The sequence below is a fragment of the Oncorhynchus mykiss genome, chromosome 7 (assembly GCF_057628025.1).
Source record: "Oncorhynchus mykiss isolate SJ-2025 chromosome 7, ASM5762802v1, whole genome shotgun sequence".
Taxonomy (NCBI): domain Eukaryota; kingdom Metazoa; phylum Chordata; class Actinopteri; order Salmoniformes; family Salmonidae; genus Oncorhynchus; species Oncorhynchus mykiss.
The window spans coordinates 71,809,285-71,870,181 of NC_143028.1; the positions used below are offsets into that span (position 1 = coordinate 71,809,285).

A 60,897-nucleotide genomic window follows, 5' to 3' on the forward strand; every position below is an offset into this window, starting at 1 on the left:
TAAGTGCCATCAGGGGGGGAAGTAAGGAGTGCAGGGATTGCAACATGCAAGTGCCGTGAAATATTGTTCTGTCTGTAGTTCTCTGTACTCCTCTACAAACGTTGTCAATCTAATTTACAAACGTTGTCTTTATAATACATTTCTGTTTTGCTCCAAATAGCTTACCTATCTTTACGCATGCTGTGAGCTAACAGTGATGAGTATAGCTTGAGTGAGACATTCAAAAATACATTCGGGGGCACATTTTGTGAGATTTGCACTGTTCAAATGCTCCTGTAAGGCTGGAACACCACTCCCCCATAAAATACATCCAAGGCATTTGAGAAGTATGTAACAAGCATTTATGATATTTTAGCTGAGTAAATTGTGTTGCCAGTTGAACCTCGGAAATATAATTGTTTTGGGTCTTCTGAGTCTTTTCATTCAGTATGACAGGAGTACAGATAACGTCACTGGGACATTAACAAGGCAGTTCCTGAAAAGCTCATTTCACTCATTCATACTCCTTGATAATGTTAATTTGACCTCATGCATCACTGCATTTAAAAGTGTTTGAAGGTTGCTATCTATTTGAGGATTAATTTAACAATTTTGTGGGGGAATAATTTAACAATGTATATATATATATATTTATCTCTGGATGAGCCTATTTCAATCCAGTTGCAGACTGGATCTTTCAATCATTGTGCACAATACCAAGTGTGAATGAAAAAAAAATGTATTCCGCTAGTAGTTCATACGTGTGTACCTTTACCCTCAATATTTGTCTAGATATCCTGATCGGCACTGGATGAAAATGGAGGGAAAACACCAGCAAGAATATTGGCAGAGTGAAGGGATGTTTTTGACAGAACGAATGTACAACGTTACACATACACTATTCTTTATTTTTACTATTTTCTACATTGTAGAATAACAGTGAAGACATCAAAACTATGAATCAACACATTTGGAATCATGTAATAAACAAAAAAGTGTTAAACAAATCAAAATATATTTTACATTTGAGATGCTTCAAAGTAGCCACCCTTTGCCTTGATGACAGTTTTGCACACTCTTGGCATTCTCTCAACCAGCTTCATGAGGTAGTCACCTGGAATGCTTTTCAATTAACAGGTGTGCCTTCTTAAAAGTTCATTTGTGGAATTTCTTTCCTTCTTAATGCTTTTGAGCCAATCAGTTGTGTTGTGACAAGGTAGGGGTGGTATACAGAAGATAGCCCTATTTGGTAAAAGTCCATATTATGGAAAAAAACCTCTCTTTAAGTGCAGTCGCAAAAACCATCAAGTGCTATAATGAAACAAGCTCTCATAAGGACAGCCACAGGAATGGAAGACACAGAGTTACCTCTGCTGCAGAGGATAAGTTCATTCAAGTTACCAGCCTCAGAAATTGCAGGCCAAATAAAGTGTTCAACAGACACATCTCAACATCAACTGTTCAGAGGTGACTGTGTGAATCAGGTCTTCATGGTCGAATTGCTGCAAAGAATCCACTACTAAAGAACACCAATAATAAGAAGAGACTTGCTTGGGCCAAGAAACACAAGCAATGGACATTAGACCGGTGGAAATGTGTCGTTTGGTCTGGAGTCCAAATTGGAGATTTTTGATTCCAACCGCCGTGTCTTTGTGAGATGTGGTGTGGGTGAACAGATCTCCGCATGTGTGGTTCCCACCGTGAAGCATGGATGAGGAGTGATCGTATTGGGGTACTTTGCTGGTGACACTGTCTGTGATTTATTTAGAATTCAAGGCACACTTAACCAGCATGGCTACCACAGCATTCTACAGCGATATGCCATCCCATCTTCTTTTGGCCTATTGGGACTATAATTTGTTTTTCAACAGGACAATGACTCAACACACCTCCTGGCTGTGTAAGGACTATTTGACCAAGAAGGAGAGTGATGGAGTGCTGCATCAGATGACCTGGCCTCCATAATCACCCAACCTCAACCCAATTGAGATGGTTTGGCATGAGTTGGACCGCAGAGTGAAGGAAAAGCTGGCAACAAGTGCTCAGTAAATGTGGGAACTCCTTCAAGACTGTTGGAAAAGCATTCCAGGTGAAGCTGGTTGAGAGAATGCCAAGAGTGTGCAAAGCTGTCATCAAGGCAAAGGGTGGCTATTTGAAGAATCTCAAATATTAAATATGTTTTGATTTGTTTAACACTTTTTTGGTTACTACATGATTCCATGTGTGTTATTTCATAGTTGTTATGTCTTTACTATTGTTCTACAATGTAGAAAATAGTTTGTATTTTTAAACCTTGAATGAGTAGGTGTTCCAAAACTTTTGACCGGTAGTGTACGTCCGTACATGATTTTTCCTTTGAAAATACAACAATGAAACATTACACAACAAATCCATTTGAAACATAATTACCCAAATTATTGCAGCATTAATGGCCTTTTCAAAGGATAACACAGTTTGTTGAATGTCCCCATGTTGGCTCACATGAAATATCATGTCAAAGTGTGTTCAGCAGTGAGAAGCCTGTCCTGTGCAGCATTGGGAAGGAAGCCTGTCTTGTGTTCAGCAGTGGGAAGCCTGTCTTGTGTTCAGCAGTGTGAATGAAGCCTCTCCTGTGTTCATCAGCCTGTCCTCTATTCAGCAGTGGGAAGCTTGTTCTGTGTCCAGCAGTGTGACGTCTGTCCTGTGTGAAGCAGTGTGACGTCTGTCCTGTGTTCCTCAGTGGGAAGTGAGGCAGGCCTGCCTGAATATTTCATTACAATTTTTATCATCTTGAAATTATATTTTATACCAACAAAATATCAAACCTTCCATCTAACTATAGCTGTTGTAATTTTACATTAGTGAAGTATGTTAATGTTTTCAGTTGAGTATCATGTCATTGATCTAGCTGTTAAGTGTTAGTGCATTTGAATAATTGATTCTTAGAAAAACTTTTTTTAGCAAAAATTAATCAAAATTAAAAGCTGTGCAAGGCAAATGCAAGGCATTTGTGCCTAAGTTGCTTCTATAATTCTTACAGGAAATAAATAAACACATCTAAATGATTTGATATATACAAATCAATAAAATACATCTTTACAGATCATATAAAGACTAAACCAAATGTACCTCTACCCATAGAAAGCATCTTTGTGGATATCACAAATGCAATATTGTGGGTATTGAATAGAATATGTACAATATCTTTAGTAAGTAGTGTGATGTAAATACCATCCGTGTTTTTGTACAACAACCACAACAGAATAGTGCACATAGAACTGGTTATCACGTCCCTTTATCCCATAGGACTTATGGACACGAGCCATAATGCTGATAATATTACATTCCTTTGAAATATATGTGTTTAGTTGATCAACCATAATGCAAAACATGTCCTCTGTTGTCCACTGTAAATAATAAGTCATTTGGGATAGAAATACAATACATTTTAGATTCATTGGGAATCTCTTGTGCCACGTATCAAAAACAAAGAGATACAGCAAAAGAACACGAATGTCATAATTTAGATCAAATTCAAGTATATTTTATATAATTATTATTATTTTTGTCATTTAGGAGACACTCTTATCTAGAGCAACGTACAATAGTGAGTGCATACATTTCCACGTTTGTTCGTATTGATGCCCTGTGGGAATTGAACCCACAACCCTGGCACAGCAAGTGCTGTGCTCTACCAGCTGAGCCACACTGGACCTGTTTCTTCTGTGTGATAACTCTTTAACCATCTCAATCATAATATAGAAGGTTGGCAATTAATCTGCATTCCATTCCAGGGTCAGATATTTTTTTAAATCACTGGCAAACTTAACCTTGATGAGTGTGTGAATACATGAGAACAAATGTGTGTGCTGTAAGTCAAGTTGCTGCAAACCTTCCGAGTATGAAAAACTACAGGCGCTTTCTCAGTAAAACTGCTGGAGTGTGGTCTGATAAACCTTTTCTCTCACTCTACGTTGCAGTCATTTAAGAGGAGCTGGATGACTCTGCTCTCACATGTACCATTGGTGGTAGCAGCGGGCTCACACCCAGCATATCGGCCTCTCAGCTCTGAACTCCAAGGCAGAGTCACCATGGCCCCATTTATATGAGGTTCCAATTTTGGCCTACTTGGATCCTGACCACCCTCGGTCCCCGTAAGCGCCTTCCCCGGTGGCCGAGTTGGGTGAGGGGGCGCAGAGGTCGGAGTCAGTGTCGGACTCACCTTCTGCGATGTAGGGCCTTACCTTGGCGCAGCGGGCTACGCCACTGAAATAGCTGTTGTTCAGGAAGTCCAGGTTCTCCTTGGACTGGGAGATGCTGAAGCCACTGAAGGAGCGCTCCAGCTCCTCGTGGTCCACTGAGGGGATAGAGATGGACGTGTCGCTGTCTGGCTTGCCCTCTCTATCCCCCTCGCCACTGCCTCCACCTCCTCCACCACCACCTCCTCCACCACCGCTGTTGCGGTGGGATCCCCGATTGCTCCCGTTGTGGCCTCCAGAGGAGCGCTCGTGGGCCGGCGGAGGAGGGATACGGACCAAGGAGTGATCACCTACAGGAGAGGGTAAGTTGCCTTGGCTAGGCTGGTGGAACTCGCTGACGTTGTGCTGCTGCCAGGAGGTGGAGGGTGGGCAGTGGACCCCCGGGCCGGAGCAGGATGGCGGTGGGTCAAAGTTCTTCTGTCCGATAGAGCTGTTGGATCGGATGATCTTGGTGATGGAGCCACTCTTCTCCATGTGGTCCACAGGGCTGTGGTAGGGCGGTGCTGGTTCGGGCTCCTTGGACCCAAAGTAGGCGTCCGTCTCCGACTGGGAGATGCCCATGCGCTGGATGTAGATGTTCACCAAGAAGTCCAGCTTCCTTTCCATTGACATGACCTGCTCAGAAGGGAAGACACCATGGTGTGATGGACAGTTGGAAAGCCCAAGTGAAACAAAGGTATACAATGAATACTGCCATCACCAGATAACAGTATACCTTACCTGTTTCTCCATTTTCCCTAGGCGCCCCATCATGCTTGTGTCCTCTTCAACCCCACTGTCAGTGGTTCCTTTGGGACGGTCTTTATCTGTGATTGGAGTACCTCGACCAACAATCTGGTCAACTCTACCGATTCAAAACACAAACAGGTGACGTCTGTCTAGTATCAAGCCAATAGAGTTGAAGAAAACCTACTTGAAATTGACACCTTATATCACCTTAAAAATGTATACCACAACAAAACAAAAACACTTACAGTACTATATTCTACTCTAAAATAATCGCTGACCTTCAACTCAGGTCCACGGTATAACAAGTGGAAGTGTATAATCTGACAATATCTGATCCTACTGCAAGAGGTAGAGGACTGCAGGTGTTGAGAGGAGAGTGCCACATACTCGGGTACAGCTCTCGCCTTCCTAGCGCTGAGCACAGTGGGAGTCAGACAGGCTCATGCATGGGATGGCATGGCATAACATGTATTACAGCGTGTTCAGACAACGGATAAGTGGAGCAGGAGTAGTAGGAGGAGGAGGAGGACCTAGGTAGGGCCTTGGAGGATGCAGGGTTAGTTTTCTTTATTTCAACTACTCATCAGTGCCATTCATGGGCTCTTGAACCCCAGCAAGACAATACAGAAACACGTTACTTCAAGTTGAGGTTATAACGAAGGTCTTAAAAACCCTTGGAAGTTTCTAGAGATGGTAGGTTGCCATACATGGTCTGCTTCATAACATTGTTAAGCCAGTTGCCAAAGTGTACGGCAAGTTGTCATGACACGGGTTCTATGACTGCTAAGGTTCTGTAGGTATACTGAAAGGTTCTGTAGGCATTATGAGAGGTGCTGTAGGCATTATGAGAGGTTCTGTAATCATTATGAAAGGTTCTGTAATCATTATGAAAGGTTCTGTAGGCATTATGAAAGGTTCTGTTGGCATTATGAAAGCTTTGAGTAAAGTGTTAATCAAATGTGTACACTAAAAGTGGAGGTTGATTCAAGTAAAGTTTCACTGAAAAAATTGCTTGGACATATTGGATCAGCTAAAGCACCATGAACCTTGTAAAAACCATCCACAACATCTACACTAGCTTTAACTCTGACTGAGGCCTACTTATACAGATGTAGGATCTTCATTTGATCACCCTGTTGCAGGATACATTTTCTGCAATGCAGGATATTTAAAACGTGTATTGTTTTAAGGTTTAAAAAGGCTTCTGAAGTTTTTAATTTCTACTTGAAATGTCAGGCTTGATTTTCCCTTAGGATAAATGTATCAACCCCTACAAAAATGTCTAACTATAATCCACATAATATTTCACATTTCCTGTTGCTGTAGAATTATTTTCCTGCTGTAGCAAAGGCTCAAATTAAGATCCTACATCTGAAAGAGGGTTAGCAATGAACTACCATTTTAAACATCTGAATAAGAGAGAAATATCCTCAGTATAAAAATATTATTCATAGAACTGTTTCATAGTCAGGTAAAACATGCTCACCAATTTCCCAACCATCCCAGGCGGCCAAGATTAGAAAACTATGCAAACTTCTGAAATGAACTTTGTTTTTATTTGATTTGATTTTGTGCATCGTGTGGCATGCTTCAATACGCCTCATGCCAACATGCATCCGAAACCAGAGAATAAACTATACTGTTCATAGTCGCCTCATAGGTCATAAGGAGTAGCTGTATCTTATTATTTTGATGTATAAGCTCTTCATTGTCAATGTATTGCAAGCCATTCAGCTCAACACTTTTTTTGTTCGGCTACTTGACTTGAATACTTACCTACAGTATATGAGCTCCTCCTATGTCCTACGGGAGCATTTACCATATTCTTAACTATTGGATAAACCAAGTTAGTCTTCTTTAACTTTTATTCTACTTGTATTAATTCTCTAGTAAAATCATTGCAGTATAGGGCAAGAAAAATGAGAAGAAACAAAATGACACGTGTTATACTGTATGTGAATACAATGTATATACTATCTATTCAACCGATTACAATGTATATACTATCTATTCAACCGATTACAATGTATATACTATCTATTCAACCGATTACAATGTATATACTATCTATTCAACCGATTAGCACTCAAAGAGAATATGAGTCAATGAGTTTCAGTAGTTCTTTACTGAGAATAACTCATTAATTGCTGCTTGCGGTAAGATATTTGCCACTTTGATAAAGTCACTCCTCTTTATAGACACAGCTCGTCACATACAGTAGGCCGAGTCAAAGAATGGTTTCCGCTGCGTGTCAACAGAATGGATAAGGAACTCAGGAGAATCTCTTGACGAGAGAGAGGCAGTCTGGGCTAACCTAGGAGAGTATTTGGGTGACTCTTTGGGTCCATCAGATGAATACTTCTTATGGCGTGGAGTTGAGGGTCCATGGGGACCAACAATCATATCTATCCTGGCAAAGTGAATAGAGAAGACACCAGCACAATGCAGGATGAAGGCGCAACACTGACGAGTCCGACAAGCGCACATGAAATTAACGAAACCAAAACAACAGAACCAGGAGACGAAAGACAAGGACAAATATGATTTTCCAAAAGGATGTTTTTTCATTTGGTAAAATAATCACAGACTACAGCTGTATGATATGACAGTGAAGCCATCATTTAAAAAAATAGTGAGGAGATTTTGATATGAACATTTTTCTGTTATAAGTAGGAATATATTTACATATAGTGGGGCAAAAAAGTATTTAGTCAACCACCAATTGTGCAAGTTCTCCCACTTAAAAATATGAGAGAGGCCTGTAATTTTCATCATAGGTACACTTCAACTATGACAGACAAAATGAGAAAAAAAAATCCTGAAAATTACATTGTAGGATTTTTAATGAATTTATTTGCAAATTATGGTGGAAAATAAGTATTTGGAGCGAGAGAGAAGGAGAGAGGGAGGGTATCTTGCCTGGACTGGAGGTTTTTGATGCGGGCCAGCATGTCCAAGTGGCCGGCTGAATACTGCTCTATGACGTCCATCACGTCGTACGGCCTCAGGCTCTCTTTGAACTTCCTCTTGGAGACCATGAACCTCATAATGCTGATGAAGGGAGAGATGTTTTAGATATGGACACAACCTCAAGGGGACATTTCATAGATGTTTGATCGTTCTACTAGGGTTGGGGGGAATTATGTGGGGCATGAGACATCTTAATGAACTTTATACATGTCTGTATAACAGCGTATTCTAGTGCTGGTCTAAACAATAATACAGATCAAATGAGAGATTGAGTTTGTGACCTGACTAGGATTGTAAAATTACAGTAATGTCTTTAACGTTCCCAAACTCCCAGAAATCCCAGTTAAAAGATTCCCAGAAATCCCAGTTGAAAGATTCCCAGAAATCCCAGTTGAAAGATTCCCAGAATCAGGAGTGAATAAGCTGGAAATATAGACCTGGGAATTTTGGAAAAGTTACAGATATTTTGCAACACTAGAACTGAGCCAGACCCACTCTGAAAGACAACACTTGTCTTGGCTTACCAAATGGCCCTGATGGAGACCTTGAGTCCGGGAGTTAAGTCCTGAGGGACAAACTCACAGTGGCAGCTCTTATTGTCGTCCGCTATGTCCTCACCAGGGAGGCTGGCTTCTACGAAACACAACAAGCACATGACAGCTCCGGTGTTAGTGTGTTCCTGTGGGATGGAAACGCTGAGCTGTCATCTGCACTCTCATTCCATCTTTTAGGATGTCAGTCTGCATGGAACCAAGCGAAGGCAAGGCACGGCCATTAACTTGCACAGCCCAGGGTTACAGTGTGGGATTGGGAGCCGGGTCGAATCGAGGGCAGGTTAATGGCAGTGTCGGTTCATCTCATTGGCCAATGCAGGATAAGTTAAAGGAAAGGGGAGGGCATAGTGGTACCAGTTAGAGGTTAAGGGGTTCATCTTACTACTGTGGCCCAAAAATATAAATGTGTGGCGTGCCGTGCCGAAGCCAGTGTGCTCTTGTCTGAAGCTACGCTAGAAGCTAGCATCCTCAGCAGGACAGGCCTCTGCAGTGTGCTCTTGTCTGAAGCTACGCTAGAAGCTAGCATCCTCAGCAGGACAGGCCTCTGCAGTGTGCTCTTGTCTGAAGCTACGCTAGAAGCTAGCATCCTCAGCAGGACAGGCCTCTGCAGTGTGCTCTTGTCTGAAGCTACGCTAGAAGCTAGCATCCTCAGCAGGACAGGCCTCTGCAATGTGCTCTTGTCTGAAGCTACGCTAGAAGCTAGCATCCTCAGCAGGACAGGCCTCTGCAGTGTGCTCTTGTCTGAAGTTACGCTAGAAGCTAGCATCCTCAGCAGGACAGGCCTCTGCAGTGTGCTCTTGTCTGAAGCTACGCTAGAAGCTAGCATCCTCAGCAGGACAGGCCTCTGCAGTGTGCTCTTGTCTGAAGCTACGCTAGAAGCTAGCATCCTCAGCAGGACAGGCCTCTGCAGTGTGCTCTTGTCTGAAGCTACGCTAGAAGCTAGCATCCTCAGCAGGACAGGCCTCTGCAGTGGACCACAGCCTAGTCAATCAGCAGTTTGAGACAGTCAAGTTCTAGGTGTACAGATGCAGGATCTTAATTTGATAACTTTTGTTGCTGAGAATTTTCCTGCACAGCAGGAAATGCACACTTATAGTATATTTGAGGTTTAAAAAGGCTTTGAAAGTTTGTAATTTCCACTTTAAAATGTCTAACGAAAAATCAACCCCTACAAAAAATGTCCATGACTTGTAATTCCATTTCCTGTTGCTGCAGGATTATGTTCCTGCCGTTGCAATCTGCCTCAAATGAAGATCCTACATCTGGTCTATACAGAGAAAGTTGTTTAAGGTGTTTCAATCTGCAGAATGCAATATGACAGAAGGGGGGGACTATGTATCTACAGTGCAAAACATGGATGCTCAATAAGCAGTTATATTCAAGCTATAGCAGGACAGCTAACTCTGTGATCAAATGATCTTGCTATATCTTCAACTAAACTAATAGTGAAAACAGTGCGCCAGTATAACATTGTAAACTGTCCGCACTGTATATCATTCATTATAATTAGCATAGAATATTTCTGATACTCCTTTCTGTATCAAACTTTTTTATGTGCGGCTGAGTCACTACACTTACTGGTCTTTTGACTTGGAAGTCGGAGGCAGAGGAGTGTGGATCTTTGCTTGTGCAGTCACACATTTCACTTTCAATTATTGTAATGAATTAGTTTTCTATTTTGGGGCTCTGAAAGGCCAGACTCAAGTTGGCAATTTACCAAGGTTCAGACTGCACTTGTGAAAGGGCTGAGAAAATCGCTCCCTCTATAATTCATTGTTGGTGCTGTATTTGAGAGAGTACACAGTAGACTTCTCACTTTTTAAGACCATAATGGTTTTATGGTGTGTCAGTGGCTTTGTTATTCTTCGGGAAGTATTTAGACCCCTTGACTTTTTTCACATTTTGTTAAGTTACAGCTTTTATTCTAAAATGGATTAATTCCTCAGCAATCTACATTTCAATACCCCATAATAACAAAGCGAAAACTGGTTTTTAGAAATTTTAGCAAATGTATAACCATTTCAAAACAGAAATACCTTTTTCACATAAGCATCCAGACCCTTTACTATGAGACTCAAAATTGAGCTCAGGTGCATCCTGTTTCCATTGATCATCCTTGAGATGTTTCTACAACTTGATTGGAGTCCACTGGTGGTAAATGCAATTGGTTGGACATGATTTGGAACAGCACACACCTGTCTATACAAGGTCCCACAGTTGACAGTGCCATGTCTGAGAAAAAACAAAGCCACGAGGTCGAAGGAATTGTCCATAGAGCCCCGAGACAGGATTGTGTCGAGGCACAGATCTGGGGAAGGATACCAAAAAATGTCTGCAGAGTTGAAGGTCCCCAAGAACACAGCGGCCTCCATCATTCTTAAATGTAAGAAGTTTGAAACCACCAAGACTCATCCTAGAGCTGGTCTCTTGGTCAAACTGAGCAATCGTGGGAGAAGGACCTTGGTCTGGGAGGTGACCGAGAACCTTATGGTCACTCTGACAAAGCTCTAGAGTTCCTCTGTGGAGATGGGAGAACCTTCCAGAAGGACAACCATCTCTGCAGCACTCCACTAATCAGGCCTTTATGGTAGTGGCTAGACGAAAGCCACTCCTCAGTAAAAGGCACATGACAGCCCGCTTGAGGTTTGCCAAAAAGGCATCTAAAGACTGACTATGAGTAACAAGATTCTCTGGTCTGATGAAACCAAGGTTGAAATCTTTGGCCTGAATGCCAAGCGTCACGTCTAGAGGAAACCTGGCACCATCCCTACGGTGAAGCATTATGGTGGCAGCATCATGCTGTGGAGATGTTTTCAGCGGCAGGGACTGGGAGACTAGTCAGGATCGAGGGAGAGATGAACTGGGCAAAGTACAGAGAGATCCTTGATGAAAACCTGCTCCAGAGCACTCAGGACCTCAGACTGTGGCGAAGGTTCACCTTGCAACAGGACAACAACCCTAAGCACACAGCCAAGTCAACACAGGAGTGGCTTCGGGACAAGTCTCTGAATGTCTTTGAGTGGCCCAGCCAGAGCCCGGACTTGAACCTGACCGAACATCTCTAGAGAGACCTGAAAATAGCTGTGCAGCAACGTTCCCCATCCAACCTGAAAGAGCTTGAGAGGATCTGCAGAGAAGAATGGGAGAAACTCCCCAAATACAGGTGTGTCAAGCTTGTAGCGTCATACCCAAGAAAACTCAGTTCTGTAATCGCTGCTAAAGGTGCTTCAACAAGTACTGAGTGAAGGGTCTGAATACTTATGTAAATGTAATGTTTCAGTTTTTTATTTTAATAAATTAGCAAAATTGTCTAAAAACCTGTTTTCGCTTTGTCATTATGGGGTAGTGTGTGTAATTTGATGATGAAAAAAATAAATGTAATACATTTTAGATTAAGGCTGTAACATAACAAAATGTGGAAAAAGTCAACGGGTCTGAATACTTTCCAAAGGCACTGTATCTAGTATAATCAAATACTAAATGTCTGTGTGAACTCAGAACTCAATAAATATAAAGCAGATATCTGTATTGACAACAAAAAAAGTGAGCTTGAACTTGCCTTATGAAGGTGTGAATAGTTTTTGGTCACAGCATTGACCTATCCCAGTTTCACTCCAACAGCCAAAAACATTGTGCTCTTAATGCCAACTAAACAACAGATCCATGAAAATGCAACACATCTTCCCCAACATGGCTTCCATTTTAAGGGGAGGGAGGAGAACAAGTGTCACTGTTCTGTAGTGCTGTGTTTAAGGGCCCTTAGTAGGCGCCAAAGGCTGACTGACTCTGTGAGATTGGATGGTTTCCTTCATGCAGGTTAGAATGAGCAGCGGCAGCCATTTTGAGTTGAGTGCATGGCTTTGGGCTGTTGCTTCGAGTTGGAGTGGTCTATTATGGAAATGACGGGACCCGCCCACTACTGTGCTCATGGAATGGGTCTAAGAGCTGGGCATGCATTCTATTGCTTATATCATATAAACAGTAGGTTCTATTGGTTTTGATCTGATGGACATCCCCTAGCAGACACAGGGGGGTTTCTTACTGATTAACCCCTCAATTGCTGCAAAGGAGGTGGAGAGGAGGAGGAAAAGACAATTCATTAAAGCTGGTTAAATAGTGTGTGTGTGTGTGTGTGTGTGTGTGGTGGGGGGGGGGGGGGGGGGGGTAATGCACAAAAACAGGCTTATTAGGAAATGAAATAGAATATGATGATGTAATAGAACCAGAGGGCAGTGGTGATATTCAGTTGTGTCAGTGGGTATCTTGTCATGTATTACACAACCTCTCTGAAGGTACAATGCAGGACTGTGGGGTTATTTCCAGATCTGCATTGTGAAGCAGAGGCGTGATAAAGTCAAAATGATGTGAACCCCTTAAATGTAGTTAGGTACAGTAATTCGTGGAATTGACTGAAGAAGGACTGTAGCAATAAGAAGCTTGATTCCACACTAGGACTGGGAGATTAGGAGATTAGACTGTATTATTTGCTCCATTTATTACAAACGGGCTGGGAAGAACATTTGGAAATAATTGAAATTGCAAATGCGTGCTAGAAATATGGTTGGTAAAATACCTCCAAGCATGTGGATAATAAGACGTTTTTACTCATAGTAACCTCTTAATTATTGTACATTGTTGCTGTATTGTACCTTCAGGAGACGAAAATACAATTTCCACTCAAATTCAGTATCTAAATAGGAACTGATAAATATGGAGGCAAATTCTTGTCATCAAGTAAACTAACCATTGTGGTTTAGTGCATTCAAATAACTTTACATATGTTTTAACTGTTCAACATTTACATTATTTATGCTTTAACATCAAGAAAAAATATACTATTTCAGGACCATGAGATCAGCCTGATTAAATGATCCATTTTGGGAAACCAACAATTCAATTGAGGTGCTACTTTCATCATGTTGGTTTCATCCATATTGTGATGTCTTAATTAAGCAGTGGGCATAGACATTTACATAATTAGAAAAGAGAGGAGCACTGCTTATCTCCATAATATGGGGATATACATTTTTTGAGGGGGTTTATCTCTGATCTCTGAAAAATGATAATTTGGCATTCATTGAACATTCAACATTATCCAACAACCAATCATTTAAAAAGAGGATTCATAGAAAACATGCTTTTATGAATACTGAATATCTCAATTAAAATAATGCAACGACTTTGGTACCAATTCCTACAAATAACCTCTTCATAATGCATTATAAGCACATCTATTGTGCCTATACTTCAAAAGGGTTTAAAAATGCATTATGAATAGTGTATTCATAGAAAGTGTTACCAAGATTGTCATACTAGTTGCATTCACTTATTGTACTGCAAAATTGTAAAAGGGCATGTTATGATAAAATGGTAATTTGACAGAAAAAAAAAACTCTACACTGTCATGCAGCAAACAGTGACAGTGCTGTGCAAATCTGCATTGTATGTACAATAAGCTAGCTAGCAAACTCAATCAAAATGTCACTCTCTGAAAATCAGGTTAAGCTATGACTACACATGAGCATGGCCCAACTGATACAGTAGCAGAATGAAGCTACAGCAGCCATTCTAAAAAATCTGCTATCTTTTTCAGCACTATATGAATTGGTATATATATCTGTCTGATTTTGAGCTCATTCCATTGCTCACGTGACAAGATGTGAGATATTGTACCATAGTCGAACGGTGCCAAATAAGTAGATGAATGTCTTCCCCCAAAGGATGGATCATTCTAATGTCACATACTTGAACATTTTATGTGCGTAGTGGTAGATATGATAAAAAATAAATACTTTATCTCAAAACTGCACTATTTAACATGTAAGAATGTAGGATCTCTGGTTTTAAAAAGGGATTCAAATTGAAAAACTGGGCAGTGGAAATCAGTAAATGCAGCATCATAGTGCCTTCATAAGGCTGCCATAGGAACGGCATAGGGCTGCCATAGGAACGGCATAGGGCTGCCATAGGAACGGCATAGGGCTGCCATAGGAACGGCATAAGGCTGCCATAGGAACGGCATAGGGCTGCCATAGGAACGGCATAAGGCTGCCATAGGAACGGCATAGGGCTGCCATAGGAACGGCATAAGGCTGCCATAGGAACGGCATAGGGCTGCCATAGGAATGGCATAAGGCTGCCATAGGAACGGCATAGGGCTGCCATAGGAACGGCATAAGGCTGCCATAGGAACGGCATAAGGCTGCCATAGGAACGGCATAGGGCTGCCATAGGAACGGCATAGGGCTGCCATAGGAACGGCATAGGGCTGCCATAGGAACGGCATAAGGCTGCCATAGGAACGGCATAGGGCTGCCATAGGAACGGCATAAGGCTGCCATAGGAACGGCATAGGGCTGCCATAGGAACGGCATAAGGCTGCCATAGGAACGGCATAAGGCTGCCATAGGAACGGCATAAGGCTGCCATAGGAACGGCATAAGGCTGCCATAGGAACGGCATAAGGCTGCCATAGGAACGGCATAAGGCTGCCATAGGAACGGCATAAGGCTGCCATAAGAACGGCATAAGGCTGCCATAGGAACGGCATAAGGCTGCCATAGGAACGGCATAAGGCTGCCATAGGAACGGCATAAGGCTGCCATAGGAACGGCATAAGGCTGCCATAGGAACGGCATAAGGCTGCCATAGGAACGGCATAAGGCTGCCATAGGAACGGCATAAGGCTGCCATAGGAACGGCATAAGGCTGCCATAGGAACGGCATAAGGCCTGCTACAGTATACCGTAACATGCAAGCCAAGTGGCATTATGAAGTGGTGAAACTTACAATCAGATTTAAATGTCGTACAGTTCTTGCTTTGTAACAGTGTTATGTCACTTCGCTTAACCATAGTGACATATCATGACAGGTTTTATGTCATAATTTTATATCACTATGATTTATGTCATGATCATGCTATAGATGCATTATATCAAGTATTATTTTTTGTTAGCCTGGGAATCCAAACTGAAGCCTGGGAATCCAAATGGAAGAGCTCTGTTTTCCCAGGCTAATAATTTGCATGACATAACAGACATATCAACAGATGTCGGTAACAGTCATCATCATAAACTGACATAGATTGTTATAGCTTGTTACTGGGTATAATATGCTCTCTTAAGCATGCTATTAATTGATTGCTGCAATTGAGACCAATAATTTGGCCACATTTATAATCTAATGGCATGAGACTAATCAATGAGAGACTGATATGCACACTAATTTTACTCCATAGAATTACTTTAGTAAATAGTTTTAACCAAAATGTATATAAAATGTATATTAAATATTGTCTAATTTTGACAGATTTAGATCTGGTTGATCACTATAACTGATGTGTGAAATCAGATTTGGGCCGATTTCATGTCCAAATCATCTTAAAGTTACTTCATTAAGCTACACAATCAATTTGACACCTTGGGAGGATTTGGACAAGAAACTCAAGCAGGCATCTCATTAGTATTCAAAATACATGGTTTTATGATGTTTAATGATGAAAACAAAAGTCAATCAAACAGCAAACATGAAGGTGATGCCATTGCCAGGAAAAATAAATCCATGTTATCTTACACTATACAGCATGTTTACCTCTTTACAGCTATTTACAAAATGGAACAAAGATGAAGGGCTGGTTTCTCAGACACAGATTAAGCCTTGTTCTGGATTTAAAAACACTTTCAACTTTCGGATGGGTTGGCCCTGACCTTGGCCCCTCTGGCCCTGGCTGCCTTGTCCACTTGGGGCCCTGGCTGCCTTGTCCACTGGGGGCCCTGGCTGCCTTGTCCACTGGGGGCCCTGGCTGCCTTGTCCACTGGGGGCCCTGGCTGCCTTGTCCACTGGGGGCCCTGGGGGGATCCTTTCCATTGAGCGTACTTTTTTGTCCAGAACTAGGCTTCTGTGTCTGGGGAACCAGCCCAAAAAGCATACCAAACCAAAAACTAAATATGATTGCAACATGAGCTCTTGTGTACATTAGGCAATGAGTCCCTCTATATTTGCTTATCGGTGTGTTGATCATGGGTGGTGTAACAACCCTCTCCATTTGCCTGACCTGGGGAGCTCTTCTGTCTGAATTCTTCATCCTGCATCTCAATCAGCACTTTAGCACAGCGTCAAACAGAGAAACGAAAGGGAATCGATGAGGATTGGGTATTGCCAATCACGCATCAAATGCATATTTTCTGTCAAGGTACAGAGAAAACACCATCAAGAGCAACAACTGCATCAGTACAGACACACTACACAGACAGGATATGTTTAACATAAATACCTCATGTAGCTCAAACATATGCTGTCATGCTGTTAAGTTCATGGTAAATATCTACTATTAATTAGGAGTATCACTTTAACACCTAAATATAATTTAGAGGTGGTCACTATACCAATACTATATATTGAGTGTACAAAACATTAAGAACACCTGCTCTTTCCATGACAGACTGACCAGATGAATCCAGGTGAAAACTATGATCCTTGATTTATGTCACTTGTTAAAATTATTAATTAAATCCACTTCAATCAGTGTAGATGAAGGGAATGAGACAGTTTAAAGACCGATTTTTAAGCCTTTGGATAATTGAGACATGGATTGTGTGTGTGTGCCATTTAGAAGGTGAATGGGTAAGACAAAATATTTATGTGCCTTTGAACGCGGTATGGGTTGTAGGTGCCAGGTGCACCGGTTTGAGTGTGTCAAGAACTGCAACGTTGCTGGGTCTTTCATCTATCCAACTTAACACAACTGTGGGAAGCATTAGAGTCAACATGGGCCTGCATCCCTGTGGATGCTTTCGACACCTTGTAGAGTCCATGCCCCGACAAATTGAGGCTGTTCTGAGAGTGCAACTCAATATTAGTACGGTGTTTCTAATGTTTTGTACACTTATACTGCAAATAGGATCGTTATAAGACATGTTATGAACTCATGAGTTCGACATGAAACTGTTTTATAGAGCTATATCGAGGAAAGTGGTTATAGCGCTGGTCATTATCAGTTCAGATGTTTGTTATAACTTGCCATAGAGTCATGGAGCTAACAAAACCCTTATGCTAGCATCAAGTAGCATTATCACAACTGCTGTAACTGTGATGTCTAACTTTATATCTATCAACTACATCAGCAGACAATAATCACCACACTGTGCCTTTCTCTAATTGTACTCTCCGAAGTTGGTTTCAAATGAACCAAACAGCAAGGAAACGTAGATTCTACAGACAATAGAGAGCAAAGTATCACACCTGGGAAAAAGAGGCACAATAGATACAGTACATAATACAGCAGTAATATTCGTACCATCTGAACACTCACATCACAACAAACCCATTTCCAAGATGGCCGGCTCGGATGACAATGCAACACTAAAGCAATGAAGAACAACACATCATTCAAAAGCTAGACTGAATTCAACATATCAAGTACCTCAGAAACACATTGTGTAAAGACAGTAAGATACTCCTACCTTCTGAATTTTGGCGCGAGGCAGCTCCCTTGATGCGGAAGGCCTGACGCGCCCGGCTGCGCTCTCCGAAGCTCCAGCTCTTGGGCACTTTGCTAGGGCTGTCTTCGTTGCTGTTGTCTCCACTAGGGGACCGGCGGATGGGTTGGCCCTGACCTTGGCCCCCCTGGCCCTGGCTGCCTTGTCCACTGGGGCCCTGGGGGGAACCTTTCCCTTTGGTCCCCGAACTCCGGGGACTGGAAAACACACGCTCCTTCAGGCTGACCTTCTGACTGGAAGGGGTCAGAGGGTCAAGAGATGTTGAAAGGAGTTATGTCCTATGATTACAACTTGAGCAGTACGAGTCTGTGTTTTTCTGTATAATCATGCAAATCCTCATTTATCTAATTTACCTATATGCAGTTATGGTAAGCAGATACTATTGATGTCACAGTTGTAAGTGGTTAACTACTTGTTTACGATGTTTTGGTATTGCATCCAAGTGAATATTGTCAGTGGAGTATCATCACTAGGATAGTAAATAATAACAACATTTTTCACTAACACTCCTCATTTTGTTGAGCTTGTCTAAAACACTAACACAAACACACAATCCTGTCTTTTTCTCATTCATGAGCTTAACATATCTGTGGCCATATGACTGAATCACCTGAGTAAGCACGTGCACGACTTATGTACACGGTCACGTGCACTACCTATGAGCATGTGCACTACCTATGAGAATGGTTACATGCACTACCTATGAGAATGTGCACTACCTATGAGAATGGTCACGTGCACTACCTATGAGCATGGTCACATGCACTACCTATGAGCATGGTCACATGCACTACCTATGAGAACGTGCACTACCTATGAGCATGGTCACATGCACTACCTATGAGAACGTGCACTACCTATGAGCATGGTCACATGCACTACCTATGAGAACGTGCACTACCTATGAGCATGGTCACATGCACTACCTATGAGAACGTGCATTACCTATGAGCATGGTCACGTGCACTACCTATGAGCACATGCACTACCTATGAGCATGGTCACATGCACTACCTTTGAGAACGTGCACTACCTATGAGCACATGCACTACCTATGAGAATGGTTACATGCACTACCTATGAGAATGTGCACTACCTATGAGCATGGTCACATGCACTACCTATGAGAATGTGCACTACCTATGAACATGGCCAGGAGTCCATCAGAGGACAGGGTCAGGGCACATAAATAATGTTCTCATTGATGTCACGCCATCATGGATCATTAGTTAGTAATTAGACGGGTAAATATGAGTGTAAGTAGGTTGGCCTCTGTGTTGTTGTCTGTGACCTTGGTTGCATACCAAATGGCACCCTATTCCCTATGTAGTACACTTTTAAGTAGTGCACTAAAATAGGGAATAGGGTGCTATTTGGGATGCATTCCATGTATAGAAAGCAGTTGGTCACCTTGGTGGTAATAAGACATGGGCTGGTACTATCAACGTTGGTGACTGTTTTGAACAGTCTTCCCGTTTAGTGTCCACGTTGGAACCAACTGGAAATTTGGGTTGCAGATTTATTTTTACATCGTTGTGAAATAATGTTTTGAAACTGACCTTGGGGAGGGCTCCGGTTGGGATTCCTTTCTGTTTGGTCAGGAAACACAAAGTCTCTCACACACACACACACACACACACACACACAGACACACAGACACACAGACACACGTCAATAGTCTGTCAATCTCAAGCAAAACTCTGATAGCATTGATGCTATATTTTCCCTAATGTTTCATATTGTTATGAAGACATATTGCATCTTAGGAGGTGATGAATTCATATTGTTATGAAGACATATTGCATCTTAGGAGGTGATGATTCATATTGTTATGAAGACATATTGCATCTTAGGAGGTGATGAATTCCTATTGTTTCTGACCTGAATGACAGTCCCGACTTGCTCTTCAGGTTTCTCAGGAGATCCAGTTGATTCAGCGGCGGGATCAGTCTACTTAGAAAAACAAGACTTGTCGTGTTACAGGGAAGCAAAAAAAAGCGTACCACAGCTTCACTTCATAGATTGCAGTCAACATGGGCCAGCATCCATGTGGAACACTTTCCACACATTGTAGAGTCCCATGCCCTGATGAATTTAGGCTAATCTGAGGGCAAAATAGGGGTGAAATCCAATATTATAGGAAGGTGTTCCTAATGTTTTATACACTCAGTATATATGATTCAGGATGCAATTAGTGCCATCTATGGGTAGTAGGCTATATATTTCCTCTTTATTTTGTGTGTCTCCCTCTCCTTACCAAAAGCTTGAATTCTGGGGGATGTTTTCAATTGCCTTGTAACCAGAACTAAGATGGCATTTTCATTTCATAGTTCGAATGCAGATAAGATAATATGTGACACAATATAAAAAACTGCAATAACAATAACTATCCAATTCGGTAATCTTCCAACATTTTATAATAGATGCTTGTTTTCCGTAATGTTCTGTTCAATTATAATTCACTGTTGACCTACGGCCTTTGCATCCAATTTGACCCCTCAACTTTCAAAGTAGCCTGTTGTTCCATATGAGACATCACACAGCACACTTGGATTAATCCAAGACTTGCCGTATCCAATGGAAACCTTTTCTGCAGATGAAGTAAAAAATAAAATAAAAAACAGTCTCTTGGCCCTGAGCCCACCATGCGACAACCACATATGGCCCGCCCCGTTTGCTTTTATCCCTTCCTCTATCAATCAATACTCAATCTCAAGTCAGACATCTAGACATCTAAGAGGTATACTACAAATCAGGATCAATGAGTTAGCCAGCTAACTTGGATAAACAACAAAAAATATCTATAGATTTTCAGGTTCAAAAGCTAAACTAAAGTGTTTTTGAATGTTGACTCAATTAGACCATGCACATTTCAAGCTTATTTTTCAACAAAAAAAGCAATGTTATTTGAGAATATTTTTGACAAGTTAGCTAACTCATTGATCCTGCTTTGTAGTATATCCGTCTGGCATAGTAAATTCACATAAATAATAACTCAACACAAACAGTATGCTTAGGCAGCATGTTAATGTCACCAAATTGTTACAAACCAACAGAAATTGTGAACCATATCTCATCCAAATTGAACTTGAAACTTGTCACCCGATGTGTGTGTGTGTGTGGGTGTTATCGGGGTGAGAAGAAATGGAATATCATTTCACTGGCATGGTGTGGTGCGCTCCATAAAGTTTCCTCTCCGACATCAAAGCAGGAAAGGCCAGGCATCAATCAAACGTTTTAGGCGGACATCAAAGCAGGAAAGGCCAGGCATCAATCAAACGTTTTAGGTGGATATCAAACAGCTTGCATTGCCAGACCCTGACGATGGTAAAACCTGCTATAGCACCCAGCTAATACTGAGCAATATGTCCAAGAGGGAACTGATACCAGTTATACCCCAACATGGGATTGGAGCTGTGGTTTCACATATTCCAAAGATGTCCGTCCAAATGTCCATCCAAATAAAGTAGGTAAAATTTGCATCTCATAAATTATACATTTTCACAATTTGCATAAAGACTAGAACGAAAAGCAAGTATGCAACAGTAAAATGTAGTAATGTTTTTGATTATTGGGGATAAAACAGATTTATAATTAGTCTCAGATGGTTGGTGTTGATGTTTTCTGGGTCGTATTTTTGCAATAAAAACAAGAGTTTCAGATAGTTCAGATAAACCGAAACAGGGAGAGACTGTATGAATCTGTTCGGTTCCTAGTGAGTACCCTAGTACTACAGCCAAGCAGGACTTTGGAAAATCACACCGTATAAGAGCGGACATAAAAAGCCACATCTGTCACCATGAAGTGCTTTGAAAAGTTGGTCATGGCTCACATAAACACCATCATCCCAGAAACTCCAGACCCACTCCAATTTGCATACCGCCCCAACATATCCACAGATGATGCAGTCTCTATTGCACTCCACACTGCCCTTTCCCACCTGGACAGAAGGTGCACCTATATGAGAGTGCTGTTCATTGACTACAGCTCAGCGTTCAGCACCATGGTGCCCTCAAAGCTAATCAATGAGCTAGGGACCCTGGAACTGAACACCTCCCTCCAACTGGATCCTGGACTTCATGAAGGGTCGCCCCCAGGTGGTAAGGGTAGGTAACAACACATCCGCCACACTGATCCTCAATACAGGGGCCCCTCAACGGTGCGTGCTCGACCCCCTCCTGTACTCCCTGTTCACTCATGACTGCACGGCCAGGCATGACTCCAACACCATCATTAAATTTGCAGATGACACAACAGTGGTAGGCCTGATCACCGACAACAACGAGACAGCCTATAGGGAGGAGGTCAGAGACCTGGCCATGTGATGCCAGAATAACAACCTATCCCACAATGTGATCAAGACAAAGGAGATGATTGTGGACTACAGGAAAAAGAGGACCGAGCACTCCCCCATTCTAATCGACGCGGCTGCAGTGGAGCAGGTTGAGAGTTCCTTGGTGTCCACATCATCAACAAACTAACATGGTCCAAGCACACCATGTCAGTTGTGAAGCGGGCACGACAAAACCTATTACCCCTCAGGAGACTGAAAAGATTTGCCATGGGTCCTCAGATCCTCAAAAGGTTCTACAGCTGCACCATCGAGAGCATTGGTTGTATCACTGCCTGGTATGGCAACTGCTCGGCCTCCGACTGCAAGGAACTACAGAGGGTAATGTGAAAGGCCCATTACATCACTGAGGCCAAGCTTCCTGCCATCCAGGACCTCTATAACAGGCGGTGATAAAGGAAGGCCCTGAAAATTGTCAAAGACTCCAGCCACCCTAGTCATAGACTGGTCTCTCTGCTACCACACGGCAAGTGTTAGCAAAGCGCCAAGTCTAGGTCCAAGAGGCTTCTAAAACAGCTTCTACCCTCAAGCCATAAGACTCCTGAACATCTAGTCAAATGGCTACCTAGACTATTCACATTGCCCCTCCCCTCTCCACACCACTGCCACTCTCTGTTGACATCTATGCATAGTCACTTCAATAACTCTACCTACATGTACATACTACCTCCACTAACCGGTGCCCCCGCACACTGACTCTGTACCGGGCACCCCCCTGTATAAATGTTTTACTGCTCCTCTTTAATTACTTGTTACATTTAGCTCTTGTGATTATCTGTATTTTTTGAAACTGCACTGTCGGTTAGGGGCTCGTAAGTAAGCATTTCAATGTAAGTAATTCACCTGTTGTATTAGGCGCATGTGACTAATACGATTTGATTCATTTCATGTTTGCTAATGTCATCGTCATTATACAATCCAACTCTGTCTGTCAACACATGATCTCGTGGGGTGAAGTGAGCCTGTGCACAGTTTTTCCTCCCTAAGCAAACACAAAGACTAGACTACAATAAACCTTCACAGATTTCCTTCAGACTTAGATCATACATCTCTATAATAACTATACCATCGTTTCTAAACGAATCCACGTGGTAAAATGTAATGTCCTCTGTGCTTTCGTTGTTAGAGCACAGCGCCACGACACGAACAGCACTCGCTGTTGTTAGCCACTTAGGATAAAAAGTATATGGCTTTTATTATTATAATGAAGTAAATGTCTATTGGCTTAGACTGTGAATCCATCTGGCCCTTAGCCTCTATCAGGTAACTGCCAAAGTAAAGGACACACTTGAGTAAATGAAGGATAGAAAGTATATTGAAACCAGGTGCTAGAACACAGGTGTGGTTCCTGAGTTAATTAAGCAATTAAAAAATATTATTTTGGTTACCATGGCTAGAAGAAGAGATCTGTGACTTAAAGTGACTTAAAAAAATATATATATATTTCACTTTTATTTAACCAGGTAGGCCAGTTAAGAACAAGTTCTCATTTACAACTGCGACCTGGCCAAGATAAAGCAAAGCAGTGCGATACAAACAACACAGAGTTACACTTAGGATAAACAAACGCACAGCCAATAACACAAAGAATATATATACTGTGCAAATGGAGTAAGATAAGGGAGGTAAGGCAATAAATAGGCCATAGTGGTGAAATAATTATAATTGAGCAATTAAACACTGGAGTGATTGATGTACAGAAGATGAATGTGCAAGTAGAGATACTGGGGTGCAAAGGAGCAAAAATAAATAACAATATGGGGATGAGGTAGATGGGTGGGTTATTTACAGATGGGCTGTGTACAGGTGCAATGATCGATAAGCTGCTCTGACAGCTGATGCTTAAAGATAGTGAGGGAGATATAAGACTCCAGCTTCAGAGGTTATTGAAGTTTGTTCCAGTCACTGGCAGCAGAGAACTGGAAGGAAAGGCGGCCAAAGGAGCACTTGGCTTTGGGGGATGACCAGTGAAATATATAGTACCTTCTGCAACGCGTGCTACGGGTGGGTGCTGGTATGGTGACCAGTGAGCTGAGATAAGGCGGGGCTTTACCTAGCAAAGACTTATAGATGACCTGGAGCCAGTGGGTTTGACGACGAATATGAAGCGAGGGCTAGTCAACGAGAGCATACAGGTCACAGTGGTGGGTAGTAGAGGGGTCTCAAAGGAGCATAGGGGAATTAAAGTGTGTGTGTCACAGTCACCTGGGGCCTCATTTATCAAAAAAATATTAGGCTACATTTTATCCATCGCTCATTCAATAGCCATGCATGCTACCATTTATCCATCACTCATTCAATAGCCAAGCATGCTACCATTTATCCATCACTCATTCAATAGCCAAGCATGCTACCATTTATCCATCTCTCATTCAATAGCCAAGCATGCTACCATTTATCCATCTCTCATTCAATAGCCAAGCATGCTACCATTTAGCCATCTCTCATTCAATAACCAAGCATGCTACCATTTATCCATCTCTCATTCAATAACCAAGCATGCTACCATTTAGCCATCTCTCATTCAATAACCAAGCATGCTACCATTTATCCATCTCTCATTCAATAACCAAGCATGCTACCATTTATCCATCGCTCATTCAATAGCCAAGCATGCTTGAAAGTAAATAGACCAGTAGCCTTGATAGTCTGTGACAGTCTGGATAGGCTACAGTATTGCTGTGCGATTGAAGCGAGACATCATGGCCTAACTTATTTAATCTCAGAGCCTATACCAAGGCATGAGATAGAAACATAATCATCTATTGTTAAATTAAATATTGATCAACAATTTCTCTTTTGCATAGAAGTGTGGGCTAATAGCATTTACTTTTAAATTGTTTGAAAGGACAATCAATCTTTCTGAATGCGCGGCTAGTGTTTGTCACTCGCTAGGCGGCACGCATTTTTTTTTTGAAAAAGGCACTGTAACATTCTCTTAAACCTCTACAGAATTGTGATCAAATTTTCCAACATCTCCAAATCATACAGCAAATGATAGTGTTTTTGTTTCCATCAAATGTGAATGGAAGATGTTTTCCAGGTGGGTTTGTAGCAGGTGGGTTTGTAGCAGGTGGGTTTGTAGCAGGTGGGTTTGTAGCAGGTGGGTTTGTAGCATGTGGGTTTGTAGCAGGTGGGTTTGTAGCAGGTGGGTTTGTAGCAGGTGGGTTTGTAGCAGGTGGGTTTGTAGCAGGTGGTTTTGTAGCCAAAATTATAGTATGTATCTGATTTATCAATGAAAACACGCGTAGGTGTTGCGTGCGACAGTTTGACAAAATTCCAATAATTTGTGGCACACGCAAATCCTAGAATCTCCATTATATGCCAGCATTTAGTAAGAAATGTACACTTGTAGAAAATGTACACTTGTAGAATTTGTACCAAGGTGCATTGAAGCTGTTCGTGGTGGCCCAACGTTGTATTAACAAGACAATTCATGTTGGCGTTTCGTTTATTTTGGCAGTTAGATCCTGATTGGACATCGTCATTAACCTTCAGATTGTTATTACTATAGCTAAACATCTATTGGCTTGGACCAATAACAATCCATCAGGCCCGTAGCCTCTACATAGATCCTGATTAGACATCGTCATTAACCTTCAGATTGAGGGGAAAGGAATGTCAGAGTGGTGGATCGATGGAGGCAGCTGATGGCTGGATCCATCTCAGCTGACACCGGAGAGGAGCAGACGGGGACAATTTAAATCTAGGCGCTAATTTACTATATAATCAATACCTGTACATCGGTGAGGATACGGTGCGTTCATAATAATCCCACGTCGACTCCAGGTCTGGCCGGGTGAGATTAGTGGCGTAGAAGCGCCACCCGGCCTAAATAGAAGAGAGAGATAGATTAACTAAAGGAGAGAGCAGGATGAATAATAAATGGTGAGAGAAAGAAACAGAGAGAGAAGTGCATGGTTTTGCATGAATACAGCATTTCCTTTATGTTTTCATACAAATCTTTGCGTGTACACTATATGTAGGTATGAACAGCAAGCAGGGAATTACTAAGTGAGCCCTATTACTCATGTCTTGGCAGAGGCAACTCACACGCCGATATCTATCACTGTGTGTGTACTGTCTAAGCTGTCTTTCTCTGGCCTGTGTGTGGGTGCTTTCACATCATTGTCTGATTGGGCGACTGGAGTGTTTGGCGTTTTCACATCATTGTCTGATTGGGTGACTGGAGTGTTTGCCGTTTTCACATCATTGTCTGATTGGGCGACTGGAGTGTTTTGGGACCAGGGATACCAAAATTAGTTCTAGTAGTTGACTGAGAAGTGGGTTCAGGATCCAGAACTAGAGTACCAGGTATTGTGACATTTTGCCTCATATAAACACGCTAGAATGGTGGCGTCATGTAGAATGTTTGTCTTGGAAAGAGTACCCTGAAACTGTTCATTTATATTCTTGTGGAAGCAAAGACTATTTTGTGAAATTCCCAGAAATGGTCAATTGAACCCCACCAGGACACCAGATCACTAGGATTCCATATCACCAGGATACCATATCGCCAGGATACCATATCACCAGGATACCATATCACCAGGATACCATATCACCAGGATACCATATCACCAGGATTTGAGTGAAAACGCTCTAAATGTTGTTTTTTAGACTGGGTAAGCTCCTGGTTTATTTACCTGAATAAGTCCTGCCGCAGGATTCCGCCTCTTCTCAAAGTGTTTTTGTCGATGTTGCTCCTGGACCTTCAAGGCGAAGCCGGAGCCCAAGATACCCTTAGAGATACAGACAAGCTGTTAGTCACAACAACAAGCCTCTGGAAAACATGATCAATTCACAGTGACATAATGAACTCTTACTTCAGAGTAACGCTTGACTATCAAATTGCAGATGCTTCGTGGCACTCATTTTCTGAGTTTCTTCAGTAGCCCTCCATTTCCTTGCATTAAGTGCACATTAATAAGTTACTTCAGTCATTTCTTTGGATAAAAGCATCTTACTGCTGGAAGTGCAAAGAAAGATACTCCAATCAGGGTGAAGGTTGCGGCGAGAAGACGTCCGTTCCACGTTATGGGAAACTTGTCTCCGTACCCAATGGTAGTCAGGGTGATCTGAGAAGGCAATTGGCAGACATATTGAATTACACCTTTGTTATCAATATTCAGGGTGCTTTTTCCATCTCACACGAAGCTGTTACATGTAACAAGACAATCATTCTCCGAGAATTCAGATGGTTCAGATGGTCTCTCATGAAGGGTGACATAAGAAGATACCACTTGTCATGCTAAGTCCCAAGGTTGAATTACATTCATCTCTTTTTTCTTTAGATTCTCAGTTAACACAAGTACTGGGTGTTGTATAAGGACCTATAGAAAATATCCTATTAAGAAATGCTGGGTGTTTTATAAGGACCTATAGAAATTATCCTATTAAGAAATGCTGGGTGTTTTGTGGTGACTGAAATGTTGCTGGCTATTTCATGGGGACGTCCAAAAATTATGTTTAAACAAGTGCTGGGTGTTTTGTTGGGACCTGACAAACTTAGCCTATTTTCAACCGCTGAGTGTTTTGTGGGGACAGACATTCTCCTATCAGCATCAGCTGAGTGTTTTGTGGGGACAGACATTCTCCTATCAGCAACCGCTGAGTGTTTTTTGGGGACATACATTCCCCTATCAGCAACCGCTGAGTGTTTCATGGGGACAGACATTCTCCTATCAGCAACCGCTGAGTGTTTCATGGGGACAGACATTCTCCTATCAGCAACCGCTGAGTGTTTCATGGGGACAGACATTCTCCTATCAGCAACAGCTGAGTGTTTCATGGGGACAGACATTCTCCTATCAGCAACTGCTGAGTGTTTCATGGGGACAGACATTCTCCTATCAGCAACCACTGAGTGTTTCATGGGGACAGACATTCTCCTATCAGCAACCCGCTGAGTGTTTCATGGGGACAGACATTCTCCTATCAGCAACCCGCTGAGTGTTTCATGGGGACAGACATTCTCCTATCAGCAACCCGCTGAGTGTTTCATGGGGACAGACATTATCCTATCAGCAACCACTGGGAAGGGTTTGGAAGGACATGTGGAACCAGACTGAGAGTGACTTACCAGGCCCCACCACAGTGCGTCTGCGTAGGTCTCAAACTGGTCGTTGTCCTCTTTTTCTGCCAGGTAGACCAGGAAGGACGCCAGGATGAGGCAGAGGAAGCCGATGTACCACGCCGTGATCAGCTCCTGCAAAAAGTCAAAGATCAGAAAGAAATGAAAACAATACAGCTACTGCATATTCATTTCAAGATCAGAGTATCGAAGCAATATTACCTTTGAGAGGAAACTTGCTTTATTAAATGAATAGATGCTAGATGCATATTTGCATATTTATTTTATGACCAGAGTACGAATAAAAAAGTATTGCATTTATTAATTTTTTACCTTTATTTAACTAGGCAAGTCAGTTAAGAACAAAATCTTATTTTACAATGACGGCCTACCGAGGAACAGTGCCGTTCTGCCTTGGGCTGCCTTGGGGCAGAACAACAGATTTTGACCTTGTCAGCTTGAGGATTCAAATCAAATCAAATTTATTTATATAGCCCTTCGTACATCAGCTGATATCTCAAAGTGCTGTACAGAAACACAGCCTAAAACCCCAAACAGCAAGCAATGCAGGTGTAGAAGCACGGTGGCTAGGAAAAACTCCCTATCCAGCAACCTTTCTGTTACTGGCTCAACGCTCTAACCACTAGGCTACCTGCCACCCCAAAATTGGGCTCTCTAATGGGCAGATGCAAAAAGTATGAAACTAGAGGTGAGTATGGTTATCAGTGTTAGGGAGTGTTGGGGAATAATCAGAATTAGTTGATAACATAGGTAAGATGTTTTATATTCATCATATGTTTGTAAGTTACTTCTCATCAGAATGTTTATTTTTGTATAATACTGTGGCCGGGTTGCAGTCATCTGTTCTCTGTCAGGACTAAGTGACTTGGGCCGCAGAGAGGAGAGAGGTCAAGCGTGTATCTCTTGGCTCCACAATGTCTGTGTGCCAGTCAATGTGTCTCTGTGATCTTGTCAATGAGGGGGCATGCGATATATGCCTGTTGATATGAGGATTTGTTTTATGGATCTGACTTTGAGAAAAGAACATTGTTTAGGAGACAAAGCTGAACGATAAATTATGGCCAATGCTGTCTGGCTATGTGTGTCTTTGCTATAAAGGATCTCAGTTGCAATGTGTAAGGGACTCTCAGAGAATTCATTGATAGACACTGAATTGATCTGAGAGTCACAGGGTTGTGATGGAGCTCATATAATTAAAGATGGACTTTATGATAACTCTGACTTGTGTGTGGTTTGCTCTCATGATTTGGTAAATACAGGACATTTCCACGACAGGAGTAGTAATCGACATGTACAGTGCCTTGCGAAAGTATTCGGCCCCCTTGAACTTTGCAACCTTTTGCCACATTTCAGGCTTCAAACATAAAGATATAAAACTGTATTTTTTTGTGAAGAATCAACAACGAGTGGGACACAATCATGAAGTGGAACGACATTTATTGGATATTTCAAACTTTTTTAACAAATCAAAAACTGAAAAATTGGGCGTGCAAAATTATTCAGCCCCCTTAAGTTAATACTTTGTAGCGCCACCTTTTGCTGCGATTACAGCTGTAAGTCGCTTGCGGTATGTCTCTATCAGTTTTGCACATCGAGAGACTGACATTTTTTCCCATTCCTCCTTGCAAAACAGCTCGAGCTCAGTGAGGTTGGATGGAGAGCATTTGTGAACAGCAGTTTTCAGTTCTTTCCACAGATTCTCGATTGGATTCAGGTCTGGACTTTGACTTGGCGATTCTAACACCTGGATATGTTTATTTTTGAACCATTCCATTGTAGATTTTGCTTTATGTTTTGGATCATTGTCTTGTTGGAAGACAAATCTCCGTCCCAGTCTCAGACTCCATCAGGTTTTCTTCCAGAATGGTCCTGTATTTGGCTCCATCCATCTTCCCATCAATTTTAACCATCTTCCCTGTCCCTGCTGAAGAAAAGCAGGCCCAAACCATGACGCTGCGACCACCATGTTTGACAGTGGGGATGGTGTGTTCAGGGTGATGAGCTGTGTTGCTTTTACGCCAAACATAACGTTTTGCATTGTTGCCAAAAAGTTCCATTTTGGTTTCATCTGACCAGAGCACCTTCTTCCACATGTTTGGTGCGTCTCCCAGGTGGCTTGTGGCAAACTTTAAACAACACTTTTTATGGATATCTTTAAGAAATGGCTTTCTTCTTGCCACTCTTCCATAAAGGCCAGATTTGTGCAATATACGACTGATTGTTGTCCTATGGACAGAGTCTCCCACCTCAGCTGTAGATCTCTGCAGTTCATCCAGAGTGATCATGGGCCTCTTGGCTGCATCTCTGATCAGTCTTCTCCTTGTATGAGCTGAAAGTTTAGAGGGACGGCCAGGTCTTGGTAGATTTGCAGTGTTCTGATACTCCTTCCATTTCAATATTATCGCTTGCACAGTACTCCTTGGGATGTTTAAAGCTTGGGAAATCTTTTTGTATCCAAATCCGGCTTTAAACTTCTTCACAACAGTATCTCGGACCTGCCTGGTGTGTTCCTTGTTCTTCATGATGCTCTCTGCGCTTTTAACGGACCTCTGAGACTATCACAGTGCAGGTGCATTTATACGGAGACTTGATTACACACAGGTGGATTGTATTTATCATCATTAGTCATTTAGGTCAACATTGGATCGTTCAGAGATCCTCACTGAACTTCTGGAGAGAGTTTGCTGCACTGAAAGTAAAGGGGCTGAATAATTTTGCACGCCCAATTTTTCAGTTTTTGATTTGTTAAAAAAGTTTGAAATATCCAATAAATGTCGTTCCACTTCATGATTGTGTCCCACTTGTTGTTGATTCTTCACAAAAAAATACAGTTTTATATCTTTATGTTTGAAGCCTGAAATGTGGCAAAAGGTCGCAAAGTTCAAGGGGGCCGAATACTTTCGCAAGGCACTGTAATTCAATTAGTAATATAAATACATTTTGCAGTAGCTTGGTGGAACTAAATTCAAATCTTGGTAGTGTTTTCAGTAGTTAATTACTTTACCATGAAGTGGTGTACTACTGCAACTACACGCTACTTTTTTTTGCAAAAATAAAACATGGTTAGGCAATAATTGCCTTTCTTTTTCAGCATTAGACCTGCCCAATTCTTACTTGAAACTTATTTTTTGTGTTTAATGGGTTAAATGACATATTCTGTTAACATCTGACTCCAGATCTGTTCTTGTAATTTGTAGTCTATGACATTTCTGATTTAGATATGATAATTCTTCACCAAGTAGTTTAGATGTAGTGAACTACTTTTTCAAAGTAACTTTAGGTAACTCAACTATTACTAACAAAAATATAAAAGCAACATGTCAATGATTTTACAGAGTTACAGTTAATTTAAGGAAATCAGTCAATTTAAATAAATATATTAAGACCTAATCTATTGATTGATCACATGACTGGGCAGCGACGCAGCCATGGGTGGGCCTGGGAGGGCATAGTCCCACCTATTGGGGAGCCACTTTTTCTCCACAAAAGGGCTATATTACAAACAGAAATATTCCGGGTGGCTGGTCTCAGAGGATCCGGCAGGTGAAGAAGCTGAATGTGAAGGTCCTGGGCTGGCGTGGTTACACGTGGTCTGTGGTGAAGAAACTGAATGTGAAGGTCCTGGGCTGGCGTGGTTACACATGGTCTGTGGTGAAGAAGCTGAATGTGAAGGGCCTGGGCTGGCGTGGTTACACGTGGTCTGTGGTGAAGAAGCTGAATGTGAAGGTCCTGGGCTGGCGTGGTTACACGTGGTCTGTGGTGAAGAAGCTGAATGTGAAGGTCCTGGGCTGGCGTGGTTACACGTGGTCTGTGGTGAAGAAGCTGAATGTGGAGGTCCTGGGCTGGCGTGGTTACACGTGGTCTGTGGTAAAGAAGCTGAATGTGAAGGTCCTGGGCTGGCGTGGTTACACGTGGTCTGTGGTGAAGAAGCTGAATGTGAAGGTCCTGGGCTGGCGTGGTTACACGTGGTCTGTGGTGAAGAAGCCGAATGTGAAGGTCCTGGGCTGGCGTGGTTACACGTGGTCTGTGGTGAAGAAGCTGAATGTGGAGGTCCTGGGCTGGCGTGGTTACACGTGGTCTGTGGTGAAGAAGCCGGATGTGGAGGTCCTGGGCTGGCGTGGTTACACGTGGTCTGTGGTGAAGAAGCTGAATGTGAAGGTCCTGGGCTGGCGTGGTTACACGTGGTCTGCAGTTGTGAGGCCAATTGGACATACTGCCAAATTCATATTATCTAATGTACAGTGCCTTCTGAAAGTATTCAGACCCTTTGACTTGTTCCACATTTTGGTAGGTTACGGCCTTATTCTAAAAAAGGATTAAATAGTTTTTTTTCTTCATCAATCTACAAACAATACCACATAATGACTAAGTGAAAACAGGTTTTTAGAAATGTTTGCTAATTTATAAAAAAAATGTAATCACCTTTGGCAGCGATTACAGCCTCGAGTCTTCTTGGGTATGACACTACAAGCTTGCCACACCTCTATTTGGGGAATTTCTCCCATTCTTCTCTGCAGATCCTCTCTAGCTCTGTCAGGTTGGATGGTGAGCGTTGCTGCACAGCTATTTTCAGGTCTCAACAGAGATGTTAGATCGGGTTGAAGTCTGGGCTCTGGCTGGGACACTCAAGGACATTCAGAGACTTGTCCCGAAGCCACGTTGTCTTGGCTGTGTGCTCAGGGTTGTTGCCCTGTTAGAAGGTGAACCTTCATCCCAATCCTGTGCGCTCTGGTACAGGTTTTCATTAAGGATCTCTCAGTTCTTTGCTAGGTTCATCTTTGCCTCGATCATGACTAGTGTCCCAGTCTCTGCCGCTGAAGAACATTCACACAACCCGATGCTGCCACCACCATGCTTCACTGTAGGGATGGTGCTATTTTTCTTCCAGACATGACGCTTGGCATCCCGGCCAAAGGGTTCAATCTTGGTTTCATCATAACAGTGAATCTTGTTTCTCATGGTCTGAGAGTCTTTTGGCAAACTCCAAGCGGGCTGTCATGTGCCTTTTACTGGGGAGTGGCTTCCGTCTGGTCACTCTACCATAAAGGTCTGAATGGTGGAGTGCTGCAGAGATGGTAGAACCTTCCAGAAGGACAACTATCTCACAGAGGAACTCTAGAGCTCTATCAGAGTGACCATTGGGTTGTTGGTCACATCCCTGACCAAGGCCCTTCTCCCCCGATTTCTCAGTTTGGCCGGGCAGCCAGTTCTAGGAGATCTTGGTGTTTCCAAACTTCTTCCATTCAAGAATGATGGAGGCCACTGTGTTCTTGGGGACCTTCAATGCTGCAGACATTTTTTGGTACCCTCCCCCAGATCTGTGTCTTGCCACAATCCTGTCTCGGAGCTCTTCGGATAATTCCTTCGACCTCATGGCTTGATTTTTGCTCTGACATGCACTGTTAACTGTGGGACTCTATGTAGACAGGTGTGTGACTTTCAAAATCATGTCCAATCAATTGAATTTACCACAGGTGGACTCAATTAAAGATGTATAAACATCAAAGATGATCAATAGAAACAGGATGCACCTGACCTCAATTTCGAGTCTCATAGCAAAGGGTCTGAATACTTGTAAATAAGGTATTTCTGTTTTGAATTTTTTTCTACATTTGCTAAAACGTATACAAATCTGTTTTCACCTTGTCATTATCGGGTATTGTGTGTAGATTTTTATATATTTAATCCATTTTAGAAGAAGGCTGTAACATAACTAAATTTGGAAAAAGTCAAGGGGTCTGAATACTTTCCGAAGGCACTGTATGCATTTAGTGTAAACAGAGCACCAGCACATTTTTACATTTACATTTGACATTTTAGTCATTTAGCAGACACTCTTATCCAGAACAACTTACTATGACTAAGATTTAATTTAACTAGGCAAGTCAGTTAAGAACAAATTCTTATTTACAATGACGGCCTACCAAAAGGCAAAAGGCCTCCTGCGGGGATGGGGGCCTGGGATAAAAAAAAAGATTTAAAAAAGACAATATAAATATAGGACAAAAAGATGGTGGTTGTCCCACCTAGATATCTGATGATGAATGCACTTACTGCAAGTCAAATGTCCCTAAAGAAAGTCGCTTTCAGCAAAGTCAGTCAAGTGGAGTTAGAACCTCTTGCCTCAAAGAATTCTGTTCAATCAGAAAGTCTCTGTTAAATATTAACATCCAGGAGAAAAACACTTCCTTTATCAGTGTTAATATATTGCAACACGACAAGGCTGCACATCTATCTAGCTGTTCCATCTCACAGGCAGGCAGAAGACAGGTAACGGTGTGTACGAGCCAAATCCAATAAGAGTCGATAGTCCATGGCAGCTTTGGCCTCTGCACTGTCAGACTCAGGACTTGATCCATTTTGCCCTGACATACTTCTCTACCAGGAGATCTCATTAGACACTCCACCGCCCTCTGCTCTTCCTCTCCCTGGCTCTCTATGGGGACTGTGTTGCTATGCATCACTGGGAGACACTTAAGGAGCCACTCTGGGAACCACTGGGAGACACTCTTATTCCCCATTGAGAGTGCTCAATTTATCAGACCAAATGTGTGTTCCAAATGGAACCCTATTTCCTATATAGTGCACTACTTTTGACCAGAGCTCCATGAGCCCTGGTCAAAAGTAGTGCACTACATAGAGAATAGGGTGCTATTTGGGACGCAATCCAAGCTTCGGGAGCCTTTGATAAATTGAAGGGTACATCTAGTTAGTTAAAATGGGTACGAGATCGGTCACAGCATGCCCTTTGGAGAGCTTGATGATGAGTTGTTTTCTGTACTGTGGGTGTATTAGATCAGTCTGAGAGATGTAATGTAATGTCCCCAGAAGTTGTTGTTCGGCAGATGGTTGTTGAAGTCACCTGTCAATCAAACTGGTTAGAGGGTGGGGACAGTGTTCATGTCATACAGCTGGTTGTGTGATCAATGAACTTAGATCGATACATTTGACATGTGGTATCAGTTGACTTGACTCGTCTGTGGAAGCTCAAATCTAGATATTGGATTTATAGAAACATGCTGCGATGGGGGCAAGGAGCCAGATTGAGGAGGCGAGGTACAAGCATCAGATCAATCACACACACTCCATTCAGCCCTGGTCTTTGATTACCTTGCTGTGAGCGTAGACGACAGATCCCAGGAGTTTCCAGGTGCCTCCACGGCGGTCCATCCGGATCATGCGCAGGATCTGCAGGAACCTCAAACTCCGGATGGCCGACGTAGCAAAGACGTTCCCCTGGGTTCCCGCCGCCAGCACAGAGATGGACGCAATCAGCACCATGACGTCTGGGAAAGATGGACATTTATCCAAATTTTTCCAAATCATTCAAAAAGTATATATTTAATTCCACACATTTATTTTATTTTTGTGCATGTACTGGATGTATATTTGTATGCGATATGTTTAAAATATATATATATCACAGGACATAAAAAAATAATCAACCTTAAGAGTATATAAAATACATGACAATAAATGGACAACAGAGTTGAATTCAGAATTCAGTTGTGAGGAAATCAAGGATCTCTATACAGTTCAATACACAACCTGACCCACATTCTTCCCTGAAAACATCACTTCTCTACAGTTTATTGTGGGGTTCCCCAACTGGGGAATTTGGTAGTAATTTTGGTAATTACCAGAAAATATATGTCAATCTATCGTAACTTTGATAACTTATACTTGAGTAACAATTTTTTATTTATTTATATAAAGTATAAAAAAGGCATATCTGTGTCCATGAGTTTCTAGTAGACAGAACACATGGTCTAATTAATGAAAAAGCATCGAATCAACAATGGTATTATTTTCAATTCAGTTAAATAAAGGTTTAATAAAAAAGACTCTGCAACTCGTCCAACTACTGACTTTTTTCACAACTGCCACCACTTTGACGCCAAAACATTGACAACAAATACATATTGACAAGGATAAATAAATAAGGATGTTTCATGATGGAATCCTCATGTAAATTGTTTTGTCTGCTGCTGTTGGACCAGGTCTCTCTTGAAAAATAGATTTTATCTCTGATAAAAACCTCAATAAATAAAGGTAAAACATATTTTTTAAATAAATGCTATTCACTAAGTTGATGGTTTATATTTAAGATGATTTACAGATTTGTCATTCAATATATATATTTGATCATATTTCATTATTTTCTATATTTTACATGTGATAAGGCCACACAGAGGGCCAGAGATAATCTGAAGTACCCAAAAGGGCAACTAGATGTCTTGTGATAGATTACAATAAAATCCTTGAAAGATACAACAATTCGGATAGTTTACTGGTAAACTTGGAAAGTTTCCAGTAATATACCTTCCCTGACAATCCGCTCAAGAAAAAAAATCGGCCAGCGGCTGAATCTAGTTGATGATCCCTGATTTATTGGGTTCAAGTCACAGGAGGTTGGTGGCACCTTAATTGAGGAGAATGAGCTTGTGGTAATGGCTGGAGTGGAATCAGTGGAATGGTATCAAACACATGGTTTCCATGTGCTTGATTTCATTCCATGAGCTCCGTTCTAGACATTATTATGAGCCGTCCTCCCCTCAGCAGTCTGAGTTCAAGTACTGTAGGTTGCTGATGGATAAATGTTGTTAGAGGGGTGCTAGCCATAGGTACTGTTGGGAAGGATTTGATGAAGCACCACCAACTACAGCCAGCAGCCACCTCGATAATACATGGTGGCCATTTTGTGCCTGCACAATCACTACAAATCTGTTTGGGGGCGGAGGGGAAGGAAGAAGTATGGGTAAATTTGGCCTAAATTGAGCAGAAGATAAAACAGTCCATGGAATGAATGACCAAATGCAGGCCACTTAGGTGACTGCTGCCGGACAGTTTTATCTCACTGATGACAGAGACCAGGCACACAGTGACACAGAAAAGACCACAGGGGCAGTTGCGGTCGAACTCACCGATCACGCAGAAGGGCTTGCGGGCGAATTTCAGACGGCCCCTCCATCCTCTGTATCTGCAGCAGCATCCGGCGGCCCATATCCTCACTATGTACTCCACGCCGAACACCACGATGGTGACTATTTCCTGTTAAGGGACAAAGGCTTCCTGTTACATCACAGCGTTGCCAGAGGCATTCATAACGCACATAATGCTGATATTATCATAATGGTTTTGCAAAGATAATATGGTTATATTGTGAAAGTTTGGTACCCCAAAACTAAGGAAATTAGAAGAAAATGATTCATATAGTATGTGTATATAGTCAGAACTGAGAGAGACATTTAGCAACTACTTTCTTACAGTATGAATTGGTTAAATTATGAACAGCCAGCACATGCCATGTTTCTCCAGACTTAAAGCGTTATTCCACCACTTTTCAACCTCATATTCATTATCTCCAGCACAAAACCATTGTCTACATATGTGCAAATGGCATGCTACTGATACGCGTCATGAAAGTGTGAACCAAAGTGCCTACCAGTATATACAAGGCATCTTCAGAACTCTTCTCATACTCCTTAATGGTGGAAAACACAGAGAGGACCAGACAGGAGAAGACCAGCACAAAACTGTGGATAACAAGATAAGAGATAACATGTTCGATTACAAACAGTTTCCTTCTCCACCGATAATCACTATAAGTACCCCCATACACAGCAGGCAAGACAATCGATTTGCAAGTAATTCCAATTTCACACACAGAGGTCTGCTGGGGTTTCAGTGGCTCCTTCACAAATTCAATTGATTAATCTGGAATTGCTGAGGTCCACTGACTGTATCCCTCCCAAGACATAAAGAGACATATGAGATTTTGCAGGCCATGCAGGAAATTAGTCTGACTGTAGCTGCTTAGGAACCCAAGAGGGTTTCAGTCCAATATACTGTATCAGAGCTGGGTAGATGGGGAAAAAGAAACTTATTAACAGATCTGTCTGATTTTTCACTCTTTGGTCAAATCAAATTTTATTGGTAACATACAGTACACATGGTTAGCAGATGTTAATGCGAGTGTAGCGAAATGCTTGGTTACACAGGTTGAAATGGTGCGTATTAGGCTTGACGTTATAGTAGACAGATATGTTATAGTAGGCAGATATGTTATAGTAGACAGAGCTGTTACAGTAGACAGAGATGTTACAGTAGACAGAGATGTTACAGTAGACAGATATTACATTAGACAGAGATGTTACAGTAGGCAGATATGTTATAGTAGACAGATATGTTATAGTAGACAGATATGTTACAGTAGACAGAGATGCTACAGTAGACAGAGATGTTATAGTAGACAGATATGTTACAGTAGACAGAGATGCTACAGTAGACAGATATGTTATAGTAGACAGATGTTATATTAGACAGAGATGTTACAGTAGGCAGATATGTTATAGTAGACAGAGATGTTATAGTAGACAGAGATGTTATAGTAGACAGAGATGTTATAGTAGACAGAGATGTTACAGTAGACAGAGATGTTATAGTAGACAGCGATGTTATAGTAGACAGAGATGTTACAGTAGACAGAGATGTTACAGTAGACAGATATGTTATAGAAGACAGCGATGTTATAGTAGACAGAGATGTTACAGTAGACAGAGATGTTACAGTAGACAGAGATGTTACAGTAGACAGAGATGTTACAGTAGACAGAGATGTTACAGTAGACAGAGATGTTACAGTAGGCAGAGATGTTATAGTAGACAGATATGTTACAGTAGACAGAGATGTTATAGTAGAGAGATGTTACAGTAGGCAGAGATGTTATAGTAGACAGATATGTTACAGTAGGCAGAGATGTTATAGTAGACAGATATGTTACAGTAGACAGAGATGTTACAGTAGACAGAGATGTTACAGTAGAGAGATGTTACAGTAGGCAGAGATGTTATAGTAGACAGAGATGTTCCAGTAGACAGATATGTTATAGTAGACAGCGATGTTATAGTAGACAGAGATGTTACAGTAGACAGAGATGTTACAGTAGACAGATATGTTATAGAAGACAGCGATGTTATAGTAGACAGAGATGTTACAGTAGACAGAGATGTTACAGTAGACAGAGATGTTACAGTAGACAGAGATGTTATAGTAGACAGCGATGTTATAGTAGGCAGAGATGTTATAGGAGACAGAGATGTTACAGTAGACAGAGATGTTACAGTAGACAGCGATGTTATAGTAGGCAGATATGTTATAGGAGACAGAGATGTTACAGTAGACAGATGTTATAGTAGACAGAAGTGTTATAGCAGACAGAGGTGTGAAGGTTGGAGTTTCGGCGAGGGGGAGATGAGGAAATTCTAGAACGGAAAGTGAGATAACAGGAAAAGGCGAAAAGAAAATGAGAAAAAAATGTATTGAAGACAGTATTGTTATTCCCAGAGTACTACACCACAGCATTGTGGTGTCTCCCTAAGGAAAGAGGTATAGTGACTTCAAATCAAATCACATTTTATTGGTCACATACACGTGTTTAGCAGATGTTATTGCGGGTGTAGCAAAATGCTTGCGTTTCTAGCTCCAACAGTGCAGTAATATCTAACAATTTCACAACAATACACACAAATCCAAAGAATGGAATTAAGAATATATAAATATTTGATGTCAGAGTGGCATAGACTAAAATACAGTAGAATAGAATAGAATACAGTATATACTGTACATATGAGATGAGTAATGCAAAATATGTAAACATTATTAAAGTGACTAGTGTTCCCTTATTAAAGTGGCCAGTGATTTCAAGTATATGTATTTCCAGCAGCAGTCTCTAAGGTGCTAGTGATGGCTGTTTAACAGTCTGATGGCCTTGAGATAGACTGAAAAACAGCTTCTCTCGGTCCCAGCTTTGATGCCCCTTTACTGACCTCGCCTTCTGGATGATAGTGGAGTGACATCGGGTGCTGTAGGTGTCCTGTAAGGCAGGTAGTTTTCCCCCAGTGATGTGTTGGGCAGACCGCACTACCCTCTGGAGAGCCTGCGGTTGCGGGCAGTACAGTTGTTATACTAGGCAGTGATACAGCCCGACAGGATGCTCTCAATTGTGCATCTGGAAATATTTGAGTGTTTTAGGTGTCAAGCCACATTTATTCAGCCTCCTGAGCTTGTTGCGCCTTCTTCACCACACTGTCGGTGTGGGTGGACCATTTCAGTTTGTCAGTGATGTGTACGCTGAGGAAGTTCACTGTTGTCCCGTCAATGTGGATAGCTCCCTCTGCGGTTTTCTGAACTCAATGAGACTTTGTGGTTAAACAAAGGTTCAGTAAAATACAAAAGTTACTTAAAGTGATACTTCACAAAATCAAAAGTTTGTCAGATGTTTTCAAACCTCAAAATTTGAAAAATGTCAAGACGCCTCCATGCTCAGACCGTCTGTTGTGTAGATCCAAGTAAATCCCAAATTAATGGCAAAGAAATGCAGCAACTAATTTAAGCATTTTAAATTGACTATCCAATTAATGGCGTGAAACTGTGAACAGATGGTGTGGGATGTGGACTCATCTCAATATTAAACAGCACTTTGCTGTTTCTCGTCTAAGAATGTCTCACGACTTGATTTTGACTGACAGTCTAGAGACTTATTTAAAGTGATAGTCTAAACATAAACGTTTCTCACTTTGAATATACCACATGCTTATTAAACCAAAATGGATCCAAAACCGAGGCCACCAACACATTTTCCTTGACTGCATTCGCACTGCAGTCGCAATGATAGTGATATGCGGTTGTTTTATCCTCTCACCAGTTTCGGTCAATGAACTGATTGTAAGTGGCCATGGAAGAGAGCATTTTTTTTTTTACTGTTTTCTACATTGTAGTATGTAGTAACCAAAAAGTGTTAAACAAATCAAAATATATTTAATATTTGAGATTCTTCAAATAGCCACCCTTTGCCTTGATGACAGCTTTGCACACTCTTGGCATTCTCTCAACCAGCTTCACCTGAAATGCTTTTCCAGCAGTCTTGAAGGAGTTCCCACATATGCTGAGCACTTGTTGGCAGCTTTTCCTTCACTCTGCAGTCCAACTCATCCCAAACCATCTCAATTGGGTTGAGGTCGGGGATTGCGGAAGCCAGGTCATCTGATGCAGCACTCCATCACTCCCCTTCTTGGTAAAATAGCCCTTACACAGCCTGGAGGTGTGTTGGGTCATTGTCCTGTTGAAAAACAAATGATAGTCCCACTAAGCCCAAACCAGATGGGATGATGTATCACTGTGGAATGCTGTGGTAGCCATGCTGGTTAAGTGTACCTTGAATTCTAAATAAATCACAGACAGTGTCACCAGCAAAGCACCCCAATACGATCACTCCTCATCCATGCTTCACGGTGGGAACCACACATGCGGAGATCTGTTCACCCACACCACATCTCACAAAGACACGGCGGTTGGAATCAAAAATCTCCAATTTGGACTCCAGAACAAAGGACACATTTCCACCGGTCTAATGTCCATTGCTTGTGTTTCTTGGCCCAAGCAAGTCTCTTCTTCTTATTGGTGTTCTTTAGCAGTGGTTTCTTTGCAGAAATTCGACCATGAAGACCTGATTCACACAGTCACCTCTGAACAGTTGATGTTGAGATTTGTCTGTTACTTGAACTCTTTTTTGACCTGCAATTTCTGAGACTGGTAACTCTGATTGGCTCAAACACATTAAGAATGAAAGAAATTCCACAAATTAACTTTTAAGAAGGCACACCTGTTAATTGAAATGCATTCCAGGAGACTACCTCATGAAGCTGGTTGAGAGAATGCCAAGAGTGTGCAAAGTTGTTAAGGCAGAGGGTGGCTTTTGGCTTTGGCTTTGCCAAATCAAAATATATTTTGATTTGTTTAACACTTTTTTGGTTACTACATGATTCCATATGTGTTATTTCATAGTTTTGATGTCTTCACTGTTATTCAACAATGTAGAAAATAGTCAAAATAAAGAAAAACCTTTGAATGAGTAGGTGCTCTAAAACTTTTGACCGGTAGTGTACATGTAAAATGTTGTATCGTTTCAAGGACAACTGAGGGAGACATCTGCTGTCTATTATGGCTGACAATGCTTCCCCTGGCATATCAATGTGTGATGCATAAAATTTCCAACAAGGGAAAATGGGTAGCGCCTCGTCACCAGGACAGCGGCTGAGTCACAAATGGCACGCTATTTCCCTTTAAAGTACATTGTTCACACTGTGGGCCTCGGTCAAACGTAGTGAACTATGTAGGGAATAGGGTGCCATTTGTGGATGTAGACAGATAGTACAACCAGTGCTCTAGCACAGAGTCGCTGCAGACTCATTAGACACCTTCGACTACGTGGAAACAGTTGTCTAGTACGTAGATGAAACATCCCACGTCAGTGCGCTTAAAGCCATTTGAAGATATAAACTGATGAATCATTGGATGAACAGTGCTTTATCGGGGATGAGAAAAGAGAGATAGAAAAAAGTTTATCCTACTACTTAAAACCTAGGCTATAATCCTTTTAACCTTTTATAAGCATGTTTGAATCTTTACAATGTATTGTAATAGGTATTATTATATGGTATTATATTTCTGGATACCAACATTTAAACTTACTCAAAATTGATGTTTTTTAGTCATGACACTGCGTTTGGCTAATAAACTTGGGTCAATGGAACCTGCTTAATTATAAACAGATCATGGTCTAATAACAGATAATGCAAGCATGGCTGCAGGGAGTTTCAACCATATTCCTCACACCAGTCCAATATTTAGTAAATCTATGAGGGAGAATGTATGAGTGCACACTTCAGGACAGGGTACAGAATAGGAATATAGCCTAAAGCTCCATAGGCTGAGCTGGAGACATACAGGATGTAAACCAAACCATGCTCCGTTTCATGTCTGGGCCTGCTCCTCTGTCTGGGCCTGCTCCTCTGTCTGGGCCTGCTCCTCTGTCTGGGCCTGCTCCTCTGTCTGGGCCTGCTCCTCTGTCTGGGCCTACTCCTCTGTCTGGGCCTGCTCCTCTGTCTGGGCCTGCTCCTCTGTCTGGGCCTGCTCCTCTGTCTGGGCCTGCTCCTCTGTCTGGGCCTGCTCCTCTGTCTGGGCCTGCTCCTCTGTCTGGGCCTGCTCCTCTGTCTGGGCCTGCTCCTCTGTCTGGGCCTACTCCTCTGTCTGGGCCTGCTCCTCTGTCTGGGCCTGCTCCTCTGTCTGGGCCTGCTCCTCTGTCTGGGCCTGCTCCTCTGTCTGGTCCTGCTCCTCTGTCTGGGCCTGCTCCTCTGTCTGGGCCTGCTCCTCTGTCTGGGCCTGCTCCTCTGTCTGGGCCTGCTCCTCTGTCTGGGCCTGCTTCTCTGTCTGGTCCTGCTCCTCTGTCTGGGCCTGCTCCTCTGTCTGGGCCTGCTCCTCTGTCTGGGTCTGCTCCTCTGTCTGGGCCTACTACTCTGTCTGGGCCTGCTCCTCTGTCTGGGCCTGCTCCTCTGTCTGGGCCTGCTCCTCTGTCTGGGCCTGCTCCTCTATCTGGGCCTGCTCCTCTGTCTGGGCCTGCTCCTCTGTCTGGGCCTGCTCCTCTGTCTGGGCCTGCTCCTCTATAGAGGATGAGCAGCAGGGTTGAAGGATTCCTTTTCCTTTTGTATCGCTTATCTCCCTCTTAAGGTATTAGTCTGGGTCCTAGAGAATGGTCTCTCTCCTCTCTCCATCGCGCTCTCTCTCAGATATCACCAGGCTCTGGTCATTGATAAACCCATTCCTGGGGTCGTTTTTGCAATAGAAGGCTGCTCTTCTTCCCTCACAGTGTCAGTGGGGTGGGCTACAGTAAGCCATCACACCATCTCGTCTAGGGCTCAGACAGATGCTGCCAGACAGGCTGGAAGAAATACAGCCCACTCAGCAGCAGCAATAGCAGCACAGGGAGTACAGAGAGCCAGAGGACAAGTCTAGCCTGTCTCACACCTGCAGCACAGCATCTCTACCAGCGCCGTGGAGGATAAGGGGGGGGGGGGGGGGCAAGAGAGGGAGAGAGCGAAAAAGCAGACGTAGAAAGACAGAGAAGGTGAAAATTAAAGAGATAAAGAGAGGGAATACAAAGAGAAAACGACTGCACTCAATGCGCAAATAAAATAACAGATAACCCTGCAGTCACTTCTCACTTGGGTGTGTATGTGTTTTTTTCTGTCTGTGTGTAGGCAAGTTTGTTTTTAATTTCTCCCAGTGACACTGTCTGGAGTTAAGCAGCAATCAGCTAATGCAGCTACTATGTACTTTTATTTTGATTCATAACAACAACAAAAAATGTTCCCCGTTTTCTCCCCAACTTCGAGGTATCCAATTGGTAGTTACAGTCTCGTCTCATCACTGCAACTCCCGTACGGATTCGGGAGAGGCGAAGGTCGAGAGCAGTGTGTCCTCCGAAACTCAACCCAGCTGAGCTGCACTGCTTCTTGACACAATGCCCACTTAACCCGGAAGACAGCCCGCACCAATGTGTCGGATGAAACACCGTACAACTGGCGACCTTGTCAGTGTGCACTGCGCCCGGCCCGCCCCAGGAGTCGCTAGTGCGCGATGGGACAAGACATCCCTGCCGGCCAAACCCTCCCCTAACCCGCACGACGCTGGGCCAATTGTACGCTGTCCCATGGGTCTCCCGGTCGCGGCCGGCTGCGACAGAGCCTGAACTCGAACCAGAATCTCTAGAGGCACAGCTGGCACTGCGACGCAGTGCCTTGGACCACCGCGCCACTTGGGGGGCAGCTACTATGTACTTTTAATGTAATCTCAACTGCAGTCCAGGTCTTTTGGTTCTGCTGAAACACAGTGATAACATTAAGCTACATTCCCCTCAGCATACCCTGTACATCTCCGCCATGCAAATGAGTTCACGGAAAAGCGCTCTCCAGCAGGGAATACGAGGTTGAAGGTCAGCGCTCTCATCTGGGCCCAGTGACTTCGCTGAAACCTCCGATTGGATTTGAGGAGACCGAGCTAATTGGTGCCACCGCCACCAACTTTTCTGTCCGAAGTGTTTTTGTACATGTCGAACACAGCCCAGTTAAAAATGGAGGCCCGCTTTGAACTCAGAGAGAGTTGCTCGCTGGAACGATCGATCGGTCAGTTTTCGGCATGTGAGGTTGGAGTAGCATAAGCCTGAAGGAGCAAATTGAGAATATGATAATGAACCATGCATTCTGATGGTCAATGACGAACATGGGAAGGATTCATGAAGAATGACAGTTAAAAACCACTCTACTTAGAATCGAAAGCTACTTGTACGATAGGATTGTTTTAGAAAGTGAAGTGTTATCAAGATGGGTTTGGTATACGGCACGGGAGGCTGGTGAGGGGAGGACAGGTCATAATGGCTGGAATGGTGTGAATGGAAAGATATCAAACACATGGAAACACATGTGTTTGATGTGTTTGATACCAATCCATTCATTCTGTTCCAGCCATTACTGTGAGCCAGCTCGTCCTTCCCAATTAAGGTGCCACCAGCCACCTGTGCTATACAGGTATGTTGTAATAAGTTGTAACATGGGTTGATGCTGTCTGGCAGTCCCTAAGCTATGACCTTGATGAGGTGCTACATATTTCAGGTGTGTGTGTGTACAGTATATGTGTTTGCTCTATCCTTGACACAACCACCTCTGAGGACAGAGGCATTGATTACAGCTCATAAGGCTGTGGTCAATATACTGTACAGGGCTTCAACAGATGACTTGACCCCTCAGACCATATTATGTTCAAATTAACAACAAATATAGATTTCCAGGCACCTGCCTGTAAAAGGAAAACAGTATGGCCAAGGTTCCAAATAGCACCCTACTCAACTATGTAGTGCACTATTCACCATATTCCCTATGTAGTGCACTACTCACCATATTCCCTATGTAGTGCACTACTCACGCTATTCCCTATGTAGTAAACTACTCACCCTATTCCTTATGCAGATCACTACTCACCCTATTCCCTATATAGTGCCCTACTCACCCTATTCCCTATATAGTGCACTACTCACCCTATTCCCTATATAGTGCACTACTCACCCTGTATAGTGCACCACTTTTGACCAGGGCCTTTACGTTCGTATGACTAAGACAATGGCAGTTAAAACAAAACAGGAAGTGTTCTGAAAAGACCTCCATGAAAACGGAACCCACTGTTAGAAACAGCTGTTTCGTGAAACCCAAATGGTTATGCAAAGAATAACAGCAGTGAAATTAATAATTTACTTAAATCAAATGATAGGGGGAAAAAGTTAGAATAAAATCTGAAATCCCTGCTGTATCCATTTAATTTCATGAGCATATAGCCTTCTTTGGGCAATCTGCGGTTCAAACAACAAAGCGGTAACCCTGCCTCTGTTTTGGTAAACAGCTGAGGGAGGGGGCTGGAGAAATCTAACCCCTCAAGTTCATACAGAATCTGACCATCCATGAGATGAAATGTATTGTTTTAACAATGTTTTTTACTTCTTAATTCCTCTCTGTGATAAACATGTCCACATTCAAAAGTCATGCTAATACTAATTATTCAACAGTCCCTGAGCTTTCACACCTCCCTTCAGCTGGAAACGGTGGAGTGGGGATTTGAAAGATGGCTTAAAGATGTGTCTCATTCTGAAGGTAAGAGAAGCTGTTTGGATATTCCGAGCATGTGGCAGTATCTCTTGGGCACGTATCCACAAACACCTCAGATGTGCTTGGCCATGGAGTGTGATAGGTGTTGGGTCGACTCTGAGGTGTGTGTGTGTGTGGAGTGCAGGGTGACATTTCTGGAGGTTTTCTGGTTTTGACAGAGGCGTCTCTAACCTTTGAACTAACCTTTGATGTAATGTACAGGAGGCAGGCTGACACCTGTCAACTGCTGCAGCAAGTTGCAACATTGGGTCTGTTTGTCTCCATGCACAGTGTGTTAGCACATTGCAACGTAGGCACAGCCTCAATTATGCAAACCCAAGCAGACACTAGTACAAATACTCAAATGTACACACACACACTTAAAAATTGTGCCTGTCAAGTACTTGTCACCTACGTAATAACTGTCAACTCCGTAATGGCGTCTGTTTTGACACACTCGTCAAACACTTGAGCACACCTTTCTCCATACAAGTGGTTAATTGGTCACGTCTAATGCAGTGGTTTTCAACCGGTGTGCCGCTACACACTGGTGTGCCTTAATCATTTAAAAAAAAACGTGACCTGTGGAATGAACGTGGGATTTTGACTGGGGAACATCAGTGCCAATAGAAAGAATAGCAATCAGATAATACATTGAGTGGCACACATGGTTACATCTGGATTGTTGTTTCTTGTCCGGTGTGCTGGAGCTGTTACATTTGTATAATTTGAGGGGCGCGCAACACAAGCACAGTAATGTGTACAATTGGACTTTGCCTGTGAGAACCATTATCACAGGCAAGTCTGGTGATGCTTATCAGTACCACAGCATCTCCCATAGAAACAAAGGGAGAATGGCTTTGTGTCTGTGGTTGGATCTTTACAATGCAGACAACTATAGATCTATAGATCTTTCCGTTCAAAAGTAGGGAAAGTGGGGTGTTGAGCCAAAGAGGTAAACTTAGCCACCCTTGATTCTAGGAAACCATACACAAAATTAATAATTTGACCAAATATTTAGGAAGAGATCATAATTTTAAAAAACACATGGAAAAAGTGGTAAGCAAGTTAGGTGAAAAAAAAAGAAAAGATTTTCAACAAGTCTAATTCATTTTTAGTGTTTGAGGTTTCATGATGCTTGTATCTAAACTTAAGTAGATAATTTTAAGATTGTTTTTCTACATAAGTTGGGGTCTCTATAAGCTTCAATATTAGGTCTTAAACCTAGCATGAAAGTGCTTCCTCGTAGCTGTGTGGGCTTATATAGTGAAAAATATGTTTATTTTTGTATTGTTTATTTGGATCCCCATTAGCTTTTGAAGAAGCAGCAGCTACTCTTCCTGGGTCACTGATAGACAAGGAAAGTCACACTAATCTAACAACACCTCCCCCATAGGCATTCCTGTCTCTTCCGGAGATCATATATCCCTATATTGCTACTGCTGTATCATCAAAGGAATTATCTAAGTCAGTTTCAGAGATGGACAATATATGAATGTTATCCAATGTTAGCAAATTATTGATTTCATGATGCTTATAAGTTGAGAAAATGTAAATGTTTTTATCCCAGGCGTAATGCAAGGCATTATCACTGGAATATGAGGTAACAACAGGGCCTGTCCTATGTTAAATGTTTTTAAATGTTTTTAAAGGTCCTATGTTTTTAAAGGTGTTACACATGTGTTCAAATATTATTCAAATGATTAAAACAAAAAAGTGATTTTGATCATGTTGAATTGCATTAAGGAAATAAAGATAGTCATGGTTTTAATAGAGTCAGTTGTGCCAAGAGAACACTTTCTTTTGGACAAGCTATGTTTCTAAAACTAACATTTACATGAATTCTGATTATTTCCACGAATACACAACATCCTGAAATATATGTGTGTGTATATATATATATATATATATATATATATATATATATATATATATATATATATATCTTTGTTAAAGGAAGAATACTATACTGAACAAAAATATAAAACGCAACACGGAAAGTGTTGGTCATGAGCTGAAATAAAAGATTCCAGAAATGTTCCATACGCACAGAAAGCGTATTTATCTCAAATTTTGTGCAGAAATGTGTTTACATCCCTCTTAGTGAACATTTCCCATTTGCCAAGATTATCCATCCATCTGACAGGTGTGGCATATCAAGAAGCTAATTAAACAGCATGATCATTACACAGGTACACCTTGTGCTGGTGGACAATTAAAGGCCACTTTAAAATGTGCAGGTTTGTCACACAACACAATGCCACAGATGTCTCAAGTTTTGAGATAGCGTGCAAATGGCATGCTGATTGCAGGAATGTCCACCAGAGCTGTTGCCAGAGAATGGACCATAAGCCATTTTAGAGAATTTGGCAGTATGTCCAACAGGCCTCACAACCACAGACCACGTGTAACCACGCCAGCCCAGGACCTCCACATCTGGCTTCTTCACCTGCCGGATCATCTGAGACTAGCCATTTGGACAGCTGATGAAACTGAGGAGTATTTCTGTCTGCAATAAATCCCTTTTGTGAGGAAAAATTCATTCTGATTGGCTGGGCCTGGCTCCCCAGTGGGTGGGCCTATGCTCTCTCAGGCCCACCTGTGGCTGTGCCCCTGCCCAGTCATGTAAAATCCATAGATTAGAGCCTAATATATGTATTTAAATTGACTGATTTACTTATATGAACTGTAATTTAGCAAAATTATTGAAATTGTTGCATGTTGCGTTTTTTTTGTTCAATATATAATTCCCTTGATGGAGTGATGCTGAATGTAAAAAATGTCTCTCAACTTACCACACTGTCCTCTGAGACCTATTTTACCAGAACTATACATTTTTATTTCTATCAGAGATTTGCTGGACACTCTTTCACACATAACATAAAAAAATATATATTTTCAGTATAGATCAGATGAAGGTCATTGCCACTAAGTATATAAGGAAAGGTTTAGGTGTGACACAGAATTTTTTATCCAATCAAAGTGTACCACGGTTCAAAAAAGGTTAGGAACCACTGGTCTAAAGAATGAGTTGCAAGGCCAGACGTATTCTCGGAGGAAACAAGTCACGACGATTGAGCACTATCGTCACTTAGAGTTATTTTTAGCCTGTTTTACATCAGGTGAGAGAACCACAAGTTTTGCATGTATGCATCATGTAGTATTAGTCTCCAAATAGGCTGTAATTACATAGCCTATCTTAGCACAATCTGGCCTAGAATACATCCGCAGAAGACTTTTAAGGATACAGCGGCATCTTGGACTAGAAAGGGACGATAAGGGTAGAAATCGAGGACTCCAAGGCCTGTAATCATAGTGTCTCAGAGTAGGACTGCTGATCTAGGATCTGTTATGCCTTTTAAAATCAGAATGAAAAAGAATGGGGACCTGACCCTAGATCAGCATAATGGCTTGACACTGGGATTGGTAGCGTAGGCCTATTTTCAATTAATAACACATATTGGCCTTCTGAATAATTTGCTATCAATTTTAAGACTTTCCTTCAAGCCTTCAATTTGAACACTCCATGTAAATGCAGTCAGGGTTACCATAGCACCTAACGACCACATTCCCAACCAGCGTAACACAAAACCCACCAAGTCAGCATAGGCTTATTCTGAATGGTCTTATGAAACCGAACAGTAATGGGGGAAACTACTCAGAAGCCGGCCAAACCTTTTCTCCATCACAGTCTCATCTCGTCTAACGTCTTCTCGCCTCGTCTAGTGTCTTCTCGCCTCGTCTAGCGTCTTCTCGCCTCGTCTAGCGTCTTCTCGCATCGTCTAGCGTCTTCTCGCCTCGTCTAGCGTCTTCTCGCCTCGTCTAACGTCTTCTCGCCTCGTCTAGCGTCTTCTCGCCTCGTCTAACGTCTTCTCGCCTCGTCTAGCGTCTTCTCGCCTCGTCTCGCGTCTTCTCGCCTCGTCTAGCGTCTTCTCGCCTCGTCTAGCGTCTCGCCTCGTCTAATGTCTTCTCGCCTCGTCTAGTGTCTCGTCTCGCATCTCGCTTCGTCTAGCGTCTTCTCGCCTCGCGTCTTCTCGCTTCGTCTAGCGTCTTCTCGCCTCGTCTAGCGTCTTCTCGCCTCGTCTAGCGTCTTCTCGCTTCGTCCAGCGTCTTCTCGCCTCGTCTAGCGTCTTCTCGCCTCGTCTAGCGTCTCGCCTCGTCTAATGTCTTCACGCCTCGTCTAGTGTCTCGTCTCGCATCTCGCCTCGTCTAGCATCTTCTCGCTTCGTCCAGCGTCTTCTCGCTTCGTCTAGCGTCTTCTCGCCTCGTCTAGCGTCTTCTCGCCTCGTCTAGCGTCTTCTCGCCTCGTCTAACGTCTTCTCGCCTCGTCTAGCGTCTTCTCGCCTCGTCTAGCGTCTTCTCGCCTCGTCTCGTGTCTTCTCGCCTCGTCTAGCGTCTTCTCGCCTCGTCTCGCGTCTTCTCGCCTCGTCTAGCGTCTCGCCTCGTCTAATGTCTTCTCGCCTCGTCTAGTGTCTCGTCTCGCATCTCGCTTCGTCTAGCGTCTTCTCGCATCTTGCTTCGTCCAGCATCTTCTCGCTTCGTCCAGCGTCTTCTCGCCTCGTCTAGCGTCTTCTCGCCTCGTCTAGCGTCTTCTCGCCTCGTCTAGCGTCTTCTCGCCTCGTCTAGCGCCTCGTCTAGCGTCTTCTCGCCTCGTCTAGCGTCTTCTCGCCTCATTAGCGGTGTGTTTATCGCACAACACTGGATAGGTTCCTCAATGGAACAATTGATGGCCTTTCTGTGAGGAGTGACCAGCGGCTCTGAGGGGCAGACATGAAGATGTCATTCTTGGTTGCACACAGCTTAGCCATAAACCAAATTGACCAGTCCAAGCCGCCGAACACACCTATGCAGTGCCAGGCACACAGACACATGTACTGTATGTCAGTACAGGTGCACACCCATAGATGTACAACTTCGTACATAGTTCAAACACACACACAACTATAGAATAAAATATACTGTAAAACTACCAGTGGGACTTACTTAAGGCCTTTCAGCTATAATCCTTTAGAACTTGTTATAAGCCTTCATGAGCCTTTATAATGTATTATAATAAGGTTTATAATATGCTGTGTCTCTCTATGCAGGACATTTTCAACTGACTCAAAATGGCCAATATATAGTCAGGATCATTATCAGACATTATATTCTGGGTGGTTCGAGCCCTGATTGCTGATTGGCTGAAAACCGTAGTATATCAGACCATATACCATGGGTATTACAAAACATTTATTGTCACTGCTATAATTACGTTGATAACCAGTTTATAATAGCAATAAGGCACCTCAGGGGTTTGTGGAATATGGCCAATATACCACATAGCATTGCTTCGTGCCTAAGAACAGCCCTTCGCCATGGTATATTGGCCATGTACCACACCCCCTTGTGACTTATCGCTTAATTAGAAAGTCTGAAATACATTATACCGGTTGGCTTTCAGTAAAGTGTTGCTACACTACAACCCTCATCCACAGGCTATTAGGCAAATCACTGGGCGGAAGTGTCTGGGAACTAGATTACCACACTACAACCCTCATCCACAGGCTATTGGACAAAGCATTGAGGGGAAGTGTCTGGGAACTAGATTACCACACTACCACTTGTAACATAATGTATCTCCCTTGCAGTGGTGTAAATTATTTAATAAAACACTTTAAAGTACTACCTAAGTAGTTTTTGGGGGTATGTGTCCTTTACTTTTTTCTACATAAATGTTCCCTGACACCAAAAAGTACTTGTAACATTTTGAATGCTTAGCAGTACAGGAAAATGGTCAAATTCACACACTTATCAAGAGAACATTCTTGGTCATCCCTACTGCCTCTGATCTGGCAGACTCACTAAGCATACATGCTTTGTTTGTAAATGATGTCCGAGTGTTGGAGTGTGCCACTAGCCATCCAACAATACATAAAAACTAGAAAATTGTGCCGTCTGGTTTGCTTAATATAAGGAATTTGAAATGATTTATACTTTTCATTTTGATACTTAAGTATATTTTTGCAATTACATTTACTTTTGATACTTAAGTATATGTCAAACCAAATACTTTTAGACTTTTACTCAAGTACTATTTTACTGGGTGACTTTCACTTTTACTTGAGTCATTTTCTAGATATTTTTTTATTTCACCTTTATTTAACCAGGAAGGCCAGTTGAAAACAAGTTGTCATTTACAACTGCACCTGGCCAAGATGAAGCAAAGCAGTGCGACATAAACAACAACACATGAAATAAACAAACGTACAATAGAAAAGTCTATATACAGTGTATGCAAATTAAGTAAGATTAGGGAGGTAAGGCAATAAATAGGCCATTGTGGTGAAATAAATCACAATAAAGCAATTAAACACTGGAGTAATAGATGTGCAGAAGATGAATGTGCAAGTAGAGATACTGGGGTGTAAAGGCGCAACAACAAAAAATAACAATATGGTGATGAGGTAGTTTGGTGGGCTATTTACAGATGGGCTATGTACAGGTGCAATGATCTGTAAGCTGCTCTGACAGCTGATGCTTAAAGTTAGTGAGGGAGATATGGGTCTCCAGCTTTAGTGATTTTTGCAGTTTGTTTCAGTTATTGGCAGCAGAGAACTGGAAGGAAAGGCAGCCAAAGGAGGAATTGGCTTTGTGGTGACCAGTGAATTATACCTGCAGGAGCGCGTGCTACGGGTGGGTGCTGCTATGGTGACCAGTGAGCTGAGATAAGGTGGGCTTTACCTAGCAAAGACTTATAGATGACCTGGAGCCAGTGGGTCTGGCAACGAAAAATAAGTGAGGGCCAGCCAACGAGAGCATACAGGTTGCAGTGGTGGGTAGTATATGGGGCTTTGGTGACAAAACGGATGGCACCTTTATAGACTGCATCCAATTAGTTGAGTATAGTGTTGGAGGCTATTTTGTAAATGACATCACCGAAGTCAAGGATTGGTAGGATAGTCAGTTTTACGAGGGTATGTTCGGCAGCATGAGTAAAGGATGCTTTGTTGCGAAATAGGAAGCTGATTCTAAATTTAATTTTGGATTGGAGTTGCTTAATGTGAGTCTGGAAGGAGGTACCTAGGTATTTGTAGTTGTCTGGTTAGACTGTAAACTCTCCTTCCAGACTCACATTAAGCATCTCCAATCCAAAATTAAATCTAGAATCGGCTTCCTATTTCGCAACAAACCATCCTTCACTCATACAGAACCGTCCAGAGTAGTGATACTAGACGGGCGGGCAGGTGCGGGCAGCGATCAGTTGAAGAGTATGCATTTAGTTTTACTTGCATTTAAGAGCAGTTGGAGGCCATGGAAGGAGTGTTTTATGGCATTGAAGCTTGTCTGGAGGTTAGTTAACACAGTGTCCAAAGAAGAGCCAGCAGTATACAAAAGTATACGGTGTTGTCTGGGTAGAGGTGGATCAGAGAATTATCAGCAGCAAGAGCAACATCATTTCTGTATACAGCTAAAAGAGTCAGCTCAAGAATTGAACCCTGTGATACCCCCATAGAGACTGCCAGAGGTCCGGACAACAGGCCCTCCGATTTGACACACTGAACTCTGAGAAGTAGTTGGTGAACCAGGCGAGGCAGTCATTTGAGAAACGAAGGCTCCCAATAAGAATGCGATGATTGACAGAGTCGAAAGCCTTGGCCAGGTTGATGAATACGGCTGCACAATATTGTCTTTTATCAATGGCGGTTAGGATATCGTTTAGGACCTTGAGCTTGGCTGAAGTGCACCCATGACCAGCTCGGAAACCAGATTGTGGAGAAGGTACTGTGGGATTCGAAATCGTCTGGGATCTGTTTGTTAACTTGGCTTTCGAAGACCTTAGAAAGGCAGGGTAGGATGGATATAGGTCTGTAACAGTTTGGGTCTAGGGTGCATCCCCCTTTGAAGAGGGGGATGACCGCAGCAGCTTTCCAATCTTTGGGGATCTCATGATACAAAAGAGAGGTTGAACAGACTAGTAATAGGGGTTGCAACAATTGTGGCGGATAATTGTCTAGAGACGGTCAGACGGTATTGAGACGGTCCAGATTGTCTAGCCCAGCTGATTTGTAGGGGTCCAGATTTTGCAGTTCTTTCAGAACATCAGCTATCTAGATTTGGGTGAAGGAGAAATGGGGGAGGCTTGGGCAAGTTGCTGTGGGGGGTGCAGGGCAGTTGACCGGGGTAGGGGTAGGCAGGTGGAAAGCATGGCCAGCCGTAGAAAAATTCTTATTGAAATGTTCAATTATCGTGGATTTACCAGTGGTGACAGTGTTTCCTAGCCTCAGTGCAGCAGGCAGCTGCGAGGAGGTGTTCTTACTCTCCATGGACTTTACAGTGTCTCAGAACTTTTTGGAGTTTGTGCAACAGGATGCAAATTTCTGTTTGAAAAAGCTAGCCTTTGCTTTCCTAACTGCCTGTGCATATTAGTTCCTAACGTACCTGAAAAGTTGCATATCGCAGGGGCTATTTGATGCTAATGCAGAACGTCACATGATGTTTTTGCGCTGGTCAAGGGCAGTCAGGTCTGGAGTGAACCAAGGGCTACATCTGTTCCTGGTTCTATATTAAGGTATCTTTACTTTTACTCAAGTATGACAATTGGGTACTTTTTCCACCACTGTTCCCTTGTACTTCGGTACAGGTGGTTGACTGGTTCTGATAGTACCTTAGCCAATGGGAGTCACTGTTTTTCAGCCTCATTAGGCAGGCACTTGGCCCACAGCCTTTTTGCCAGACGGATGATGTTGACATTCTGTCTTCACACCGCTAAAGCTGCGATTAAGCCTTCTCAATGTTACCTTCAGGTTCCAAAGAATATATACAGTGCCTTGCCCAAAGTAAGAAAGTATTCGGCCCCCTTGAACTTTGCGACCTTTTGCCACATTTCAGGCTTCAAACATAAAGATATAAAACTGTATTTTTTTGTGAAGAATCAACAACAAGTGGGACACAATCATGAAGTGGAACGACATTTATTGGATATTTCAAACTTTTTTAACAAATCAAAAACTGAAAAATTGGGCGTGCAAAATTATTCAGCCCCTTTACTTTCAGTGCAGCAAACTCTCTCCAGAAGTTCAGTGAGGATCTCTGAATGATCCAATGTTGACCTAAATGACTAATGATGATAAATACAATCCACCTGTGTGTAATCAAGTCTCCGTATAAATGCACCTGCACTGTGATAGTCTCAGAGGTCCGTTAAAAGCGCCGAGAGCATCATGAAGAACAAGGAACACACCAGGCAGGTCCGAGATACTGTTGTGAAGAAGTTTAAAGCCGGATTTGGATACAAAAATATTTCCCAAGCTTTAAACATCCCAAGGAGCACTGTGCAAGCGATAATATTGAAATGGAAGGAGTATCAGACCACTGCAAATCTACCAAGACCTGGCCGTCCCTCTAAACTTTCAGCTCATACAAGGAGAAGACTGATCAGAGATGCAGCCAAGAGGCCCATGATCACTCTGGATGAACTGCAGAGATCTACAGCTGAGGTGGGAGACTCTGTCCATAGGACAACAATCAGTCGTATATTGCACAAATCTGGCCTTTATGGAAGAGTGGCAAGAAGAACGCCATTTCTTAAAGATATTCATAAAAAGTGTTGGTTAAAGTTTGCCACAAGCCACCTGGGAGACCCACCAAACATGTGGAAGAAGGTGCTCTGGTCAGATGAAACCAAAATTGAACTTTTTGGCAACAATGCAAAACGTTATGTTTGGCGTAAAAGCAACACAGCTCATCACCCTGAACACACCATCCCCACTGTCAAACATGGTGGTGGCAGCATCATGGTTTGGGCCTGCTTTTCTTCAGCAGGGACAGGGAAGTTGGTTAAAATTTATGGGAAGATGGATGGAGCCAAATACAGGACCATTCTGGAAGAAAACCTGATGGAGTCTGCAAAAGACCTGAGACTGGGACGGAGATTTGTCTTCCAACAAGACAATGTTCCAAAACATAAAGCAAAATCTACAATGGAATGGTTCAAAAATAAACATATCCAGGTGTTAGAATGGCCAAGTCAAAGTCCAGACCTGAATCCAATCGAGAATCTGTGGAAAGAACTGAAAACTGCTGTTCACAAATGCTCTCCATCCAACCTCACTGAGCTCGAGCTGTTTTGCAAGGAGGAATGGGAACCCCTTGGAACTCCAAGCCCCTTGGTACCATAGCAGTTTCCCGGCCAGCACTGTAAACTAAATCATACCTCGACATTGGGTTGGTCACACCCAGTACGCATACACCCACCCACCCCCTCACTCACACCCACCCACTCACAACCACACAGTACATAGGTGTTTATTTGGGCAACACAAAGGGGTAGGTCAGGGAAACAGGTGTTCGGTCTGTGTAACACCAGTGCAAGCTGCAACACAAAGTTCAAGGAAACAAAAAAACAGTTACGACTATTGTACATTCACAATTATTGTTTTTGGAATAGATAGAGGTTTTATGCTAGATAAAGGCCTGTTGTTTGAAGTGTCTTGTCATGAGCTTGTCTGTTTAATAAATCTTCCATATTGACAATTTCACACCTAGGCAGGTCAGCCCAGGTTCAAAATCTCACCACTGGACAAAAATGCCAATGTATCTGAACCCACTAGCCTGTTTCCCACAGGATGCCTGTTTGTCAACTCTGCCAGTGTGACAACGCCCATAGCAGTGACAAAACTTTTCATTTGTCTCTAATCAATGTTTTATGCATTCTCTGAATGATTCTGATGTGTTGGAAGTACCGTCCATTCATTTGCTAGGCAAAAGATAGTCATCCATTTCCGGGAAATAATATGTTGATGAGCCTATTACTGTGTTTGTTTATGAGGAGGAGAAAGAGAAACTGTACATTTCTTACTGAAAGTATATTGTGTTCCTCTATGTGAAGAAGAAAGCGAGGGAGAAACAGCATTATTGGATACAAGTAGGCCTACTTGATAAAAACATTCCGTGTTCGTCTATGTGAAAAAGAGATTGAAACTGCCTGTGGATGTGAATCTCATGTTTCTGACTGAGCCCACAACGATATTTATAGAGAAAACAGGACGTACTGTAAGTGATGGGGAGAAGGAGAGACAGAGTGTATAAATTATATATTAGACGAACCAACATAAATACAATCTAGGTCTGCGAGGATCGCTGCTTTCTCATCCTTTTATGCTCAATGTTCAGAATTCCCCTCTGGTACAAAAAATATCCATACTCCATTGAAAAACAAATCAAAACAGACATAAAAATAAAAAGAACACCGTGATGCAATCATTTGGTTTGTATGGTAACCATAGGTCTAATGTAGACTAGCTACATTGTATGTTTGCCTCTCAGAACAAATGCGGTAGTTTTCGAGATAAATGCAGCAGCTATCGGAGCTGTCCAGCTGCTTTTGGTGCTGAATTGAGAAAAGCCCTGAAAGGATTGCAGCAGTACGCTCAATTAGCTCAGTCTGAATCACATTACATCGACTGAGAGTAACCTAATAACTATGGTTAAAAAGGGAAATCCTATCGTGACCGTAAAGCGTTGAAAATTCTTCATGAGACATATCTGTGTAAATTAAGGAATTCACACCAATATATCATAGGCTTATGTTTTGATGTAAAAATGCACAGTCCACGTTCCTAAAAGCATGATCGCCTAGGTAGCCTATTGATTGTATTTTATATTGATAAAGTATGCTATGTCAACAACATAAACGAACCTTCACTTGGAAAGAAGCAACTCGTGTTGATGTAATATTCGCTGTCAGACTCCAGGAAGGCAAGATGTCTTAAAATATCTGGAGTTTTGCATAATTTGAATAACATTCGTAAACCACACTATAATTTCGTGTATTCTAGCCCTAGATTATATGCAATGGCATATTTCAATATGAAACTTCCGAGGTATTTATTTGCCCTGATATGAAGCAGTTCTTTGGAATGATCTATTGAAATATTTTCAATATATAAAGTCTGAGGTAACTTCTCGATGCCAAGTAGTGGAAAAAAGGAAAAAAAATAGCATATACCACATCCCATATAAAGTATGTGTATGTCGTAGGCTACATACATGGTAAATGAACAGAAGATGACGATATCAACATGATTTATGTGCGCGCCAAAGCTATATATTAATGCTGACTGATTGCACGCCCCACCACCATACCTCTGAATGAATCAGTCGTCTTGACATGTCTTCTCTGCCTATTTATAAAGAACAAAACAATACACAATGATTCAGGCGCTTTCACGCTTCCCGAGACATGAGTGTTGGAGGCTTGCTTTTAACCCATTTAAACAAATAGCCTAAAACAGAAACTTACACGTATGCGTGGTAAATAAATGCCCATCCTCTTGGTCTCTCCAAAACATTATAAAGAAAATTCTGCACTCTTCTGTAGAATGCATTTCTCTTTGGAGGCTTCGGTTTGCCAGAGAGACTGGATCTCTGTTTGCTAAGGATGCTGCCTCGCTTTGTTGCCTCGGCGTCGGCACCTGCTATGAGCAGCGCCCCATCTCTGTTTAAATCCGTACTAGCCCCAGCTTCTAGCCCGACAAAGCCGACTTTTAGCTTTTTCTCCACAGCTGGAACAGGGTAAACCCCGCCTGTGCAGGATTTCTTGACCATTCTGGATAAATACTGTCATGGGGAGCTTGGAGTTGGAGATTTTTTTCGCCCTTTACCAGGTAGCAGCATTGCAGTGCTGGGCGTGTAGGATATGATCCTTAGAGCGCTCGCCCCTGCATGTGCGCGTGGCTGAGGATACCCTGCTTCTGAGAAGCCAATTGAAATGCAGAGAAGAATCTGAAATGAACACAATTTTCCTACTTTAGCGTTTTCCGTCCACCTGACAACATAAAAAATGAAAATATCCTACATTTTTTATTAGGGCATAAACTAGAGAAAACAACACAATATATAAACAATGTAAACGCTGGAACTCCATTGTCTGATTTGCAGTGTGGCCATGGGCTACAAACACAAAATGAACACTGACTGTGGATAACCTATGCTCATTTGCCAATTGCAGAGATCATTTTGATGGGGTCATTTTGTACATATTTAGTGGCTTTTCAATGTGCACATATTATTTCCTTATGTTTCCTTCACCATCTAAAAAAACCCATAACTGAATGAAACAGGCTATATTCAAGCAATACGGGCCAGGAGGTGTTGTATACAGTATGGGCAATATACCACAGTGAAGGACTGTTCTTTGCATGACAGGAGGCGGGACACAGCCCTTAGCCATGGTATATTGGCCATATACCACAAACCCCCAAGGTGCCTAATTGCTACCAATTGCTAATTGGTTACTAACGTAATTAGACCAGTAAAACTTTTTTTTTTTACATACCCATGTATACTTCTGATTTACCATGTCTTTCAGCCAATCAGCATTCAGAGATCAAACCACCCTGTCTATAATCAAGGATAAAACCTCTCATCACAATAAATGATTTTGTTTAATTTGCCCAAATCTCCAAACTAATGATATAAGCAAATACAACTTTTATATCATTAGTGCTTAAATTACAGTCCTAGCCCCATATTCATAAAGTGTCTCGGAGTAGTGCTGATCTAGGATCAGGTCCCATGTTCACGTTCATGTCATCTTATTCATCGTGATCGAAAAGGCAAATAATTATCCTGGACCAGCATTCTGGATTGCACCTCCGTGTGTATTTGAAAAGTGAAGCTAAAATCTTAATGTGTCTATATACTCAGTATTCTGGAATTAAAATCAAATGTTTCATATGAAGTAACAGTTCAGAATGTCCCTTTTTGTTTGAGGGTATTTTCACACATATATGTTTTACCGTTTAAGTCCAAAATGATTGGCTCCTTTGGTAAAAAAAAAAGCACCTCTGTTTTCAATACCTCACCTTGCAAGGATAATTGCTCTAAGCCAGACTAAGGATATCAAAGATCTGGAAAGATTCTGTATAGAGGAATGTATAGAGGATTTTTTTGAAATGACTTGTTTAACAATATAT

At 42.3% G+C, this 60,897-nt stretch overlaps 1 protein-coding gene across 1 annotated transcript; it reads right to left on the reverse strand.

Annotated features, from left to right (window-relative positions):
* Nucleotides 1–320: 320 nt before the first annotated feature.
* LOC110528538 (potassium voltage-gated channel subfamily KQT member 2-like) lies at nucleotides 321–59,683 on the reverse strand. Its single transcript, XM_090241892.1, has 16 exons — nucleotides 59,223–59,683; nucleotides 37,858–37,948; nucleotides 37,337–37,463; nucleotides 35,523–35,698; nucleotides 28,401–28,526; nucleotides 27,286–27,396; nucleotides 26,965–27,060; nucleotides 26,055–26,149; nucleotides 19,849–19,920; nucleotides 19,527–19,556; nucleotides 17,932–18,200; nucleotides 8,441–8,549; nucleotides 7,866–7,997; nucleotides 7,261–7,356; nucleotides 4,938–5,061; nucleotides 321–4,832 (listed from the first exon to the last, which is right to left on the reverse strand). The coding sequence occupies exons 1-16, from the start codon at nucleotides 59,525–59,527 to the stop codon at nucleotides 4,083–4,085; spliced, it is 2,709 nt and encodes a 902-aa protein (XP_090098018.1). The 5' UTR covers nucleotides 59,528–59,683; the 3' UTR covers nucleotides 321–4,082.
* Between the last annotated feature and the right edge of the window lie 1,214 nt (nucleotides 59,684–60,897).

What these genes read in the sequence shown, in the direction of transcription:
- LOC110528538 (XM_090241892.1), bottom strand. Translation starts at nt 59,527, where the DNA reads ATGGTCAAGAAATCCTGCACAGGCGGGGTTTACCCTGTTCCAGCTGTG. An exon ending in TTTATTTACCACGCATACGT is followed by an intron (nt 37,949 to 59,222) that starts GTAAGTTTCTGT and finishes TGTTATCCACAG; the next exon opens with TTTTGTGCTGGTCTTCTCCT. An exon ending in TCACCCAAATACTCTCCTAG is followed by an intron (nt 5,062 to 7,260) that starts GTTAGCCCAGAC and finishes TTGAATCGGTAG; the next exon opens with AGTTGACCAGATTGTTGGTC.